This window comes from Pseudophryne corroboree, unplaced genomic scaffold, assembly GCF_028390025.1.
Source record: "Pseudophryne corroboree isolate aPseCor3 unplaced genomic scaffold, aPseCor3.hap2 scaffold_1794, whole genome shotgun sequence".
NCBI classification, from domain to species: Eukaryota; Metazoa; Chordata; class Amphibia; order Anura; family Myobatrachidae; genus Pseudophryne; species Pseudophryne corroboree.
Window position 1 is genome coordinate 22,220 of NW_026968432.1, and position 72,089 is coordinate 94,308.

The 72,089-nt window shown below is 54.2% G+C and overlaps 1 protein-coding gene across 1 annotated transcript; it reads left to right on the forward strand.

Moving 5' to 3' along the window:
- Positions 1-24,405: 24,405 nt before the first annotated feature.
- On the forward strand, positions 24,406-59,576 carry RUSF1 (RUS family member 1; the record flags this gene model as incomplete). Its single annotated transcript, XM_063951699.1, has 6 exons — positions 24,406-24,451; positions 26,082-26,114; positions 35,283-35,388; positions 55,126-55,227; positions 55,319-55,389; positions 59,392-59,576. Coding segments are annotated over exons 1-6 (532 nt in total), but the record flags the coding sequence as incomplete, so codon positions are not given.
- Positions 59,577-72,089: the final 12,513 nt, after the last annotated feature.

A 72,089-nucleotide genomic window follows, 5' to 3' on the forward strand; every position in this document is an offset into this window, starting at 1 on the left:
TACACCCATCTCTCATACACTGGCGGTCTCTCTTATACCCTCTGTCACTGCTCCCACCGTACACCCATCTCTCTTACACTGGCGGTCTCTCTCTGATCCCCTCTGTCACTGCTCCCACCGTACCCCCATCTCTCATACACTGGCGGTCTCTCTCTTATACCCTCTGTCACTGCTCCCACCGTACACCCATCTCTCATACACTGGCGGTCTCTCTCTGATCCCCTCTGTCACTGCTCCCACCGTACACCCATCTCTCATACACTGGCGGTCTCTCTCTTATACCCTCTGTCACTGCTCCCACCGTACACCCATCTCTCGTACACTGGCGGTCTCTCTCTGATCCCCTCTGTCACTGCTCCCACCGTACACCCATCTCTCATACACTGGCGGTCTCTCTCTGATCCCCTCTGTCACTGCTCCCACCGTACACCCATCTCTCATACACTGGCGGTCTCTCTCTGATCCCCTCTGTCACTGCTCCCACCGTACACCCATCTCTCGTACACTGGCGGTCTGTCTCTTATACCCTCTGTCACCGCTCCCACCGTACACCCATCTCTCATACACTGGCGGTCTCTCTTTTATACCCTCTGTCACCGCTCCCACCGTACACCCATCTCTCATACACTGGCGGTCTCTCTCTTATACCCTCTGTCACTGCTCCCACCGTACACCCATCTCTCATACACTGGCGGTCTCTCTCTTATACCCTCTGTCACTGCTCCCACCGTACACCCATCTCTCATACACTGGCGGTCTCTCTCTTATACCCTCTGTCACTGCTCCCACCGTACACCCATCTCTCATACACTGGCGGTCTCTCTCTGATACTCTCTGTCACTGCTCCCACCGTACACCCATCTCTCATACACTGGCGGTCTCTCTCTTATACCCTCTGTCACTGCTCCCACCGTACCCCCATCTCTCATACACTGGCGGTCTCTCTCTGATCCCCTCTGTCACTGCTCCCACCGTACACCCATCTCTCATACACTGGCGGTCTCTCTCTTATACCCTCTGTCACTGCTCCCACCGTACACCCATCTCTCATACACTGGCGGTCTCACTCTTATACCCTCTGTCACTGCTCCCACCGTACACCCATCTCTCATACACTGGCGGTCTCTCTCTTATACCCTCTGTCACTGCTCCCACCGTACACCCATCTCTCATACACTGGCGGTCTCTCTCTGATACCCTCTGTCACTGCTCCCACCGTACACCCATCTCTCATACACTGGCAGTCTCTCTCTGATCCCCTCTGTCACTGCTCCCACCGTACACCCATCTCTCATACACTGGCAGTCTCTCTCTGATACCCTCTGTCACTGCTCCCACCGTACACCCATCTCTCATACACTGGCGGTCTCTCTCTCTTATCCCCTCTGTCACTGCTCCCACCGTACACCCATCTCTCATACACTGGCAGTCTCTTATACCCTCTATCACTGCTCCCACCGTACACCCATCTCTCATACACTGGCGGTCTCTCTCTCTTATACCCTCTGTCACTGCTCCCACCGTACACCCATCTCTCATACACTGGCGGTCTCTCTCTTATACCCTCTGTCACTGCTCCCACCGTACACCCATCTCTCATACACTGGCGGTCTCTCTCTCTTATACCCTCTGTCACTGCTCCCACCGTACACCCATCTCTCATACACTGGCGGTCTCTCTCTCTTATACCCTCTGTCACTGCTCCCACCGTACACCCATCTCTCATACACTGGCGGTCTCTCTCTTATACCCTCTGTCACTGCTCCCACCGTACACCCATCTCTCATACACTGGTGGTCTCTCTCTTATACCCTCTGTCACTGCTCCCACCGTACACCCATCTCTCATACACTGGCGGTCTCTCTCTGATCCCCTCTGTCACTGCTCCCACCGTACACCCATCTCTCATACACTGGCGGTCTCTCTCTTATACCCTCTGTCACTGCTCCCACCGTACACCCATCTCTCATACACTGGCGGTCTCTCTCTTATACCCTCTGTCACTGCTCCCACCGTACACCCATCTCTCATACACTGGCGGTCTCTCTCTTATACCCTCTGTCACTGCTCCCACCGTACACCCATCTCTCATACACTGGCGGTCTCTCTCTTATACCCTCTGTCACTGCTCCCACCGTACACCCATCTCTCATACACTGGCGGTCTCTCTCTGATCCCCTCTGTCACTGCTCCCACCGTACCCCCATCTCTCGTACACTGGCGGTCTCTCTCTTATACCCTCTGTCACTGCTCCCACCGTACACCCATCTCTCATACACTGGCGGTCTCTCTCTGATCCCCTCTGTCACTGCTCCCACTGTACACCCATCTCTCATACACTGGCGGTCTCTCTCTCTTATACCCTCTGTCACCGCTCCCACCGTACACCCATCTCTCATACACTGGCGGTCTCTCTTATACCCTCTGTCACTGCTCCCACCGTACACCCATCTCTCTTACACTGGCGGTCTCTCTCTTATACCCTCTGTCACTGCTCCCACCGTACACCCATCTCTCTTACACTGGCGGTCTCTCTCTTATACCCTCTGTCACTGCTCCCACCGTACACCCATCTCTCATACACTGGCGGTCTCTCTCTCTTATACCCTCTGTCACTGCTCCCACCGTACACCCATCTCTCATACACTGGCGGTCTCTCTCTTATACCCTCTGTCACTGCTCCCACCGTACACCCATCTCTCATACACTGGCGGTCTCTCTCTTATACCCTCTGTCACTGCTCCCACCGTATACCCATCTCTCATACACTGGCGGTCTCTCTCTGATACCCTCTGTCACTGCTCCCACCGTACACCCATCTCTCGTACACTGGCGGTCTCTCTCTCTTATACCCTCTGTCACTGCTCCCACCGTACACCCATCTCTCATACACTGGCGGTCTCTCTCTTATACCCTCTGTCACTGCTCCCACCGTACACCCATCTCTCATACACTGGCGGTCTCTCTCTCTTATACCCTCTGTCACTGCTCCCACCGTACACCCATCTCTCATACACTGGCGGTCTCTCTCTCTTATACCCTCTGTCACTGCTCCCACCGTACACCCATCTCTCATACACTGGCGGTCTCTCTCTTATACCCTCTGTCACTGCTCCCACCGTACACCCATCTCTCATACACTGGCGGTCTCTCTCTACCCTCTGTCACCGCTCCCACCGTACACCCATCTCTCATACACTGGCGGTCTCTCTCTGATACCCTCTGTCACTGCTCCCACCGTACCCCCATCTCTCATACACTGGCAGTCTCTCTCTGATCCCCTCTGTCACTGCTCCCACCGTACACCCATCTCTCATACACTGGCGGTCTCTCTCTGATACCCTCTGTCACTGCTCCCACCGTACACCCATCTCTCATACACTGGCGGTCTCTCTCTTTTATACCCTCTGTCACTGCTCCCACCGTACACCCATCTCTCATACACTGGCGGTCTCTCTCTCTCTTATACCCTCTGTCACCGCTCCCACCGTACACCCATCTCTCATACACTGGCGGTCTCTCTCTCTTATACCCTCTGTCACTGCTCCCACCGTACACCCATCTCTCATACACTGGCGGTCTCTCTCTTATACCCTCTGTCACTGCTCCCACCGTACACCCATCTCTCATACACTGGCGGTCTCTCTCTGATCCCCTCTGTCACTGCTCCCACCGTACACCCATCTCTCATACACTGGCGGTCTCTCTCTGATCCCCTCTGTCACTGCTCCCACCGTACACCCATCTCTCATACACTGGCGGTCTCTCTCTTATACCCTCTGTCACTGCTCCCACCGTACACCCATCTCTCATACACTGGCGGTCTCTCTCTTATACCCTCTGTCACTGCTCCCACCGTACACCCATCTCTCATACACTGGCGGTCTCTCTCTTATACCCTCTGTCACTGCTCCCACCGTACACCCATCTCTCATACACTGGCGGTCTCTCTCTTATACCCTCTGTCACTGCTCCCACCGTACACCCATCTCTCATACACTGGCGGTCTCTCTCTCTTATACCCTCTGTCACTGCTCCCACCGTACACCCATCTCTCATACACTGGCGGTCTCTCTCTCTTATACCCTCTGTCACTGCTCCCACCGTACACCCATCTCTCATACACTGGCGGTCTCTCTCTTATACCCTCTGTCACTGCTCCCACCGTACACCCATCTCTCATACACTGGCGGTCTCTCTCTGATCCCCTCTGTCACTGCTCCCACCGTACACCCATCTCTCATACACTGGCGGTCTCTCTCTCTTATACCCTCTGTCACTGCTCCCACCGTACACCCATCTCTCATACACTGGCGGTCTCTCTCTGATCCCCTCTGTCACTGCTCCCACCGTACACCCATCTCTCATACACTGGCGGTCTCTCTCTTATACCCTCTGTCACTGCTCCCACCGTACACCCATCTCTCATACACTGGCGGTCTCTCTCTGATCCCATCTCTCATACACTGGCGGTCTCTCTCTTATACCCTCTGTCACTGCTCCCACCGTACACCCATCTCTCGTACACTGGCGGTCTCTCTCTTATACCCTCTGTCACTGCTCCCACCGTACACCCATCTCTCATACACTGGCGGTCTCACTCTTATACCCTCTGTCACTGCTCCCACCGTACACCCATCTCTCATACACTGGCGGTCTCTCTCTGATCCCCTCTGTCACTGCTCCCACCGTACACCCATCTCTCATACACTGGTGGTCTCTCTCTGATACCCTGTCACTGCTCCCACCGTACACCCATCTCTCATACACTGGCGGTCTCTCTCTTATACCCTCTGTCACTGCTCCCACCGTACACCCATCTCTCATACACTGGCGGTCTCACTCTTATACCCTCTGTCACTGCTCCCACCGTACACCCATCTCTCATACACTGGCGGTCTCTCTCTTATACCCTCTGTCACTGCTCCCACCGTACACCCATCTCTCATACACTGGCGGTCTCTCTCTTATACCCTCTGTCACTGCTCCCACCGTACACCCATCTCTCATACACTGGCGGTCTCTCTCTCTTATACCCTCTGTCACTGCTCCCACCGTACACCCATCTCTCATACACTGGCGGTCTCTCTCTTATACCCTCTGTCACTGCTCCCACCGTACACCCATCTCTCATACACTGGCAGTCTCTCTCTCTTATACCCTCTGTCACTGCTCCCACCGTACACCCATCTCTCATACACTGGCGGTCTCTCTCTCTCTTATACCCTCTGTCACTGCTCCCACCGTACACCCATCTCTCATACACTGGTGGTCTCTCTCTTATACCCTCTGTCACTGCTCCCACCGTACACCCATCTCTCATACACTGGCGGTCTCTCTCTTTTATACCCTCTGTCACTGCTCCCACCGTACACCCATCTCTCATACACTGGCGGTCTCTCTCTCTCTTATACCCTCTGTCACTGCTCCCACCGTACACCCATCTCTCATACACTGGCGGTCTCTCTCTTATACCCTCTGTCACTGCTCCCACCGTACACCCATCTCTCATACACTGGCGGTCTCTCTCTTATACCCTCTGTCACTGCTCCCACCGTACACCCATCTCTCATACACTGGCGGTCTCTCTCTGATCCCCTCTGTCACTGCTCCCACCGTACACCCATCTCTCGTACACTGGCGGTCTCTCTCTGATCCCCTCTGTCACTGCTCCCACCGTACCCCCATCTCTCGTACACTGGCGGTCTCTCTCTTATACCCTCTGTCACTGCTCCCACCGTACACCCATCTCTCGTACACTGGCGGTCTCTCTCTTATACCCTCTGTCACTGCTCCCACCGTACACCCATCTCTCATACACTGGCGGTCTCTCTCTTATACCCTCTGTCACTGCTCCCACCGTACACCCATCTCTCATACACTGGGGTCTCTCTCTCTCTTATACCCTCTGTCACCGCTCCCACCGTACACCCATCTCTCATACACTGGCGGTCTCTCTCTTATACCCTCTGTCACTGCTCCCACCGTACACCCATCTCTCATACACTGGCGGTCTCTCTCTCTTATACCCTCTGTCACCGCTCCCACCGTACACCCATCTCTCATACACTGGCGGTCTCTCTTATACCCTCTGTCACTGCTCCCACCGTACACCCATCTCTCTTACACTGGCGGTCTCTCTCTTATACCCTCTGTCACTGCTCCCTCCGTACACCCATCTCTCATACACTGGCGGTCTCTCTCTTATACCCTCTGTCACTGCTCCCACCGTACACCCATCTCTCATACACTGGCGGTCTCTCTCTGATCCCCTCTGTCACTGCTCCCACCGTACACCCATCTCTCATACACTGGCGGTCTCTCTTATACCCTCTGTCACTGCTCCCACCGTACACCCATCTCTCTTACACTGGCGGTCTCTCTCTTATACCCTCTGTCACTGCTCCCACCGTACACCCATCTCTCTTACACTGGCGGTCTCTCTCTTATACCCTCTGTCACTGCTCCCACCGTACACCCATCTCTCATACACTGGCGGTCTCTCTCTTATACCATCTGACACCGCTCCCACCGTACACCCATCTCTCATACACTGGCGGTCTCTCTCTTATACTCTCTGTCACTGCTCCCACCGTACACCCATCTCTCATACACTGGCGGTCTCTCTCTTATACCCTCTGTCACTGCTCCCACCGTACACCCATCTCTCATACACTGGTGGTCTCTCTCTGATACCCTCTGTCACTGCTCCCACCGTACACCCATCTCTCATACACTGGCGGTCTCTCTCTTATACCCTCTGTCACTGCTCCCACCGTATACCCATCTCTCATACACTGGCGGTCTCTCTCTGATCCCCTCTGTCACTGCTCCCACCGTACACCCATCTCTCATACACTGGCGGTCTCTCTCTCTGATCCCCTCTGTCACTGCTCCCACCGTCCACCCATCTCTCATACACTGGCGGTCTCTCTCTCTGATCCCCTCTGTCACTGCTCCCACCGTACACCCATCTCTCGTACACTGGCGGTCTCTCTCTGATCCCCTCTGTCACTGCTCCCACCGTACACCCATCTCTCGTACACTGGCGGTCTGTCTCTTATACCCTCTGTCACTGCTCCCACCGTACACCCATCTCTCATACACTGGCGGTCTCTCTCTGATCCCCTCTGTCACTGCTCCCACCGTACACCCATCTCTCATACACTGGCGGTCTCTCTCTGATCCCCTCTGTCACTGCTCCCACCGTACACCCATCTCTCGTACACTGGCGGTCTCTCTCTGATCCCCTCTGTCACTGCTCCCACCGTACACCCATCTCTCATACACTGGCGGTCTCACTCTCTGATCCCCTCTGTCACTGCTCCCACCGTACACCCATCTCTCGTACACTGGCGGTCTCTCTCTTATACCCTCTGTCACTGCTCCCACAGTACACCCATCTCTCATACACTGGCGGTCTCTCTCTTATACCCTTTATAACTGCTCCCGCCGTACACCCATCTCTCATACACTGGCGGTCTCTCTCTCTTATACCCTCTGTCACTGCTCCCACCGTACACCCATCTCTTATACACTGGCGGTCTCTCTCTGATCCCCTCTGTCACTGCTCCCACCGTACACCCATCTCTCATACACTGGCGGTCTCTCTCTTATACCCTCTGTCACTGCTCCCACCGTACACCCATCTCTCGTACACTGGCGGTCTCTCTCTGATCCCCTCTGTCACTGCTCCCACCGTACACCCATCTCTCATACACTGGCGGTCTCTCTCTTATACCCTCTGTCACTGCTCCCACCGTACACCCATCTCTCATACACTGGCGGTCTCTCTCTGATCCCCTCTGTCACTGCTCCCACCGTACACCCATCTCTCTTACACTGGCGGTCTCTCTCTTATACCCTCTGTCACTGCTCCCACCGTACACCCATCTCTCATACACTGGCGGTCTCTCTGTGATACCCTCTGTCACTGCTCCCACCGTACCCCCATCTCTCATACACTGGCGGTCTCTCTCTTATACCCTCTGTCACTGCTCCCACCGTACACCCATCTCTCATACACTGGCGGTCTCTCTCTTATACCCTCTGTCACTGCTCCCACCGTACACCCATCTCTCATACACTGGCGGTCTCTCTCTGATCCCCTCTGTCACTGCTCCCACCGTACACCCATCTCTCATACACTGGCGGTCTCTCTCTTATACCCTCTGTCACTGCTCCCACCGTACACCCATCTCTCATACACTGGCGGTCTCTCTCTTATACCCTCTGTCACTGCTCCCACCGTATACCCATCTCTCATACACTGGCGGTCTCTCTCTTATACCCTCTGTCACTGCTCCCACCGTACACCCATCTCATACACTGGCGGTCTCTCTCTTATACCCTCTGTCACTGCTCCCACCGTACACCCATCTCTCATACACTGGCGGTCTCTCTCTTATACCCTCTGTCACTGCTCCCACCGTACACCCATCTCTCATACACTGGCGGTCTCTCTCTGATCCCCTCTGTCACTGCTCCCACCGTGCACCCATCTCTCATACACTGGCGGTCTCTCTGTGATACCCTCTGTCACTGCTCCCACCGTACACCCATCTCTCATACACTGGCGGTCTCTCTCTTATACCCTCTGTCACTGCTCCCACCGTACACCCATCTCTCATACACTGGCGGTCTCTCTCTGATACCCTCTGTCACTGCTCCCACCGTACACCCATCTCTCATACACTGGCGGTCTCTCTGTGATACCCTCTGTCACTGCTCCCACCGTACACCCATCTCTCATACACTGGCGGTCTCTCTCTCTCTTATACCCTCTGTCACTGCTCCCACCGTACACCCATCTCTCATACACTGGCGGTCTCTCTCTGATCCCCTCTGTCACTGCTCCCACCGTACACCCATCTATCATACACTGGCGGTCTCTCTCTCTCTTATACCCTCTGTCACTGCTCCCACCGTACACCCATCTCTCATACACTGGCGGTCTCTCTCTCTGATCCCCTCTGTCACTGCTCCCACCGTACACCCATCTCTCATACACTGGCGGTCTCTCTCTTATACCCTCTGTCACTGCTCCCACCGTACACCCATCTCTCATACACTGGCGGTCTCTCTCTGATCCCCTCTGTCACTGCTCCCACCGTACACCCATCTCTCTTACACTGGCGGTCTCTCTCTTATACCCTCTGTCACTGCTCCCACCGTACACCCATCTCTCGTACACTGGCGGTCTCTCTGTGATACCCTCTGTCACTGCTCCCACCGTACCCCCATCTCTCGTACACTGGCGGTCTCTCTCTCTTATACCCTCTGTCACTGCTCCCACCGTACACCCATCTCTCATACACTGGCGGTCTCTCTCTCTTATACCCTCTGTCACTGCTCCCACCGTACCCCCATCTCTCATACACTGGCGGTCTCTCTCTCTTATACCCTCTGTCACTGCTCCCACCGTACACCCATCTCTCTTACACTGGCGGTCTCTCTCTTATACCCTCTGTCACTGCTCCCACCGTACACCCATCTCTCTTACACTGGCGGTCTCTCTCTCTTATACCCTCTGTCACTGCTCCCACCGTACACCCATCTCTCATACACTGGCGGTCTCTCTCTTATACCCTCTGTCACTGCTCCCACCGTACACCCATCTCTCATACACTGGTGGTCTCTCTCTTATACCCTCTGTCACTGCTCCCACCGTACACCCATCTCTCATACACTGGCGGTCTCTCTCTGATCCCCTCTGTCACTGCTCCCACCGTACACCCATCTCTTACACACTGGCGGTCTCTCTCTTATACCCTCTGTCACTGCTCCCACCGTATACCCATCTCTCATACACTGGCGGTCTCTCTCTTATACCCTCTGTCACTGCTCCCACCGTACACCCATCTCATACACTGGCGGTCTCTCTCTTATACCCTCTGTCACTGCTCCCACCGTACACCCATCTCTCATACACTGGCGGTCTCTCTCTGATCCCCTCTGTCACTGCTCCCACCGTACACCCATCTCTCATACACTGGCGGTCTCTCTCTGATCCCCTCTGTCACTGCTCCCACCGTACACCCATCTCTCATACACTGGCGGTCTCTCTCTTATACCCTCTGTCACCGCTCCCACCGTACCCCCATCTCTCATACACTGGCGGTCTCTCTCTCTTATACCCTCTGTCACTGCTCCCACCGTACACCCATCTCTCATACACTGGCGGTCTCTCTCTTATACCCTCTGTCACCGCTCCCACCGTACCCCCATCTCTCATACACTGGCGGTCTCTCTCTCTTATACCCTCTGTCACTGCTCCCACCGTACACCCATCTCTCATACACTGGCGGTCTCTCTCTGATCCCCTCTGTCACTGCTCCCACCGTACACCCATCTCTCATACACTGGCGGTCTCTCTCTTATACCCTCTGTCACCGCTCCCACCGTACCCCCATCTCTCATACACTGGCGGTCTCTCTCTGATCCCCTCTGTCACTGCTCCCACCGTACACCCATCTCTCATACACTGGCGGTCTCTCTCTTATACCCTCTGTCACTGCTCCCACCGTACACCCATCTCTCATACACTGGCGGTCTCTCTCTTATACCCTCTGTCACTGCTCCCACCGTACACCCATCTCTCATACACTGGCGGTCTCTCTCTGATCCCCTCTGTCACTGCTCCCACCGTACCCCCATCTCTCATACACTGGCGGTCTCTCTCTCTTATACCCTCTGTCACTGCTCCCACCGTACACCCATCTCTCATACACTGGCGGTCTCTCTCTTATACCCTCTGTCACTGCTCCCACCGTACACCCATCTCTCATACACTGGCGGTCTCTCTCTCTTATACCCTCTGTCACTGCTCCCACCGTACACCCATCTCTCGTACACTGGCGGTCTCTCTCTCTTATACCCTCTGTCACTGCTCCCACCGTACACCCATCTCTCATACACTGGCGGTCTCTCTCTGATCCCCTCTGTCACTGCTCCCACCGTACACCCATCTCTCATACACTGGCGGTCTCTCTCTTATACCCTCTGTCACTGCTCCCACCGTACACCCATCTCTCATACACTGGCGGTCTCTCTCTTATACCCTCTGTCACTGCTCCCACCGTACACCCATCTCTCATACACTGGCGGTCTCTCTCTTATACCCTCTGTCACTGCTCCCACCGTACACCCATCTCTCATACACTGGCGGTCTCTCTCTTATACCCTCTGTCACTGCTCCCACCGTACACCTATCTCTCATACACTGGCGGTCTCTCTCTTATACCCTCTGTCACTGCTCCCACCGTACACCCATCTCTCATACACTGGCGGTCTCTCTCTCTTATACCCTCTGTCACTGCTCCCACCGTACACCTATCTCTCATACACTGGCGGTCTCTCTCTTATACCCTCTGTCACTGCTCCCACCGTACACCCATCTCTCATACACTGGCGGTCTCTCTTTTATACCCTCTGTCACTGCTCCCACCGTACACCCATCTCTCATACACTGGCGGTCTCTCTCTTATACCCTCTATAACTGCTCCCACCGTACACCCATCTCTCATACATTGGCGGTCTCTCTCTCTGATCCCCTCTGTCACTGCTCTCACCGTGCACCCATCTCTCATACACTGGCGGTCTCTCTCTGATCCCCTCTGTCACTGCTCCCACCGTACACCCATCTCTCGTACACTGGCGGTCTCTCTCTTATACCCTCTGTCACTGCTCCCACCGTACACCCATCTCTCATACACTGGCGGTCTCTCTCTTATACCCTCTGTCACTGCTCCCACCGTACACCCATCTCTCATACACTGGGGTCTCTCTCTCTCTTATACCCTCTGTCACCGCTCCCACCGTACACCCATCTCTCATACACTGGCGGTCTCTCTCTTATACCCTCTGTCACTGCTCCCACCGTACACCCATCTCTCATACACTGGCGGTCTCTCTCTCTTATACCCTCTGTCACCGCTCCCACCGTACACCCATCTCTCATACACTGGCGGTCTCTCTTATACCCTCTGTCACTGCTCCCACCGTACACCCATCTCTCTTACACTGGCGGTCTCTCTCTTATACCCTCTGTCACTGCTCCCTCCGTACACCCATCTCTCATACACTGGCGGTCTCTCTCTTATACCCTCTGTCACTGCTCCCACCGTACACCCATCTCTCATACACTGGCGGTCTCTCTCTCTTATACCCTCTGTCACTGCTCCCACCGTACACCCATCTCTCATACACTGGCGGTCTCTCTCTGATCCCCTCTGTCACTGCTCCCACCGTACACCCATCTCTCATACACTGGCGGTCTCTCTTATACCCTCTGTCACTGCTCCCACCGTACACCCATCTCTCTTACACTGGCGGTCTCTCTCTTATACCCTCTGTCACTGCTCCCACCGTACACCCATCTCTCTTACACTGGCGGTCTCTCTCTTATACCCTCTGTCACTGCTCCCACCGTACACCCATCTCTCATACACTGGCGGTCTCTCTCTTATACCATCTGACACCGCTCCCACCGTACACCCATCTCTCATACACTGGCGGTCTCTCTCTTATACTCTCTGTCACTGCTCCCACCGTACACCCATCTCTCATACACTGGCGGTCTCTCTCTTATACCCTCTGTCACTGCTCCCACCGTACACCCATCTCTCATACACTGGTGGTCTCTCTCTGATACCCTCTGTCACTGCTCCCACCGTACACCCATCTCTCATACACTGGCGGTCTCTCTCTTATACCCTCTGTCACTGCTCCCACCGTATACCCATCTCTCATACACTGGCGGTCTCTCTCTGATCCCCTCTGTCACTGCTCCCACCGTACACCCATCTCTCATACACTGGCGGTCTCTCTCTCTGATCCCCTCTGTCACTGCTCCCACCGTCCACCCATCTCTCATACACTGGCGGTCTCTCTCTCTGATCCCCTCTGTCACTGCTCCCACCGTACACCCATCTCTCGTACACTGGCGGTCTCTCTCTGATCCCCTCTGTCACTGCTCCCACCGTACACCCATCTCTCGTACACTGGCGGTCTGTCTCTTATACCCTCTGTCACTGCTCCCACCGTACACCCATCTCTCATACACTGGCGGTCTCTCTCTGATCCCCTCTGTCACTGCTCCCACCGTACACCCATCTCTCATACACTGGCGGTCTCTCTCTGATCCCCTCTGTCACTGCTCCCACCGTACACCCATCTCTCGTACACTGGCGGTCTCTCTCTGATCCCCTCTGTCACTGCTCCCACCGTACACCCATCTCTCATACACTGGCGGTCTCACTCTCTGATCCCCTCTGTCACTGCTCCCACCGTACACCCATCTCTCGTACACTGGCGGTCTCTCTCTTATACCCTCTGTCACTGCTCCCACAGTACACCCATCTCTCATACACTGGCGGTCTCTCTCTTATACCCTTTATAACTGCTCCCGCCGTACACCCATCTCTCATACACTGGCGGTCTCTCTCTCTTATACCCTCTGTCACTGCTCCCACCGTACACCCATCTCTTATACACTGGCGGTCTCTCTCTGATCCCCTCTGTCACTGCTCCCACCGTACACCCATCTCTCATACACTGGCGGTCTCTCTCTTATACCCTCTGTCACTGCTCCCACCGTACACCCATCTCTCGTACACTGGCGGTCTCTCTCTGATCCCCTCTGTCACTGCTCCCACCGTACACCCATCTCTCATACACTGGCGGTCTCTCTCTTATACCCTCTGTCACTGCTCCCACCGTACACCCATCTCTCATACACTGGCGGTCTCTCTCTGATCCCCTCTGTCACTGCTCCCACCGTACACCCATCTCTCTTACACTGGCGGTCTCTCTCTTATACCCTCTGTCACTGCTCCCACCGTACACCCATCTCTCATACACTGGCGGTCTCTCTGTGATACCCTCTGTCACTGCTCCCACCGTACCCCCATCTCTCATACACTGGCGGTCTCTCTCTTATACCCTCTGTCACTGCTCCCACCGTACACCCATCTCTCATACACTGGCGGTCTCTCTCTTATACCCTCTGTCACTGCTCCCACCGTACACCCATCTCTCATACACTGGCGGTCTCTCTCTGATCCCCTCTGTCACTGCTCCCACCGTACACCCATCTCTCATACACTGGCGGTCTCTCTCTTATACCCTCTGTCACTGCTCCCACCGTACACCCATCTCTCATACACTGGCGGTCTCTCTCTTATACCCTCTGTCACTGCTCCCACCGTATACCCATCTCTCATACACTGGCGGTCTCTCTCTTATACCCTCTGTCACTGCTCCCACCGTACACCCATCTCATACACTGGCGGTCTCTCTCTTATACCCTCTGTCACTGCTCCCACCGTACACCCATCTCTCATACACTGGCGGTCTCTCTCTTATACCCTCTGTCACTGCTCCCACCGTACACCCATCTCTCATACACTGGCGGTCTCTCTCTGATCCCCTCTGTCACTGCTCCCACCGTGCACCCATCTCTCATACACTGGCGGTCTCTCTGTGATACCCTCTGTCACTGCTCCCACCGTACACCCATCTCTCATACACTGGCGGTCTCTCTCTTATACCCTCTGTCACTGCTCCCACCGTACACCCATCTCTCATACACTGGCGGTCTCTCTCTGATACCCTCTGTCACTGCTCCCACCGTACACCCATCTCTCATACACTGGCGGTCTCTCTGTGATACCCTCTGTCACTGCTCCCACCGTACACCCATCTCTCATACACTGGCGGTCTCTCTCTCTCTTATACCCTCTGTCACTGCTCCCACCGTACACCCATCTCTCATACACTGGCGGTCTCTCTCTGATCCCCTCTGTCACTGCTCCCACCGTACACCCATCTATCATACACTGGCGGTCTCTCTCTCTCTTATACCCTCTGTCACTGCTCCCACCGTACACCCATCTCTCATACACTGGCGGTCTCTCTCTCTGATCCCCTCTGTCACTGCTCCCACCGTACACCCATCTCTCATACACTGGCGGTCTCTCTCTTATACCCTCTGTCACTGCTCCCACCGTACACCCATCTCTCATACACTGGCGGTCTCTCTCTGATCCCCTCTGTCACTGCTCCCACCGTACACCCATCTCTCTTACACTGGCGGTCTCTCTCTTATACCCTCTGTCACTGCTCCCACCGTACACCCATCTCTCGTACACTGGCGGTCTCTCTGTGATACCCTCTGTCACTGCTCCCACCGTACCCCCATCTCTCGTACACTGGCGGTCTCTCTCTCTTATACCCTCTGTCACTGCTCCCACCGTACACCCATCTCTCATACACTGGCGGTCTCTCTCTCTTATACCCTCTGTCACTGCTCCCACCGTACCCCCATCTCTCATACACTGGCGGTCTCTCTCTCTTATACCCTCTGTCACTGCTCCCACCGTACACCCATCTCTCTTACACTGGCGGTCTCTCTCTTATACCCTCTGTCACTGCTCCCACCGTACACCCATCTCTCTTACACTGGCGGTCTCTCTCTCTTATACCCTCTGTCACTGCTCCCACCGTACACCCATCTCTCATACACTGGCGGTCTCTCTCTTATACCCTCTGTCACTGCTCCCACCGTACACCCATCTCTCATACACTGGTGGTCTCTCTCTTATACCCTCTGTCACTGCTCCCACCGTACACCCATCTCTCATACACTGGCGGTCTCTCTCTGATCCCCTCTGTCACTGCTCCCACCGTACACCCATCTCTTACACACTGGCGGTCTCTCTCTTATACCCTCTGTCACTGCTCCCACCGTATACCCATCTCTCATACACTGGCGGTCTCTCTCTTATACCCTCTGTCACTGCTCCCACCGTACACCCATCTCATACACTGGCGGTCTCTCTCTTATACCCTCTGTCACTGCTCCCACCGTACACCCATCTCTCATACACTGGCGGTCTCTCTCTGATCCCCTCTGTCACTGCTCCCACCGTACACCCATCTCTCATACACTGGCGGTCTCTCTCTGATCCCCTCTGTCACTGCTCCCACCGTACACCCATCTCTCATACACTGGCGGTCTCTCTCTTATACCCTCTGTCACCGCTCCCACCGTACCCCCATCTCTCATACACTGGCGGTCTCTCTCTCTTATACCCTCTGTCACTGCTCCCACCGTACACCCATCTCTCATACACTGGCGGTCTCTCTCTTATACCCTCTGTCACCGCTCCCACCGTACCCCCATCTCTCATACACTGGCGGTCTCTCTCTCTTATACCCTCTGTCACTGCTCCCACCGTACACCCATCTCTCATACACTGGCGGTCTCTCTCTGATCCCCTCTGTCACTGCTCCCACCGTACACCCATCTCTCATACACTGGCGGTCTCTCTCTTATACCCTCTGTCACCGCTCCCACCGTACCCCCATCTCTCATACACTGGCGGTCTCTCTCTGATCCCCTCTGTCACTGCTCCCACCGTACACCCATCTCTCATACACTGGCGGTCTCTCTCTTATACCCTCTGTCACTGCTCCCACCGTACACCCATCTCTCATACACTGGCGGTCTCTCTCTTATACCCTCTGTCACTGCTCCCACCGTACACCCATCTCTCATACACTGGCGGTCTCTCTCTGATCCCCTCTGTCACTGCTCCCACCGTACCCCCATCTCTCATACACTGGCGGTCTCTCTCTCTTATACCCTCTGTCACTGCTCCCACCGTACACCCATCTCTCATACACTGGCGGTCTCTCTCTTATACCCTCTGTCACTGCTCCCACCGTACACCCATCTCTCATACACTGGCGGTCTCTCTCTCTTATACCCTCTGTCACTGCTCCCACCGTACACCCATCTCTCGTACACTGGCGGTCTCTCTCTCTTATACCCTCTGTCACTGCTCCCACCGTACACCCATCTCTCATACACTGGCGGTCTCTCTCTGATCCCCTCTGTCACTGCTCCCACCGTACACCCATCTCTCATACACTGGCGGTCTCTCTCTTATACCCTCTGTCACTGCTCCCACCGTACACCCATCTCTCATACACTGGCGGTCTCTCTCTTATACCCTCTGTCACTGCTCCCACCGTACACCCATCTCTCATACACTGGCGGTCTCTCTCTTATACCCTCTGTCACTGCTCCCACCGTACACCCATCTCTCATACACTGGCGGTCTCTCTCTTATACCCTCTGTCACTGCTCCCACCGTACACCTATCTCTCATACACTGGCGGTCTCTCTCTTATACCCTCTGTCACTGCTCCCACCGTACACCCATCTCTCATACACTGGCGGTCTCTCTCTCTTATACCCTCTGTCACTGCTCCCACCGTACACCTATCTCTCATACACTGGCGGTCTCTCTCTTATACCCTCTGTCACTGCTCCCACCGTACACCCATCTCTCATACACTGGCGGTCTCTCTTTTATACCCTCTGTCACTGCTCCCACCGTACACCCATCTCTCATACACTGGCGGTCTCTCTCTTATACCCTCTATAACTGCTCCCACCGTACACCCATCTCTCATACATTGGCGGTCTCTCTCTCTGATCCCCTCTGTCACTGCTCTCACCGTGCACCCATCTCTCATACACTGGCGGTCTCTCTCTGATCCCCTCTGTCACTGCTCCCACCGTACACCCATCTCTCATACACTGGCGGTCTCTATCTTATACCCTCTGTCACTGCTCCCACCGTACACCCATCTCTCATACACTGGCGGTCTCTCTCTCTGATCCCCTCTGTCACTGCTCCCACCGTACACCCATCTCTCATACACTGGCGGTCTCTCTCTTATACCCTCTGTCACTGCTCCCACCGTACACCCATCTCTCATACACTGGCGGTCTCTCTCTTATACCCTCTGTCACTGCTCCCACCGTACACCCATCTCTCATACACTGGCGGTCTCTCTCTGATCCCCTCTGTCACTGCTCCCACCGTACACCCATCTCTCTTACACTGGCAGTCTCTCTCTCTTATACCCTCTGTCACTGCTCCCACCGTACACCCATCTCTCATACACTGGCGGTCTCTCTCTTATACCCTGTCACTGCTCCCACCGTACACCCATCTCTCATACACTGGCGGTCTCTCTCTTATACCCTCTGTCACTGCTCCCACCGTACACCCATCTCTCATACACTGGCGGTCTCTCTCTTATACCCTCTGTCACTGCTCCCACCGTACACCCATCTCTCATACACTGGCGGTCTCTCTCTGATCCCCTCTGTCACTGCTCCCACCGTACACCCATCTCTCATACACTGGCGGTCTCTCTCTTATACCCTCTGTCACTGCTCCCACCGTACACCCATCTCTCATACACTGGCGGTCTCTCTGTGATACCCTCTGTCACTGCTCCCACCGTACCCCCATCTCTCATACACTGGCGGTCTCTCTCTTATACCCTCTGTCACTGCTCCCACCGTACACCCATCTCTCATACACTGGCGGTCTCTCTCTCTTATACCCTCTGTCACTGCTCCCACCGTACACCCATCTCTCATACACTGGCAGTCTCTCTCTTATACCCTCTGTCACTGCTCCCACCGTACACCCATCTCTCATACACTGGCGGTCTCTCTCTGATCCCCTCTGTCACTGCTCCCACCGTACACCCATCTCTCATACACTGGCGGTCTCTCTCTTATACCCTCTGTCACTGCTCCCACCGTACACCCATCTCTCATACACTGGCGGTCTCTCTCTTATACCCTCTGTCACTGCTCCCACCGTATACCCATCTCTCATACACTGGCGGTCTCTCTTTTATACCCTCTGTCACTGCTCCCACAGTACACCCATCTCTCATACACTGGCGGTCTCTCTCTCTCTTATACCCTCTGTCACTGCTCCCACCGTACACCCATCTCTCATACACTGGCGGTCTCTCTCTTATACCCTCTGTCACTGCTCCCACCGTACACCCATCTCTCATACACTGGCGGTCTCTCTCTTATACCCTCTGTCACTGCTCCCACCGTACACCCATCTCTCATACACTGGCGGTCTCTCTTATACCCTCTGTCACTGCTCCCACCGTACACCCATCTCTCATACACTGGCGGTCTCTCTCTGATCCCCTCTGTCACTGCTCCCACCGTACACCCATCTCTCATACACTGGCGGTCTCTCTCTTATACCCTCTGTCACTGCTCCCACCGTACACCCATCTCTCATACACTGGCGGTCTCTCTCTCTTATACCCTCTGTCACTGCTCCCACCGTACACCCATCTCTCATACACTGGCGGTCTCTCTCTTATACCCTCTGTCACTGCTCCCACCGTACACCCATCTCTCATACACTGGCGGTCTCTCTCTTATACCCTCTGTCACTGCTACCACCGTACACCCATCTCTCATACACTGGCGGTCTCTCTCTTATACCCTCTGTCACTGCTCCCACCGTACACCCATCTCTCATACACTGGCGGTCTCTCTCTGATCCCCTCTGTCCCTGCTCCCACCGTACACCCATCTCTCATACACTGGCGGTCTCTCTCTCTCTTATACCCTCTGTCACTGCTCCCACCGTACACCCATCTCTCATACACTGGCGGTCTCTCTGTGATACCCTCTGTCACTGCTCCCACCGTACACCCATCTCTCATACACTGGCGGTCTCTCTCTCTCTTATACCCTCTGTCACTGCTCCCACCGTACACCCATCTCTCATACACTGGCGGTCTCTCTCTGATCCCCTCTGTCACTGCTCCCACCGTACACCCATCTATCATACACTGGCGGTCTCTCTCTCTCTTATACCCTCTGTCACTGCTCCCACCGTACACCCATCTCTCATACACTGGCGGTCTCTCTCTCTCTTATACCCTCTGTCACTGCTCCCACCGTACACCCATCTCTCATACACTGGCGGTCTCTCTCTGATCCCCTCTGTCACTGCTCCCACCGTACACCCATCTATCATACACTGGCGGTCTCTCTCTCTCTTATACCCTCTGTCACTGCTCCCACCGTACACCCATCTCTCATACACTGGCGGTCTCTCTCTGATCCCCTCTGTCACTGCTCCCACCGTACACCCATCTCTCATACACTGGCGGTCTCTCTCTTATACCCTCTGTCACTGCTCCCACCGTACACCCATCTCTCATACACTGGCGGTCTCTCTCTTTTATACCCTCTGTCACTGCTCCCACCGTACACCCATCTCTCATACACTGGCGGTCTCTCTCTTATACCCTCTGTCACTGCTCCCACCGTACACCCATCTCTCATACACTGGCGGTCTCTCTCTTATACCCTCTGTCACTGCTCCCACCGTACCCCCATCTCTCATACACTGGCGGTCTCTCTCTTATACCCTCTGTCACTGCTCCCACCGTACACCCATCTCTCATACACTGGCGGTCTCTCTTTTATACCCTCTGTCACTGCTCCCACCGTACACCCATCTCTCATACACTGGCGGTCTCTCTCTTATACCCTCTGTCACCGCTCCCACCGTACACCCATCTCTCATACACTGGCGGTCTCTCTCTCTCTTATACCCTCTGTCACTGCTCCCACCGTACACCCATCTCTCATACACTGGCGGTCTCTCTCTCTCTTATACCCTCTGTCACTGCTCCCACCGTACACCCATCTCTCATACACTGGCGGTCTCTCTCTGATCCCCTCTGTCACTGCTCCCACCGTACACCCATCTCTCATACACTGGCGGTCTCTCTCTGATCCCCTCTGTCACTGCTCCCACCGTACACCCATCTCTCATACACTGGCGGTCTCTCTCTTATACCCTCTGTCACCGCTCCCACCGTACACCCATCTCTCATACACTGGCGGTCTCTCTCTTATACCCTCTGTCACCGCTCCCACCGTACACCCATCTCTCATACACTGGCGGTCTCTCTCTTTTATACCCTCTGTCACTGCTCCCACCGTACACCCATCTCTCATACACTGGCGGTCTCTCTCTTATACCCTCTGTCACTGCTCCCACCGTACACCCATCTCTCATACACTGGCGGTCTCTCTCTTATACCCTCTGTCACTGCTCCCACCGTACACCCATCTCTCATACACTGGCGGTCTCTCTCTTATACCCTCTGTCACTGCTACCACCGTACACCCATCTCTCATACACTGGCGGTCTCTCTCTTATACCCTCTGTCACTGCTCCCACCGTACACCCATCTCTCATACACTGGCGGTCTCTCTCTCTTATACCCTCTGTCACTGCTCCCACCGTACACCCATCTCTCATACACTGGCGGTCTCTCTCTCTTATACCCTCTGTCACTGCTCCCACCGTACACCCATCTCTCATACACTGGCGGTCTCTCTCTGATCCCCTCTGTCACTGCTCCCACCGTACACCCATCTCTCATACACTGGCGGTCTCTCTCTTATACCCTCTGTCACTGCTCCCACCGTACACCCATCTCTCATACACTGGCGGTCTCTCTCTTATACCCTCTGTCACTGCTCCCACCGTACACCCATCTCTCATACACTGGCGGTCTCTCTCTCTTATACCCTCTGTCACTGCTCCCACCGTACACCCATCTCTCATACACTGGCGGTCTCTCTCTGATCCCCTCTGTCCCTGCTCCCACCGTACACCCATCTCTCATACACTGGCGGTCTCTCTCTCTCTTATACCCTCTGTCACTGCTCCCACCGTACACCCATCTCTCATACACTGGCGGTCTCTCTCTGATCCCCTCTGTCCCTGCTCCCACCGTACACCCATCTCTCATACACTGGCGGTCTCTCTCTCTCTTATACCCTCTGTCACTGCTCCCACCGTACACCCATCTCTCATACACTGGCGGTCTCTCTCTTATACCCTCTGTCACTGCTCCCACCGTACACCCATCTCTCATACACTGGCGGTCTCTCTCTCTGATCCCCTCTGTCCCTGCTCCCACCGTACACCCATCTCTCATACACTGGCGGTCTCTCTCTCTCTTATACCCTCTGTCACTGCTCCCACCGTACACCCATCTCTCATACACTGGCGGTCTCTCTGTGATACCCTCTGTCACTGCTCCCACCGTACACCCATCTCTCATACACTGGCGGTCTCTCTCTCTGATCCCCTCTGTCACTGCTCCCACCGTACACCCATCTCTCATACACTGGCGGTCTCTCTCTCTCTTATACCCTCTGTCACTGCTCCCACCGTACACCCATCTCTCATACACTGGCGGTCTCTCTCTGATCCCCTCTGTCACTGCTCCCACCGTACACCCATCTATCATACACTGGCGGTCTCTCTCTCTCTTATACCCTCTGTCACTGCTCCCACCGTACACCCATCTCTCATACACTGGCGGTCTCTCTCTTATACCCTCTGTCACTGCTCCCACCGTACACCCATCTCTCATACACTGGCGGTCTCTCTCTTATACCCTCTGTCACTGCTCCCACCGTACACCCATCTCTCATACACTGGCGGTCTCTCTCTGATCCCCTCTGTCACTGCTCCCACCGTACCCCCATCTCTCATACACTGGCGGTCTCTCTCTTATACCCTCTGTCACTGCTCCCACCGTACACCCATCTCTCATACACTGGCGGTCTCTCTCTTATACCCTCTGTCACCGCTCCCACCGTACACCCATCTCTCATACACTGGCGGTCTCTCTCTCTTATACCCTCTGTCACTGCTCCCACCGTACACCCATCTCTCATACACTGGCGGTCTCTCTCTTATACCCTCTGTCACTGCTCCCACCGTACACCCATCTCTCATACACTGGCGGTCTCTCTCTTATACCCTCTGTCACCGCTCCCACCGTACACCCATCTCTCATACACTGGCGGTCTCTCTCTTTTATACCCTCTGTCACTGCTCCCACCGTACACCCATCTCTCATACACTGGCGGTCTCTCTCTTATACCCTCTGTCACTGCTCCCACCGTACACCCATCTCTCATACACTGGCGGTCTCTCTCTTATACCCTCTGTCACTGCTCCCACCGTACACCCATCTCTCATACACTGGCGGTCTCTCTCTTATACCCTCTGTCACTGCTCCCACCGTACACCCATCTCTCATACACTGGCGGTCTCTCTCTGATACCCTCTGTCACTGCTCCCACCGTACACCCATCTCTCATACACTGGCGGTCTCTCTATCTTATACCCTCTGTCACTGCTCCCACCGTACACCCATCTCTCATACACTGGCGGTCTCTCTCTCTTATACCCTCTGTCACTGCTCCCACCGTACACCCATCTCTCATACACTGGCGGTCTCTCTCTGATCCCCTCTGTCACTGCTCCCACCGTACACCCGTCTCGCATACACTGGCGGTCTCTCTCTTATACCCTCTGTCACTGCTCCCACCGTACACCCATCTCTCATACACTGGCGGTCTCTCTCTCTCTGATCCCCTCTGACACTGCTCCCACCGTACACCCATCTCTCATACACTGGCGGTCTCTCTCTTATACACTGGCGGTCTCTCTCTTATACCCTCTGTCACTGCTCCCACCGTACACCCATCTCTCATACACTGGCGGTCTCTCTCTTATACCCTCTGTCACTGCTCCCACCGTACACCCATCTCTCATACACTGGCGGTCTCTCTCTGATCCCCTCTGTCACTGCTCCCACCGTACACCCATCTCTCATACACTGGCGGTCTCTCTCTTATACCCTCTGTCACTGCTCCCACCGTACACCCATCTCTCATACACTGGCGGTCTCTCTCTGATCCCCTCTGTCACTGCTCCCACCGTACACCCATCTCTCATACACTGGCGGTCTCTCTCTTATACCCTCTGTCACTGCTCCCACCGTACACCCATCTCTCATACACTGGCAGTCTCTCTCTCTCTGATCCCCTCTGTCACTGCTCCCACCGTACACCCATCTCTCATACACTGGCGGTCTCTCTCTGATCCCCTCTGTCACTGCTCCCACCGTACACCCATCTCTCATACACTGGCGGTCTCTCTCTTATACCCTCTGTCACTGCTCCCACCGTACACCCATCTCTCATACACTGGCGGTCTCTCTTATACCCTCTGTCACTGCTCCCACCGTACACCCATCTCTCTTACACTGGTGGTCTCTCTCTTATACCCTCTGTCACTGCTCCCACCGTACACCCATCTCTCATACACTGGCGGTCTCTCTCTCTTATACCCTCTGTCACTGCTCCCACCGTACACCCATCTCTCATACACTGGCGGTCTCTCTCTGATCCCCTCTGTCACTGCTCCCACCGTACACCCATCTCTCATACACTGGCGGTCTCTCTCTGATACCCTGTCACCGCTCCCACCGTACACCCATCTCTCATACACTGGCGGTCTCTCTCTCTGATCCCCTCTGACACTGCTCCCACCGTACACCCATCTCTCATACACTGGGGGTCTCTCTCATGTCACACTCTGTCTCGGTAAGTGATACCACTGTATGCCTGTCTTTGCCATGTGACGGTCTCGATCTCTCTCTCTCTCTCTGCAGATGGCACAGGGATGGTTGGCCGCATTCTCTTCGCCTGGATGAAGGGGTGAGACAGGTCTGCATGTTGTGTTGTTGTACAGTGTATGTGACTGATCTTTCTGTTTCTTACTAAACTAGGCCGTGTGTGTAGTTATGACAGGGTAGACTGGAGGTGGGTAGTGATATCGTGGCAGTGGGGTAGGTGGGTAGTGATATCGTGGCAGTGGGGTAGGTGGGTAGTGATATCGTGGCAGTGGGGTAGGTGGGTAGTGATATCGTGGTAGTGGGGTAGGTGTGTTGTTATAACGGGGTAGACTGGAGGTGGGTAGTGATATCGTGGTAGTGGGGTAGGTGGGTAGTGATATCGTGGCAGTGGGGTAGGTGGGTAGTGATATCGTGGTAGTGGGGTAGGTGTGTTGTTATAACGGGGTAGACTGGAGGTGGCTAGTGATATCGTGGCAGTGGGGTAGGTGGGTAGTGATATCGTGGCAGTGGGGTAGGTGGGTAGTGATATCGTGGTAGTGGGGTAGGTGTGTTGTTATAACGGGGTAGACTGGAGGTGGGTAGTGATATCGTGGTAGTGGGGTAGGTGTGTTGTTATAACGGGGTAGACTGGAGGTGGGTAGAGATATCGTGGCAGTGGGGTAGGTGGGTAGTGATATCGTGGCAGTGGGGTAGGTATCGTGGCAGTGGGGTAGGTGGCTAGTGATATTGTGGCAGTGGGGTAGGTGGCTAGTGATATTGTGGCAGTGGGGTAGGTAGGTAGTGATATCGTGGCAGTGGGGTAGGTGGGTAGTGATATCGTGGTAGTGGGGTAGGTGTGTTATAACGGGGTAGACTGGAGGTGGGTAGTGATATCGTGGCAGTGGGGTAGGTGTGTTGTTATAACGGGGTAGACTGGAGGTGGGTAGTGATATCGTGGCAGTGGGGTAGGTGTGTTGTTATAACGGGGTAGACTGGAGGTGGGTAGTGATATCGTGGTAGTGGGGTAGGTGTGTTATAACGGGGTAGACTGGAGGTGGGTAGTGATATCGTGGTAGTGGGGTAGGTGTGTTGTTATAACGGGGTAGACTGGAGGTGGGTAGTGATATCGTGGCAGTGGGGTAGGTGTGTTGTTATAACGGGGTAGACTGGAGGTGGGTAGTGATATCGTGGCAGTAGGGTAGGTGTGTTGTTATAACGGGGTAGACTGGAGGTGGGTAGTGATATCGTGGCAGTGGGGTAGGTGTGTTATAACGGGGTAGACTGGAGATGGGTAGTGATATCGTGGCAGTGGGGTAGGTGTGTTATAACGGGGTAGACTGGAGGTGGGTAGTGATATCGTGGTAGTGGGGTAGGTGTGTTGTTATAACGGGGTAGACTGGAGGTGGGTAGTGATATTGTGGCAGTGGGGTAGGTGTGTTGTTATAACGGGGTAGACGAGGTGGGTAGTGATATCGTGGCAGTGGGGTAGGTGTGTTATAACGGGGTAGACTGGAGGTGGGTAGTGATATCGTGGTAGTGGGGTAGGTGTGTTGTTATAACGGGGTAGACTGGAGGTGGGTAGTGATATTGTGGCAGTGGGGTAGGTGTGTTGTTATAACGGGGTAGACTGGAGGTGGGTAGTGATATCGTGGCAGTGGGGTAGGTGTGTGTAATACATACGGCTGGAGCGGACTGTTTACCTTCTGTTTCTTTCTCTCCCTTTTCTTATTTAGAAGCCGACTTGACTGTGACGCTAAAAGATGGAGGTAAGTGGCCATCCCTGTACATAGAGGTAAGTGGCCATCCCTGTACATAGAGGTAAGTGGCCATCCCTGTACATAGAGGTAAGTGGCCATCCCTGTACATAGAGGTAAGTGGCCATCCCTGTACATAGAGGTAAGTGGCCATCCCTGTACATAGAGGTAAGTGGCCATCCCTGTACATAGAGGTAAGTGGCCATCCCTGTACATAGAGGTAAGTGGCCATCCCTGCACATTGTGTGTGTCCTGTCGGACTGTGTGTAATATAGTGGGAATATGAGTCTGTGTTATGTAATGGAATGATGGAGAGAATGTAATGATATAGACAGCGCTATCCAGAATTCCCAGTAACACGGATGCAGGTAATATGCATGTCGCTGTCCTCTGTGCCTCCCCATACCCCCCCCCCCTCTGATTCCTCGCTGTCCTTCCTGACTCCTCGCTGTCCTCTGTGCCTCCCCATACCCCCCCCCTCCCCCTCCGATTCCTCGCTTTCCTATCTCTCTGACTCCTCGCTGTCCTCTGTGCCTCTCTCTCTGACTCCTCGCTGTCCTCTGTGCCTCCCCATACCCCCCCCCTCCCCCTCCGATTCCTCGCTTTCCTCTCTCTCTGACTCCTCGCTGTCCTCTGTGCCCCTCTATCTGACTCCTCGCTGTCCTCTCTGCCCCTCTCTCTCTGACTCCTCGCTGTCCTCTGTGCCCCTCTCTCTGACTCCTCGCTGTCCTCTGTGCCTCTCTCTCTGACTCCTCGCTGTCCTCTGTGCCCCTCTCTCTGACTCCTCGCTGTCCTCTGTTCCTCTCTCTCTGACTCCTCGCTGTCCTCTGTGCCTCTCTCTCTGACTCCTCGCTGTCCTCTGTGCCTCTCTCTCTGACTCCTCGCTGTCCTCTGTGCCTCTCTCTCTGACTCCTCGCTGTCCTCTGTGCCCCACTCTCTGACTCCTCGCTGTCCCCTGTGCCCCTCTCTCTGACTCCTCGCTGTCCTCTGTGCCCCTCTCTCTGACTCCTCGCTGTCCTCTGTGCCCCTCTCTCTGACTCCTCGCTGTCCTCTGTGCCCCACTCTCTGACTCCTCGCTGTCCCCTGTGCCCCTCTCTCTGACTCCTCGCTGTCCTCTGTGCCCCTCTCTCTGACTCCTCGCTGTCCTCTGTGCCCCTCTCTCTGACTCCTCGCTGTCCTCTGTGCCCCACTCTCTGACTCCTCGCTGTCCCCTGTGCCTCTCTCTCTGACTCCTCGCTGTCCTCTGTGCCCCACTCTCTGACTCCTCGCTGTCCCCTGTGCCTCTCTCTCTGACTCCTCGCTGTCCCCTGTGCCCCTCTCTCTGACTCCTCGCTGTCCTCTGTGCCTCTCTCTCTGACTCCTCGCTGTCCTCTGTGCCTCTCTCTCGGACTCCTCGCTGTCCTCTGTGCCTCTCTCTCTGACTCCTCGCTGTCCTCTGTGCCCCTCTCTCTGACTCCTCGCTGTCCTCTGTGCCTCTCTCTCTGACTCCTCGCTGTCCTCTGTGCCCCTCTCTCTGACTCCTCGCTGTCCTCTGTGCCTCTCTCTCTGACTCCTCGCTGTCCTCTGTGCCCCTCTCTCTCTGACTCCTCGCTGTCCTCTGTGCCTCTCTCTCTGACTCCTCGCTGTCCTCTGTGCCCCTCTCTCTGACTCCTCGCTGTCCTCTGTGCCCCTCTCTCTGACTCCTCGCTGTCCTCTGTGCCTCTCTCTGACTCCTCGCTGTCCTCTGTGCCTCTCTCTCTGACTCCTCGCTGTCCTCTGTTCCTCTCTCTCTGACTCCTCGCTGTCCTCTCTGCCTCTCTCTGACTCCTCGCTGTCCTCTGTGCCCCTCTCTCTGACTCCTCGCTGTCCTCTGTGCCTCGCTCTCTGCTGACTCCTCGCTGTCCTCTGTTCCCCTCTCTCTGACTCCTCGCTGTCCTCTGTGCCCCACTCTCTGACTCCTCGCTGTCCTCTGTTCCCCTCTCTCTGACTCCTCGCTGTCCTCTGTGCCCCAATCTGACTCCTCGCTGTCCTCTGTGCCCCTCTCTCTGACTCCTCGCTGTCCTCTGTGCCCCTCTCTCTGACTCCTCGCTGTCCTCTGTGCCCCTCTCTCTCTGACTCCTCGCTGTCCTCTGTGCCCCACTCTCTCTGACTCCTCGCTGTCCTCTGTTCCCCTCTCTCTCTGACTCCTCGCTGTCCTCTGTGCCTCTCTCTGACTCCTCGCTGTCCTCTGTGCCCCTCTCTCTCTGACTCCTCGCTGTCCTCTGTGCCCCACTCTCTCTGACTCCTCGCTGTCCTCTGTGCCCCTCTCTCTGACTCCTCGCTGTCCTCTGTGCCCCACTCTCTGACTCCTCGCTGTCCTCTGTGCCCCTCTCTCTGACTCCTCGCTGTCCTCTGTGCCCCACTCTCTGACTCCTCGCTGTCCTCTGTTCCCCTCTCTCTGACTCCTCGCTGTCCTCTGTGCCTCTCTCTCTGACTCCTCGCTGTCCTCTGTGCCTCTCTCTCTGACTCCTCGCTGTCCTCTGTGCCTCTCTCTCTGACTCCTCGCTGTCCTCTGTGCCCCTCTCTCTGACTCCTCGCTGTCCTCTGTTCCTCACTCTCTGACTCCTCGCTGTCCTCTGTGCCCCTCTCTCTGACTCCTCGCTGTCCTCTGTGCCCCACGCTCTCTGACTCCTCGCTGTCCTCTGTGCCTCTCTCTCTGACTCCTCGCTGTCCTCTGTGCCTCTCTCTCTGACTCCTCGCTGTCCTCTGTGCCGCTCTCTCTGACTCCTCGCTGTCCTCTGTGCCCCTCTCTCTGACTCCTCGCTGTCCTCTGTTCCTCTCTCTCTGACTCCTCGCTGTCCTCTGTTCCTCTCTCTGACTCCTCGCTGTCCTCTGTGCCTCTCTCTGACTCCTCGCTGTCCTCTGTGCCTCTCTCTCTGACTCCTCGCTGTCCTCTGTGCCTCTCTCTCTGACTCCTCGCTGTCCTCTGTGCCTCGCTCTCTGCTGACTCCTCGCTGTCCTCTGTGCCTCCCTCTCTGCTGACTCCTCGCTGTCCTCTGTGCCTCTCTCTGACTCCTCGCTGTCCTCTGTGCCACACTCTCTCTGACTCCTCGCTGTCCTCTGTGCCTCTCTCTCTGACTCCTCGCTGTCCTCTGTCCTCTGTGCCTCTCTCTGACTCCTCGCTGTCCTCTGTGCCTCTCTCTGACTCCTCGCTGTCCTCTGTGCCTCTCTCTCTGACTCCTCGCTGTCCTCTGTGCCTCTCTCTCTGACTCCTCGCTGTCCTCTGTTCCCCTCTCTGACTCCTCGCTGTCCTCTGTGCCTCTCTCTCTGACTCCTCGCTGTCCTCTGTTCCTCTCTCTCTCTGACTCCTCGCTGTCCTCTGTTCCCCTCTCTCTCTGACTCCTCGCTGTCCCCTGTGCCTCTCTCTCTGACTCCTCGCTGTCCCCTGTGCCCCTCTCTCTGACTCCTCGCTGTCCTCTGTGCCTCACTCTCTGACTCCTCGCTGTCCTCTGTGCCTCTCTCTCTGACTCCTCGCTGTCCTCTGTGCCTCTCTCTCTCTGACTCCTCGCTGTCCTCTGTGCCTCTGTCTCTGACTCCTCGCTGTCCTCTGTGCCCCTCTCTCTCTGACTCCTCGCTGTCCTCTGTGCCCCTCTCTCTCTGACTCCTCGCTGTCCTCTGTGCCTCTCTCTCTGACTCCTCGCTGTCCTCTGTGCCTCACTCTCTGACTCCTCGCTGTCCTCTGTGCCTCTCTCTCTGACTCCTCGCTGTCCTCTGTGCCTCTCTCTCTGACTCCTCGCTGTCCTCTGTGCCTCTCTCTCTGACTCCTCGCTGTCCTCTGTGCCCCTCTCTCTCTGACTCCTCGCTGTCCTCTGTTCCTCTCTCTCTGACTCCTCGCTGTCCTCTGTGCCTGTCTCTCTGACTCCTCGCTGTCCTCTGTGCCCCTCTCTCTGACTCCTCGCTGTCCTCTGTGCCTCTCTCTCTGACTCCTCGCTGTCCTCTGTGCCTGTCTCTCTGACTCCTCGCTGTCCTCTGTGCCCCTCTCTCTGACTCCTCGCTGTCCCCTGTGCCTCTCTCTCTGACTCCTCGCTGTCCTCTGTGCCTCTCTCTCTGACTCCTCGCTGTCCTCTGTGCCCCTCTCTCTCTGACTCCTCGCTGTCCTCTGTGCCTCTCTCTCTGACTCCTCGCTGTCCTCTGTGCCTCTCTCTCTGGCTCCTCGCTGTCCTCTGTGCCCCACTCTCTCTGACTCCTCGCTGTCCTCTGTGCCCCACTCTCTCTGACTCCTCGCTGTCCTCTGTGCCCCACTCTCTGACTCCTCGCTGTCCTCTGTGCCTCTCTCTCTGACTCCTCGCTGTCCTCTGTGCCTCTCTCTCTGACTCCTCGCTGTCCTCTGTGCCCCACTCTCTCTGACTCCTCGCTGTCCTCTGTGCCCCACTCTCTCTGACTCCTCGCTGTCCTCTGTGCCCCACTCTCTCTGACTCCTCGCTGTCCTCTGTGCCCCTCTCTCTGACTCCTCGCTGTCCTCTGTGCCGCTCTCTGACTCCTCGCTGTCCTCTGTGCCTCTCTCTCTGACTCCTCGCTGTCCTCTGTGCCTCTCTCTCTGACTCCTCGCTGTCCTCTGTGCCCCTCTCTCTGACTCCTCGCTGTCCCCTGTGCCTCTCTCTCTGACTCCTCGCTGTCCTCTGTGCCCCTCTCTCTCTGACTCCTCGCTGTCCTCTGTTCCTCTCTCTCTGACTCCTCGCTGTCCTCTGTGCCTCACTCTCTGACTCCTCGCTGTCCTCTGTGCCCCACTCTCTCTGACTCCTCGCTGTCCTCTGTGCCTCTCTCTCTGACTCCTCGCTGTCCTCTGTGACCCTCTCTCTCTGACTCCTCGCTGTCCTCTGTGCCTCTCTCTCTGACTCCTCGCTGTCCTCTGTGCCTCTCTCTCTGACTCCTCGCTGTCCTCTGTGCCTCTCTCTCTGACTCCTCGCTGTCCTCTGTGCCTCTCTCTCTGACTCCTCGCTGTCCTCTGTGCCTCTCTCTCTCTGACTCCTCGCTGTCCTCTGTGCCTCTCTCTCTGACTCCTCGCTGTCCTCTGTTCCCCTCTCTCTGACTCCTCGCTGTCCTCTGTTCCTCTCTCTCTGACTCCTCACTGTCCTCTGTGCCTCACTCTCTGACTCCTCGCTGTCCTCTGTGCCTCTCTCTCTGACTCCTCGCTGTCCTCTGTGCCCCTCTCTCTGACTCCTCGCTGTCCTCTGTGCCTCTCTCTCTGACTCCTCGCTGTCCTCTGTGCCTCTCTCTCTGACTCCTCGCTGTCCTCTGTGCCTCTCTCTCTGACTCCTCGCTGTCCTCTGTTCCTCTCTCTCTGACTCCTCGCTGTCCTCTGTGCCTCTCTCTCTGACTCCTCGCTGTCCTCTGTGCCCCTCTCTCTGACTCCTCGCTGTCCTCTGTGCCTCTCTCTCTGACTCCTCGCTGTCCTCTGTGCCTCTCTCTCTGACTCCTCGCTGTCCTCTGTGCCTCTCTCTCTGACTCCTCGCTGTCCTCTGTGCCCCTCTCTCTGACTTCTCGCTGTCCTCTGTGCCTCTCTCTCTGACTCCTCGCTGTCCTCTGTGCCTCTCTCTCTGACTCCTCGCTGTCCTCTGTGCCTCTCTCTCTGACTCCTCGCTGTCCTCTGTGCCTCTCTCTCTGACTCCTCGCTGTCCTCTGTGCCTCTCTCTCTGACTCCTCGCTGTCCTCTGTGCCTCTCTCTCTGACTCCTCGCTGTCCTCTGTGCCCCTCTCTCTGACTCCTCGCTGTCCTCTGTTCCTCACTCTCTGACTCCTCGCTGTCCTCTGTGCCCCTCTCTCTGACTCCTCGCTGTCCTCTGTGCCCCACGCTCTCTGACTCCTCGCTGTCCTCTGTGCCTCTCTCTCTGACTCCTCGCTGTCCTCTGTGCCTCTCTCTCTGACTCCTCGCTGTCCTCTGTGCCGCTCTCTCTGACTCCTCGCTGTCCTCTGTGCCCCTCTCTCTGACTCCTCGCTGTCCTCTGTTCCTCTCTCTCTGACTCCTCGCTGTCCTCTGTTCCTCTCTCTGACTCCTCGCTGTCCTCTGTGCCTCTCTCTGACTCCTCGCTGTCCTCTGTGCCTCTCTCTGACTCCTCGCTGTCCTCTGTGCCTCTCTCTCTGACTCCTCGCTGTCCTCTGTGCCTCTCTCTCTGACTCCTCGCTGTCCTCTGTTCCCCTCTCTCTGCTGACTCCTCGCTGTCCTCTGTGCCTCCCTCTCTGCTGACTCCTCGCTGTCCTCTGTGCCTCTCTCTGACTCCTCGCTGTCCTCTGTGCCACACTCTCTCTGACTCCTCGCTGTCCTCTGTGCCTCTCTCTCTGACTCCTCGCTGTCCTCTGTCCTCTGTGCCTCTCTCTGACTCCTCGCTGTCCTCTGTGCCTCTCTCTGACTCCTCGCTGTCCTCTGTGCCTCTCTCTCTGACTCCTCGCTGTCCTCTGTGCCTCTCTCTCTGACTCCTCGCTGTCCTCTGTTCCCCTCTCTGACTCCTCGCTGTCCTCTGTGCCTCTCTCTCTGACTCCTCGCTGTCCTCTGTTCCTCTCTCTCTCTGACTCCTCGCTGTCCTCTGTTCCCCTCTCTCTCTGACTCCTCGCTGTCCCCTGTGCCTCTCTCTCTGACTCCTCGCTGTCCCCTGTGCCCCTCTCTCTGACTCCTCGCTGTCCTCTGTGCCTCACTCTCTGACTCCTCGCTGTCCTCTGTGCCTCTCTCTCTGACTCCTCGCTGTCCTCTGTGCCTCTCTCTCTCTGACTCCTCGCTGTCCTCTGTGCCTCTGTCTCTGACTCCTCGCTGTCCTCTGTGCCCCTCTCTCTCTGACTCCTCGCTGTCCTCTGTGCCCCTCTCTCTCTGACTCCTCGCTGTCCTCTGTGCCTCTCTCTCTGACTCCTCGCTGTCCTCTGTGCCTCACTCTCTGACTCCTCGCTGTCCTCTGTGCCTCTCTCTCTGACTCCTCGCTGTCCTCTGTGCCTCTCTCTCTGACTCCTCGCTGTCCTCTGTGCCTCTCTCTCTGACTCCTCGCTGTCCTCTGTGCCCCTCTCTCTCTGACTCCTCGCTGTCCTCTGTTCCTCTCTCTCTGACTCCTCGCTGTCCTCTGTGCCTGTCTCTCTGACTCCTCGCTGTCCTCTGTGCCCCTCTCTCTGACTCCTCGCTGTCCTCTGTGCCTCTCTCTCTGACTCCTCGCTGTCCTCTGTGCCTGTCTCTCTGACTCCTCGCTGTCCTCTGTGCCCCTCTCTCTGACTCCTCGCTGTCCCCTGTGCCTCTCTCTCTGACTCCTCGCTGTCCTCTGTGCCTCTCTCTCTGACTCCTCGCTGTCCTCTGTGCCCCTCTCTCTCTGACTCCTCGCTGTCCTCTGTGCCTCTCTCTCTGACTCCTCGCTGTCCTCTGTGCCTCTCTCTCTGGCTCCTCGCTGTCCTCTGTGCCCCACTCTCTCTGGCTCCTCGCTGTCCTCTGTGCCCCACTCTCTCTGACTCCTCGCTGTCCTCTGTGCCCCACTCTCTGACTCCTCGCTGTCCTCTGTGCCTCTCTCTCTGACTCCTCGCTGTCCTCTGTGCCCCACTCTCTCTGACTCCTCGCTGTCCTCTGTGCCCCACTCTCTCTGACTCCTCGCTGTCCTCTGTGCCCCACTCTCTGACTCCTCGCTGTCCTCTGTGCCCCTCTCTCTGACTCCTCGCTGTCCTCTGTGCCGCTCTCTGACTCCTCGCTGTCCTCTGTGCCTCTCTCTCTGACTCCTCGCTGTCCTCTGTGCCCCTCTCTCTGACTCCTCGCTGTCCCCTGTGCCTCTCTCTCTGACTCCTCGCTGTCCTCTGTGCCCCTCTCTCTCTGACTCCTCGCTGTCCTCTGTTCCTCTCTCTCTGACTCCTCGCTGTCCTCTGTGCCTCACTCTCTGACTCCTCGCTGTCCTCTGTGCCCCACTCTCTCTGACTCCTCGCTGTCCTCTGTGCCTCTCTCTCTGACTCCTCGCTGTCCTCTGTGCCCCTCTCTCTCTGACTCCTCGCTGTCCTCTGTTCCTCTCTCTCTGACTCCTCGCTGTCCTCTGTGCCTCACTCTCTGACTCCTCGCTGTCCTCTGTGCCCCACTCTCTCTGACTCCTCGCTGTCCTCTGTGCCCCTCTCTCTGACTCCTCGCTGTCCCCTGTGCCCCTCTCTCTGACTCCTCGCTGTCCTCTGTGCCCCTCTCTCTGACTCCTCGCTGTCCCCTGTGCCCCTCTCTCTGACTCCTCGCTGTCCTCTGTGCCCCTCTCTCTGACTCCTCGCTGTCCTCTGTGCCCCTCTCTCTGACTCCTCGCTGTCCTCTGTGCCTCTCTCTCTGACTCCTTGCTGTCCTCTGTGCCTCTCTCTCTGACTCCTCGCTGTCCTCTGTGCCTCTCTCTCTGACTCCTCGCTGTCCTCTGTGCCTCTCTCTCTGACTCCTTGCTGTCCTCTGTGCCTCTCTCTCTGACTCCTCGCTGTCCTCTGTGCCTCTCTCTCTGACTCCTCGCTGTCCTCTGTTCCCCTCTCTCTGACTCCTCGCTGTCCTCTGTGCCCCTCTCTCTGACTCCTCGCTGTCCTCTGTTCCACTCTCTCTGACTCCTCGCTGTCCTCTGTTCCACTCTCTCTGACTCCTCGCTGTCCTCTGTTCCTCTCTCTCTGACTCCTCGCTGTCCTCTGTGCCTCTCTCTCTGACTCCTCGCTGTCCTCTGTTCCTCTCTCTCTGACTCCTCGCTGTCCTCTGTGCCTCACTCTCTGACTCCTCGCTGTCCTCTGTTCCTCTCTCTCTGACTCCTCGCTGTCCTCTGTGCCTCTCTCTCTGACTCCTCGCTGTCCTCTGTTCCACTCTCTCTGACTCCTCGCTGTCCTCTGTTCCTCTCTCTCTGACTCCTCGCTGTCCTCTGTGCCCCTCTCTCTGACTCCTCGCTGTCCTCTGTGCCTCTCTCTCTGACTCCTCGCTGTCCTCTGTTCCCCTCTCTGACTCCTCGCTGTCCTCTGTTCCCCTCTCTCTGACTCCTCGCTGTCCTCTGTGCCTCTCTCTGACTCCTCGCTGTCCCCTGTGCCCCACTCTCTGACTCCTCGCTGTCCCCTGTGCCTCACTCTCTGACTCCTTGCTGCCGTGGGTGTTCTATTCAGTGGCTATAATAGTAGATCTTCTCACCGGAGTCCCAATAGCAATGGCCTATGTTCCTGTCCTGTCCTTCCCTTCAGCCCTGGTCTCATGTCCACATGTTTCTGCTTGCAGGCTGTTTGCTGACGTGTTGAATGATGTGGCCATCTTTATGGAGATCTTAGCTCCGGTTTTCCCATCATGCTTCACTCTGACTGTGTGTGTGGCCGGAGTCTTCAAGGTAACGTACTCCGCCAGTCTGGGTGCTGCCCGCAGGGTTCCTCTAGGTGAGGAATGTATTGTGTCCTTCTATATGTATGTGACCGTGACGTACAGCAAGGTATAGCTGGGGAACGCGGATACATAGAGACGAGGGAGTACCATCATGCATCACGCCTCCGTGCCTCCTCTGCCCTATTGTCCGTCATGTATCACGCCTCCGCGCCTCCTCTGCCCTATTGTCCGTCATTTATCACGCCTCCGCTCCTCCTCTGCCCTATTGTCCGTCATGTATCACGCCTCCGCTCCTCCTCTGCCCTATTGTCCGTCATGTATCACGCCTCCGCTCCTCCTCTGCCCTATTGTCCGTCATGTATCACGCCTCCGCTCCTCCTCTGCCCTATTGTCCGTCATGTATCGCGCCTCCTCTGCCCTATTGTCCGTCATGTATCGCGCCTCCTCTGCCCTATTGTCCGTCATGTATCACGCCTCCGCTCCTCCTCTGCCCTATTGTCCGTCATGTATCGCGCCTCCTCTGCCCTATTGTCCGTCATGTATCGCGCCTCCTCTGCCCTATTGTCCGTCATGTATCACGCCTCCGCTCCTCCTCTGCCCTATTGTCCGTCATGTATCGCGCCTCCTCTGCCCTATTGTCCGTCATGTATCACGCCTCCTCTGCCCTATTGTCCGTCATGTATCACGCCTCCGCGCCTCCTCTGCCCTATTATCCGTCATGTATCACGCCTCCGCGCCTCCTCTGCCCTATTATCCGTCATGCATCACGCCTCCGCGCCTCCTCTGCCCTATTGTCCGTCATGTATCACGCCTCCTCTGCCCTATTGTCCGTCATGTATCACGCCTCCTCTGCCCTATTGTCCGTCATGTATCACGCCTCCGCTCCTCCTCTGCCCTATTGTCCGTCATGTATCACGCCTCCTCTGCCCTATTGTCCGTCATGTATCACGCCTCCTCTGCCCTATTGTCCGTCATGTATCACTCCTCCTCTGCCCTATTGTCCGTCATGTATCACGCCTCCGTGCCTCCTCTGCCCTATTGTCCGTCATGTATCACGCCTCCTCTGCCCTATTGTCCGTCATGTATCACGCCTCCTCTGCCCTATTGTCCGTCATGTATCACGCCTCCTCTGCCCTATTGTCCGTCATGTATCACGCCTCCTCTGCCCTATTGTCCGTCATGTATCACGCCTCCTCTGCCCTATTGTCCGTCATGTATCACGCCTCCTCTGCCCTATTGTCCGTCATGTATCACGCCTCCTCTGCCCTATTGTCCGTCATGTATCACGCCTCCGTGCCTCCTCTGCCCTATTGTCCGTCATGTATCACGCCTCCGCGCCTCCTCTCCCCTATTGTCCGTCATGTATCGCGCCTCCTCTGCCCTATTGTCCGTCATGTATCGCGCCTCCTCTGCCCTATTGTCCGTCATGTATCACGCCTCCTCTGCCCTATTGTCCGTCATGTATCACGCCTCCGCGCCTCTTCTGCCCTATTGTCCGTCATGTATCACGCCTCCGCGCCTCCTCTCCCCTATTGTCCGTCATGTATCACGCCTCCTCTGCCCTATTGTCCGTCATGTATCACGCCTCCGCGCCTCCTCTCCCCTATTGTCCGTCATGTATCACGCCTCCTCTGCCCTATTGTCCGTCATGTATCACGCCTCCGTGCCTCCTCTGCCCTATTGTCCGTCATGTATCGCGCCTCCTCTGCCCTATTGTCCGTCATGTATCACGCCTCCGCGCCTCCTCTGCCCTATTGTCCGTCATGTATCGCGCCTCCTCTGCCCTATTGTCCGTCATGTATCGCGCCTCCTCTGCCCTATTGTCCGTCATGTATCGCGCCTCCTCTGCCCTATTGTCCGTCATGTATCACGCCTCCTCTGCCCTATTGTCCGTCATGTATCACGCCTCCGCGCCTCCTCTGCCCTATTGTCCGTCATGTATCGCGCCTCCTCTGCCCTATTGTCCGTCATGTATCACGCCTCCTCTGCCCTATTGTCCGTCATGTATCACGCCTCCTCTGCCCTATTGTCCGTCATGTATCACGCCTCCGCGCCTCCTCTGCCCTATTGTCCGTCATGTATCGCGCCTCCTCTGCCCTATTGTCCGTCATGTATCACGCCTCCTCTGCCCTATTGTCCGTCATGTATCACGCCTCCTCTGCCCTATTGTCCGTCATGTATCACGCCTCCGCGCCTCCTCTGCCCTATTGTCCGTCATGTATCGCGCCTCCTCTGCCCTATTGTCCGTCATGTATCACGCCTCCTCTGCCCTATTGTCCGTCATGTATCACGCCTCCTCTGCCCTATTGTCCGTCATGTATCACGCCTCCGCGCCTCCTCTGCCCTATTGTCCGTCATGTATCACGCCTCCTCTGCCCTATTGTCCGTCATGTATCACGCCTCCGCGCCTCCTCTGCCCTATTGTCCGTCATGTATCGCGCCTCCTCTGCCCTATTGTCCGTCATGTATCGCGCCTCCTCTGCCCTATTGTCCGTCATGCATCGCGCCTCCTCTGCCCTATTATCCGTCATGTATCACGCCTCCGCGCCTCCTCTGCCCTATTGTCCGTCATGTATCACGCCTCCTCTGCCCTATTGTCCGTCATGTATCACGCCTCCTCTGCCCTATTGTCCGTCATGTATCACGCCTCCGCGCCTCCTCTGCCCTATTGTCCGTCATGTATCACGCCTCCTCTGCCCTATTGTCCGTCATGTATCACGCCTCCTCTGCCCTATTGTTCGTCATGTATCACGCCTCCGCGCCTCCTCTGCCCTATTGTCCGTCATGTATCACGCCTCCGCGCCTCCTCTCCCCTATTGTCCGTCATGTATCACGCCTCCTCTGCCCTATTGTCCATCATGTATCACGCCTCCTCTGCCCTATTGTCCGTCATGTATCACGCCTCCTCTGCCCTATTGTCCGTCATGTATCACTCCTCCGCGCCTCCTCTCCCCTATTGTCAGTCATGTATCACGCCTCCTCTGCCCTATTGTCCGTCATGTATCACGCCTCCTCTGCCCTATTGTCCGTCATGTATCACGCCTCCGTGCCTCCTCTGCCCTATTGTCCGTCATGTATCACGCCTCCGCGCCTTCTCTCCCCTATTGTCAGTCATGTATCACGCCTCCTCTGCCCTATTGTCCGTCATGTATCACGCCTCCGTGCCTCCTCTGCCCTATTGTCCGTCATGTATCACGCCTCCGCGCCTCCTCTCCCCTATTGTCCGTCATGTATCACGCCTCCGTGCCTCCTCTGCCCTATTGTCCGTCATGTATCACGCCTCCGTGCCTCCTCTGCCCTATTGTCCGTCATGTATCACGCCTCCGCGCCTCCTCTGCCCTATTGTCCGTCATGTATCACGCCTCCTCTGCCCTATTGTCCGTCATGTATCACGCCTCCGCGCCTCCTCTGCCCTATTGTCCGTCATGTATCACGCCTCCGCTGCCCTATTGTCCGTCATGTATCACGCCTCCGCGCCTCCTCTGCCCTATTGTCAGTCATGTATCACGCCTCCTCTGCCCTATTGTCCGTCATGTATCACGCCTCCTCTGCCCTATTGTCCGTCATGTATCACGCCTCCGCGCCTCCTCTGCCCTATTGTCCGTCATGTATCACGCCTCCGCTGCCCTATTGTCCGTCATGTATCACGCCTCCGCGCCTCCTCTGCCCTATTGTCAGTCATGTATCACGCCTCCTCTGCCCTATTGTCCGTCATGTATCACGCCTCCTCTGCCCTATTGTCCGTCATGTATCACGCCTCCGCGCCTCCTCTGCCCTATTGTCCGTCATGTATCACGCCTCCTCTGCCCTATTGTCCGTCATGTATCACGCCTCCTCTGCCCTGTTGTCCGTCATGTATCGCGCCTCCTCTGCCCTATTGTCCGTCATGTATCACGCCTCCGCGCCTCCTCTGCCCTATTGTCCGTCATGTATCACGCCTCCGCGCCTCCTCTGCCCTATTGTCCGTCATGTATCACGCCTCCGCGCCTCCTCTGCCCTATTGTCCGTCATGTATCGCGCCTCCTCTGCCCTATTGTCCGTCATGTATCGCGCCTCCTCTGCCCTATTGTCCGTCATGTATCGCGTCTCCTCTGCCCTATTGTCCGTCATGTATCGCGCCTCCTCTGCCCTATTGTCCGTCATGTATCGCGCCTCCTCTGCCCTATTATCCGTCATGTATCACGCCTCCGCGCCTCCTCTGCCCTATTGTCCGTCATGTATCGCGCCTCCTCTGCCCTATTGTCTGTCATGTATCGCGCCTCCTCTGCCCTATTGTCCGTCATGTATCGCGCCTCCTCTGCCCTATTATCCGTCATGCATCGCGCCTCCTCTGCCCTATTATCCGTCATGTATCACGCCTCCGCGCCTCCTCTGCCCTATTGTCCGTCATGTATCGCGCCTCCTCTGCCCTATTGTCTGTCATGTATCGCGCCTCCTCTGCCCTATTGTCCGTCATGTATCGCGCCTCCTCTGCCCTATTATCCGTCATGCATCGCGCCTCCTCTGCCCTATTATCCGTCATGTATCACGCCTCCGCGCCTCCTCTGCCCTATTGTCCGTCATGTATCGCGCCTCCTCTGCCCTATTGTCCGTCATGCATCGCGCCTCCTCTGCCCTATTATCCGTCATGTATCACGCCTCCGCGCCTCCTCTGCCCTATTGTCCGTCATGTATCACGCCTCCTCTGCCCTATTGTCCGTCATGTATCACGCCTCCTCTGCCCTATTGTCCGTCATGTATCACGCCTCCTCTGCCCTATTATCCGTCATGTATCACGCCTCCGCTCCTCCTCTGCCCTATTGTCCGTCATGTATCACGCCTCCTCTGCCCTATTGTCCGTCATGCATCACGCCTCCGTGCCTCCTCTGCCCTATTGTCCGTCATGTATCACGCCTCCGCTCCTCCTCTGCCCTATTGTCCGTCATGTATCACGCCTCCTCTGCCCTATTATCCGTCATGTATCACGCCTCCGCTCCTCCTCTGCCCTATTGTCCGTCATGTATCACGCCTCCTCTGCCCTATTGTCCGTCATGCATCACGCCTCCGTGCCTCCTCTGCCCTATTGTCCGTCATGTATCACGCCTCCGCGCCTCCTCTGCCCTATTGTCCGTCATGTATCACGCCTCCGTGCCTCCTCTGCCCTATTGTCCGTCATGTATCACGCCTCCGCGCCTCCTCTGCCCTGCTGTCCGTCATGTATCACGCCTCCGCGCCTCCTCTGCCCTGCTGTCCGTCATGTATCACGCCTCCGCGCCTCCTCTGCCCTGCTGTCCGTCATGTATCACGCCTCCGCGCCTCCTCTGCCCTGCTGTCCGTCATGTATCACGCCTCCACGCCTCCTCTGCCCTATTGTCCGTCATGTATCACGCCTCCGCGCCTCCTCTGCCCTATTGTCCGTCATGTATCACGCCTCCTCTGCCCTATTGTCCGTCATGTATCACGCCTCCTCTCCCCTATTGTCCGTCATGTATCACGCCTCCGCTCCTCCTCTGCCCTATTGTCCGTCATGTATCACGCCTCCGTGCCTCCTCTGCCCTATTGTCCGTCATGTATCACGCCTCCGCGCCTCCTCTGCCCTGCTGTCCGTCATGTATCACGCCTCCGCGCCTCCTCTGCCCTGCTGTCCGTCATGTATCACGCCTCCGCGCCTCCTCTGCCCTATTGTCCATCATGTATCACGCCTCCGCGCCTCCTCTCCCCTATTGTCCGTTATGATCTGTATTGATGAGGTTGTACTGCGCAGTGTATACTGTATCTGTGCGTCAGTGTGAAGGTGCCGGATACTGACGTGTGCCTGCGCCATGCACCCGCTTCCCCGCCAATGGTTCACAGTGTGAGCCACAGCCACCACCTCCGCCCTGGGTCAGCTCACTCACCCACCTAGCCTGGCCCACAGTACCAACTAGGGAAGAGTACGTGTCTTCTTCTACGGGCAGTGCTCATATACACCCATCAGTCAGTCCTAATATTACATAGGTCCCCCTCATGCCACCAAACAGCCCTGACCCCTGGAGGTATGGACTCCGCAAGCGCTCCAGATCCCTGCTGCTCCAGCCCCCGCACAAGATCCCTGCTGCTCCCCCCCCCACCACTACCCGCGCAGCCTCCCCTGCTGTTCCAGCCCCGCGCAGCCTCCCCTGCTGCTTCGGCCAACCCCCCTGCGCAGCCTCCCCTGCAGCTTCGCCCCCCCCCGCGCAGCCTCCCCTGCTGCTTCGGGCCCCCCCCCACGCGGCCTCCCCTGCTGCTTCCCCCCCCCCCCCCCCACGCAGCCTCCCCTGCTGCTCCCCCCCCCCCCCCACCCACCCCCACGCAGCCTCCCCTGCTGCTCCAGCCCAGTCACCAATATCACTGGTAGTTATACTGTAAGTACTATTCTAGCGCTGGGAAAAATATACAGCAACACTGATCGTAAAATATAACAGGAATGCTAACCCCACCAACAAATGGCACTGTGTAACTAGCTCCCTCATATAGATACATAATCCACCAGGATACATTTCCAGACAAATGTGATTCCAAAAATCTTTTTTTCATGCAGTAAAATAAATTAATAATAAAAAAAAAACCAATAACTAATCCCCAGACAGTCACTGCTGGGCCGGTAACCACGGTGATCCGCTGATAATAACTAATCCCTGGACAGTCACTGCTGGGCCGGTAACAACGGTGATCCGCTGATAATAACTAATCCCCGGACAGTCACTGCTGGGCCGGTAACAACGGCGATCCGCTGATAATAACTAATCCCCGGACAGTCACTGCTGGGCCGGGAACAACGGTGATCCGCTGATAATAACTAATCCCCAGACAGTCACTGCTGGGCCGGGAACAACGGTGATCCGCTGATAATAACTAATCCCCGGACAGTCACTGCTGGGCCGGGAACAACGGTGATCCGCTGATAATAACTAATCCCCGGACAGTCACTGCTGGGGCGGGAACAACTGTGATCCGCTGATAATAACTAATCCCCGGACAGTCACTGCTGGGCCGGTAATAACGGTGATCCGCTGATAATAACTAATCCCCAGACAGTCACTGCTGGGCCGGGAACAACGGTGATCCGCTGATAACTAATCCCCGGACAGTCACTGCTGGGCCGGGAACAACGGTGATCCGCTGATAATAACTAATCCCCGGGCAGTCACTGCTGGGCCGGGAACAACGGTGATCCGCTGATAACTAATCCCCGGACAGTCACTGCTGGGCCGGGAACAACGGTGATCTGCTGATAATAACTAATCCCCGGACAGTCACTGCTGGGCCGGTAACAACGGTGATCCGCTGATAATAACTAATCCCCAGACAGTCACTGCTGGGCCGGTAACAACGGTGATCCGCTGATAATAATTAATCCCCAGACAGTCACTGCTGGGCCGGTAACAACGGTGATCCGCTGATAATAACTAATCCCCGGACAGTCACTGCTGGGCTGGTAACGGTGATCCGCTGATAACTAATCCCCGGACAGTCACTGCTGGGCCGGTAACAACGGTGATCCGCTGATAATAACTAATCCCCGGACAGTCACTGCTGGGCCGGGAACAACGGTGATCCGCTGATAATAACTAATCCCCGGACAGTCACTGCTGGGCAGGTAACAATGATGATCCGCTGATGATAACTAATCCCCGGACAGTCACTGCTGGGCCGGGAACAACGGTGATCCGCTGATAACTAATCCCCGGACAGTCACTGCTGGGCCGGGAACAACGGTGATCCGCTGATAATAACTAATCCCCGTGCTGTCACTACAACGATGATCCGCTGATAATAACTAATCCCCAGACAGTCACTGCTGGGCAGGTAACAACTGTGATCCGCTGATAACTAATCCCCGGACAGTCACTGCTGGGCCGGTAACAACGGTGATCCGCTGATAATAACCAATCCCCAGACAGTCACTGCTGGGCCGGTAACAACGGTGATCCGCTGATAATAACTAATCCCCAGACAGTCACTGCTGGGCCGGGAACAACGGTGATCCGCTGATAATAACTAATCCCCGGACAGTCACTGCTGGGCCGGGAACAACGGTGATCCGCTGATAATAACTAATCCCCGGACAGTCACTGCTGGGCAGGTAATAACGGTGATCCGCTGATAATAACTAATCCCCGGACAGTCACTGCTGGGCCGGGAACAACGGTGATCCGCTGATAATAACCAATCCCCGGACAGTCACTGCTGGGCCGGTAATAACGGTGATCCGCTGATAATAACTAATCCCCGGACAGTCACTGCTGGGCCGGGAACAACGGTGATCCGCTGATAATAACTAATCCCCGTGCTGTCACTACAACGATGATCCGCTGATAATAACTAATCCCCAGACAATCACTGCTGGGCCGGGAACAACGGTGATCCGCTGATAATAACTAATCCCCGGACAGTCACTGCTGGGCCGGGAACAACGGTGATCCGCTGATAATAACTAATCCCCGGACAGTAGCTGGGCCGGGAACAACGGTGATCCGCTGATAATAACTAATCCCCGGACAGTCACTGCTGGGCCGGGAACAACGGTGATCCGCTGATAATAACTAATCCCCAGACAGTCACTGCTGGGCCGGTAACAACGGTGATCCGCTGATAATAACTAATCCCCAGACAGTCACTGCTGGGCCGGTAACAGCGGTGATCCGCTGATAATAACTAATCCCCGGACAGTCACTGCTGGGCCGGGAACCACTGTGATCCGCTGATAATAACTAATCCCCGGACAGTCGCTGCTGGGCCGGGAACAACTGTGATCCGCTGATAATAACTAATCCCCGGACAGTCACTGCTGGGCAGGTAACAACTGTGATCTGCTGATAATAACTAATCCCCGGACAGTCACTGCTGGGCCGGGAACAACTGTGATCCGCTGATAATAACTAATCCCCGGACAGTCACTGCTGGGCAGGTAACAACTGTGATCCGCTGATAATAACTAATCCCCGGACAGTCACTGCTGGGCAGGTAACAATGATGATCTGCTGATAATAACTAATCCCCGTGCTGTCACTACAACGATGATCCGCTGATAATAACTAATCCCCAGACAGTCACTGCTGGGCCGGGAACAACGGTGATCCGCTGATAATAACTAATCCCCAGACAGTCACTGCTGGGCCGGGAACAACGGTGATCCGCTGATAATAACTAATCCCCGGACAGTCACTGCTGGGCCGGGAACAACGGTGATCCGCTGATAATAACTAATCCCCGGACAGTAGCTGGGCCGGGAACAACGGTGATCCGCTGATAATAACTAATCCCCGGACAGTCACTGCTGGGCCGGTAACAACGGTGATCCGCTGATCATAACTAATCCCCGGACAGTCACTGCTGGGCCGGGAACAACTGTGATCCGCTGATAATAACTAATCCCCGGACAGTCACTGCTGGGCAGGTAACAACGGTGATCTGCTGATAATAACTAATCCCCGTACAGTCACTGCTGGGCCGGGAACAACGATGATCCGCTGATAATAACTAATCCCCAGACAGTCACTGCTGGGACGGTAACAACGGTGATCCGCTGATAATAACTAATCCCCGCACAGTCACTGCTGGGCCGGTAACAACAGTGATCCGCTGATAATAACTAATCCCCAGACAGTCACTGCTGGGACGGTAACAACGGTGATCCGCTGATAATAACTAATCCCCAGACAGTCACTGCTGGGACGGTAACAACAGTGATCCGCTGATAATAACTAATCCCCGCACAGTCACTGCTGGGCCGGTAACAACAGTGATCCGCTGATAATAACTAATCCCCGGACAGTCACTGCTGGGCCGGGAACAACTGTGATCCGCTGATAATAACTAATCCCTGTGCAGTCACTGCTGGGCCGGGAACAACGGTGATCTGCTGATGATAACTAATCCCTGTGCAGTCACTGCTGGGCCGGTAACAACTGTGATCCGCTGATAATAACTAATCCCCGGACAGTCACTGCTGGGCCGGTAACAACGGTGATCCGCTGATAATAACTAATCCCTGGACAGTCACTGCTGGGCCGGTAACAACGGTGATCCGCTGATAATAACTAATCCCCGGACAGTCACTGCTGGGCCGGGAACAACGGTGATCCGCTGATAACTAATCCCCGGACAGTCACTGCTGGGCCGGTAACAACGGCGATCCGCTGATAACTAATCTCCGGACAGTCACTGCTGGGCCGGTAACAATGGCGATCCGCTGATAACTAATCCCCGGACAGTCACTGCTGGGCCGGTAACAACGGTGATCCGCTGATAATAACTAATCCCCGGACAGTCACTGCTGGGCCGGTAAAAACGGTGATCCGCTGATAATAACTAATCCCCGGACAGTCACTGCTGGGCCGGTAACAACGGTGATCCGCTGATAATAACTAATCCCCGGACAGTCACTGCTGGGCCGGTAACAACTGTGATCCGCTGATAACTAATCCCCGGACAGTCACTGCTGGGCCGGGAACAACGGTGATCCGCTGATAATAACTAATCCCCGGACAGTCACTGCTGGGCCGGGAACCACGGTGATCCGCTGATAATAACTAATCCCCAGACAGTCACTGCTGGGCCGGTAACAACGGTGATCCGCTGATAATAACTAATCCCCGGACAGTAGCTGGGCCGGGAACAACGGTGATCCGCTGATAATAACTAATCCCCGGACAGTCACTGCTGGGCCGGGAACAACGGTGATCCGCTGATAACTAATCCCCAGACAGTCACTGCTGGGCCGGTAACAACGGTGATCCGCTGATAATAACTAATCCCCGGACAGTCACTGCTGGGCCGGGAACCACTGTGATCCGCTGATAATAACTAATCCCCGGACAGTCGCTGCTGGGCCGGGAACAACTGTGATCCGCTGATAATAACTAATCCCCGGACAGTCACTGCTGGGCAGGTAACAACGGTGATCTGCTGATAATAACTAATCCCCGGACAGTCACTGCTGGGCCGGGAACAACTGTGATCCGCTGATAATAACTAATCCCCGGACAGTCACTGCTGGGCAGGTAACAACGATGATCCGCTGATAATAACTAATCCCCAGACAGTCACTGCTGGGCCGGGAACAACGGTGATCCGCTGATAATAACTAATCCCCGGACAGTCACTGCTGGGCCGGGAACAACGGTGATCCGCTGATAATAACTAATCCCCGGACAGTCACTGCTGGGCCGGGAACAACGGTGATCCGCTGATAATAACTAATCCCCGTGCTGTCACTACAACGATGATCCGCTGATAATAACTAATCCCCGGACAGTCACTGCTGGGCCGGGAACAACTGTGATCCGCTGATAATAACTAATCCCCGGACAGTCACTGCTGGGCAGGTAACAACGATGATCCGCTGATAATAACTAATCCCCAGACAGTCACTGCTGGGCCGGTAACAACGGTGATCCGCTGATAATAACTAATCCCCGGACAGTCACTGCTGGGCCGGTAACCACGGCGATCCGCTGATAATAACTAATCCCCGGACAGTCACTGCTGGGCCGGTAACAACGGTGATCCGCTGATAATAACTAATCCCCGGACAGTCACTGCTGGGCCGGTAACAACGGCGATCCGCTGATAACTAATCCCCGGACAGTCACTGCTGGGCCGGTAACCACGGTGATCCGCTGATAATAACTAATCCCCAGACAGTCACTGCTGGGCCGGTAACAACGGTGATCCGCTGATAATAACTAATCCCCAGACAGTCACTGCTGGGCCGGTAACAACGGTGATCCGCTGATAATAACTAATCCCCGGACAGTCACTGCTGGGCCGGGAACAACGGTGATCCGCTGATAATAACTAATCCCCGGACAGTCACTGCTGGGCCGGGAACCACTGTGATCCGCTGATAATAACTAATCCCTGGACAGTCACTGCTGGGCCGGTAACAACGGTGATCCGCTGATAATAACTAATCCCCAGACAGTCACTGCTGGGCCGGTAACAACGGTGATCCGCTGATAACTAATCCCCGGACAGTCACTGCTGGGCCGGTAACAACGGCGATCCGCTGATAATAACTAATCCCCGGACAGTCACTGCTGGGCCGGGAACAACGGTGATCCGCTGATAATAACTAATCCCCGGACAGTCACTGCTGGGCCGGTAACAACGGTGATCCGCTGATAATAACTAATCCCCGGACAGTCACTGCTGGGGCGGGAACAACTGTGATCCGCTGATAATAACTAATCCCCGGACAGTCACTGCTGGGCCGGTAACAACGGTGATCCGCTGATAATAACTAATCCCCGGACAGTCACTGCTGGGCCGGTAACAACGGTGATCCGCTGATAATAACTAATCCCCGGACAGTCACTGCTGGGCCGGTAACAACGGTGATCTGCTGATAATAACTAATCCCCAGACAGTCACTGCTGGGCCGGTAACAACGGTGATCTGCTGATAATAACTAATCCCCAGACAGTCACTGCTGGGCCGGTAACAACATACACATACAGCGTAACGCAGCATATACAGGCACATACAGAATTACACAGACTGCGGTCCAGCCGTCGCACTCTTGCCCGTCTCTCGCACTCTGGGCCGGACGCCCATCCTCCGCGCTCAGATCTTTGTTTGGCTATTTTTCTAACTTCCAGCACGCCAGCTTGAAGGACTGAGTGTTCACTTGCCGCCTAATATATCTCACCACCCGCCAGGTGCTATGGTAACGGGATAATCAGTGATATTTACATCACCTCTCAGTGGTTTGGCTGTTACGGCTGATGGTTGTATATATAGTGTGTACGCATGTTATATACAGTGGTGTGGATGTTATGGCTGATAGGTGTATATATCAGGATTTTGGTACTTACCGATAAATCGCTTTCTCCGATTCCACAGGGGCCACTGGAGCGCAGATACAGTGGGGATATAGTAGGCAGTAACTGGGAGCTGGCACTTTAAATTTATAACCATGTGACTAGCTCCTCCCATACTATATCCCCCCTCCAAGCCAGTCTAGTTAAAACTGTGCCCGAGGAGAGCTGGAAAAGACCAACTAAACAGGAGAACACCCAGGAAACCTGGAAATATAGTGAGAGGGTAATAGGAACAAAACGAGCAGTCACACAGTGACATGCAACCCGATAAGTGAAGTAGGAGGAAACAGCGCTGGGCGGGCGTCCAGTGGCCCCTGTGGAATCGGAGAAAGGGATTTATCGGTAAGTACCAAAATCCTGATTTCTCCTTCATCCACTAGGGGCCACAGCAGTGCAGATACAATGGGGACGTCCCAGAGCTCCCAAGACGGAGGGAGAGCGCTCGCTGAGAGTCCTGCAAAACCGCTCGACCAAACTGACGCAGAGGCCGCAAAAGTGTCAAACCTGACAAATGCATGTTGTCCCAAATGGCAGCGCGACATAAGGTAGTAATGGAAACCCCGCGGGCGGCCGCCACGAAGGTCCCACAAAGCGCATAGAGTGCGCCAAAATGGAAGATGGAGGCTCTCGAGAAACTGTCAGAGCAGCCTGTCTGATGGCCAGACGTAGTCAACGGCTGCTTGGAAACCGGCCATCCAGGACGGGAGCATCGTACAGAACAAATAAGAAATCAGACCTCCGAATAGCCTAAGTCCTATCCACCTAGATTCGGAGCGCTACATCATCCAAAGATCTCGAATTCGGTGAATCCGCCGAGAGGGCAGAACCACAAGTGGCTGATTTATGTGAAAAGCGGACACCACCTGCGGGAGAAACGACATTGGAGTAAGAAGCTCAGCCGAAACCTCATGGAATATCGGGTAAGGAGACCGAAGAGAGAGAGAGAAAGAGAGTCCTAAGCTCTGACGCCCGTCTGGCCGAAGCCAGAGCCAGGAGAAAGACCACCGTCCAGGTGAGATATTTCATCACCAACTCCAGAGGCTCAAATAACGGAGACTGCAGAAAAGTGAGGACCAGGTTGAGGCCCCATGGTGTCGTTGGAGGATGAAAGGGAGGCTGCATTCAGAGAACTCCCTGCAAGAAGGTCTGAAATTCCAGCAGCAAGGTTTATTTCCCTTGGAAGAAAAACCGAAAGAGCAGTGACCTGAACCTCAAGTGAACCTAGTCGAAGCCCTGCCGAGAAGACCACCGGAGAAAACGAAGAAGGTGGCTAAATGAAAAACGAAAGGGGAAAACCCTCATCGGTCACACCAGGCCACCTAAAGTTTCCAAATGAGTTAATAGTGAGACGATGTGACTGACTTCTGAGCTCGGAGCATAGTGGGTATAACCATACGAGGAAACCCTTTTCTCAGATGGCCTTCTTAACAGCCACGTCGTCAAACGAAGCCTGCGCAAGGCTGAATAAAGAAAAGGACCCTGTTAAAGCAGATCATCCCGCAGAGGCAGGAGCCAAGGCTCCTCTACTGATAACACGTGTAGGGCGGAGTACCAAGTCCTGTGCGGCCAAACTGGGGCCACCAGGAGCACTAGCGCGTATCCTCCCTGTATGCGGTGCAGAACCCGAAGTAGCAACTGGAAAGGAGGAAAGAGAAACGAACCAGAAGTTCCAAGGAGCCGTGAGGGCATCCACGGCTACTGCCGCCAAGACTCGCGTACGAGAGTAGCAAAGAGGCAGGTGAAGGGTCAGGCGGAACGCCATGAGGTCAACCTGGGGTCCCCCCCCCCCCCCATCGGCGGACTATCTGACGAAACACCTGGGGATTGAGTATCCACTCCCCCCGGTGTATGATGTGGCGGCTGAGAGAATCTGATTCCCTATTGTCCACCCCTGGAATGAAGATTGCCGACAAAGTCAGAGCGTTTACCTCTGCCCAGAGGAGGACATAGGAGACCTTTCTCATCGCCGCCCTTGTCCGAAGAGAGAGAGGATCTTGTCCTGAGGAAGAAAAAACCCTCTGACGAACCGTGACGAGAACCATCCCCTGTGCGAGGGGCAAAAGTGGGACTTCGGGAAGTTCAGGATCCACCTGTGCCGAATCAGAAGATCCTGGGTTATCCGGGTATTCCAAAGCAACAGGCCTGCAGAGTGTGTCTGCAGCAGTAGATTTTCCAGATAAGGGACTATCGTCCCACCCTGCCTTTGAAGCAGGGCCATCCCGACCGCTGAGAACACTCTGGGAGCAGAAGAGACCGAACAGAAGGGCCAGAAAGTGGAAATGAGCATCCGGTATCGCGAACTGGAGAAAACCCTGATGAGGAGGTCAAATGGGAACATGTAAGTAGGCATCTTTGATGTCTAAGGACGCCATAAACTCGTTTTGCTGCAAACTGGCAATAACAGTCTGAAGGGACTCCTCAAAAATGGAATGAGATCCTTTTAGTTCAGAATAGGCCTGGCCGAGCCATCCGGCTTCGGTACGAGAAAACGGCCTGAGTAATAGCCCCGTTTCCAAGGATGTGAGGGAATCAGCACCCCTGCAGATAGAAGCCTCTGGAACGCCGCCTGCAGGGCGACCCTTCTGTCGTTGGAAACTGGCAAACCCGAGGTGAAGAAACACTGAGGCGGTTGGATTCAAAAATCTAGCATGTAACCGCAAGTGATGAGATCCCCGACCCAAGCATCTGGACAGGATTGTACCCAGGCCTCCCTGAAACCCTACAGACAAGGTCCTACCCTGGGATCCCCCAAGTGGGAGGAAGGCCCATGATGCGGTGGGTGTGGTGGAGGACTTAACATCAGGTTGGGTCGAGGTTGTTGAACCTCTGCCTCAGCCTCTACCACCAGATCCATGTGTGACAGAGGCGCCGCCTCGAAACCTGGAAGGGGCACAAAAGGACCGAAAGGAAGGACTGTAATAGGACCGTCGAGGAGCTGGAGCAGCAGTGGGAAGATAAGCGGACTTACCCCCAGTGGCTTGAGAAATCCAGGCATTAAGATCCTTTCCAAACAGGCCCGTAAAGGGCAACGCCTCTGCTGCCCTCTAGGATTCAGTCGCCACCTGCCACCGTCTCAGTCAGAGAGCTCCGCTAGCCAAGAAAGCCAAAGCGGAAATTCCGGCTTCAAGGACACAGGCGTCCTTGGAGGCCTCACAAAGAAATAAAGCAGATTTGCCAATACGATCTGCCAAAGGCATCAGTTGATCCTAATGCAAACCGTACTGGAGCCCTGAGGACGACTGTACCCCAACAACCTACCTGTGCCGGGTAAAGTAGAAACCCTGCTACCGCATATTTCTATGAGACTGCTCCTTCAGCGAGGTTGCTCCAGGAACCGGTATTTTCTTGGACCGACAAGACACCGAGGGGTATACCATTGGAGGGGTCTCGTATCGTTTCCTGCTATCTGCGGGGAAAGGATAGGAAGACAAACATTGTTTGATACCTGAATCTTGCATTCGGATGTTTCCAGGCCGTCAGGAGCGCATCCAGCTCATCAGAAACTGGAAAAGTCGCTGTCCGATTTCGATTGGTGCTAAACCCCGAGGGACGTGAAGTGTCCAGTTCCGCCTCTTTCACCTGCAGCACCAGACGAAGTGCTGCCATAAGCGTCTCGATACCCTGAGACACTGGTTCAGATTCCTCATTAACCCGATCGTCATCAGTAACCTGGACACCTTACGCCTCCTCAATAGAGGCATCTCATCAGTAGAGTCGTGTAACATTGAGGTTAGTAACCTCTTTTCCCGAAACCTGGGGAGGAGAAATTACGGACAGAGTCTCTGGTTAACAAAGACAATACCTGTGTAAACTTGAGCTGTCCAAACAGAAGCGTTCCGCTGGTGCGATCAGGTCTGAGCAGATGACGCTCTACCATCCTCATAACAGGAAATCTCTGACTGTCCTGAGTGAACGTCTCATAACTTGTCGGACCTGTGAAAAAACTTTCGTGCTGCTTTGAGGTAGAAAAAAGCAGACCCGGGGAGGGGATAAAAGAGCGTAGCCACCTGTAGTCCCTGCCCTATATCGTGCAGTGACAGGCACATTTTACTGTCTAATGCCCAACACATTCCCCAAATTACAGAATAAGTATCACCTGTGGTCCAGAACTAGACATGAATCCAGGTGTTGTCCATAGACACTGGCCGCAGCTCACAATAAGGAACAATAAAGGGAGAGCAGTACCCGTCCTGAATATGTACTACTAAAATAGTGACAATGCTAAATTCCTTTTGTCGTAATTATAACCCTTTATGAAGTCTAAGAACACTGTACGCTGTTTACTTAAGAAGTACCGTAATGGTACGCTATTTGCGTAACGATCGCTCAGCAGTAAGCGAGACGCTCAAGCGTCACGTTCGCTCACGGCCCAGTGATCACAGGACACGTTATTGGCTATGACTAGAGTAATGATTCGCTATGGCGTGGCTTACGCTCAAGACCACGAGGTCACCAGCGGTGCAGACGCTCACAATGCTATACCTTTATGTCTAGACCTTATACTAATGAAATACACAGAATACCTTAATGTGAATACAGGGTGTACGTGCAACCTTGTGTAACCTGACTAACTACAAGGCTGCTTGAGCGTCACCGACGCTCAAGTGAACACTTAATACTATAGAAAATACACAGATACTGGTTTAGGGTCCGAAGCCTATTAACTGTATTATATCTAATATACTTGTAAAAAGGGGATAACAGTACAAATGATACACTCCAATATAACAAAGACTTCCTAACCACAGAACTAAACAATAAATACAAAAAGACAATACTACACTGACCTAAATGCAATACAATACAATACTATAATACAATGAGAGATATAAGAGAAAAGAGGAGAGAGAGAGAGACGGGGAGAGATGAGAGAAATTGGCTCACAGTAAGACAATGATTACGGAGAGAAAACTTACGCACAAAGGGTATGATCGCATGCGCCTCGATATCCAGCTCCCGGCTATCAGCAGATAACCGTTGATGAGAGAGTGAAGTTGGATATGGTCGGCCTGCCTATTTATGCCCCACACACAATGCAATCTCATAGTCCCTACAATCCCATTGTCCATTGGCCGAAGGAATTCGGCCCTGCATCATAACAAAAGGTCATAGGGTGATTCATACAGGTGGGCTGTGACGATTTCCAACAGCTCAGGTGGGTGGGAAACTAGGTTTCCCGCCGCATACCTGAGTATGAGTAAATAATAGAAATGGACATAAACTTCTTATGTCCATAACTATTCGCACGAGCGATTAATACGCTCCAAACCAACACCGGAATATTGCTAATTAAATACTCTTCCGATGGGTACCAAACACTGCTGTATGATTCCTGTTAGACCCTTCGTACGATGCAAAGAGGGATTCCTCAGCTCAGGGACATTCTATTTTAACCAAACTTTCAGAATCTATCAAAGGGACCATGATCTATAAACTACATTAATTGTGAACATTTGTAACGAATGAGTCGCACGCTACGACTACATACTCTTTACCGTAAATACGCATACCGTGCGAGCGGGTGCACGCAATAGCGGGTATGCGCAGTCACGGGAAAGCGCACGCATGCGCAGCATGTACCAGTGTGCGGTGCAAATATGGCAGTGTGCATAGAGACATTTTTCTGACTTTGACAATAGTAATACATGTCCCTTGTGCGCCCCGCTGTTCTATGTGGCACGGAGGAGCCTCTAGTGTTGGAAGTAACCGCACTAGTTCATGTCAATCTAGCATTCGAAAACACAGAGCTGACACCGTGTTTAAGCCCCGCCCCTCCCCGCTATGGCACCTGTTTCTAAAACTAATAGCGCTAGCAGATCATATAACTGAGTGGGAAGCTCCGTTTTTATGTCTCCCCCGCTCTGAAAGCACCTATGCTGTCTGGCAGGCTGGGAGCTGAACCCAGGACCCCTAGTGGCCGCAATACGGAGCATGACAATCTGTATGATGGGACCTGAACGCGGGTCACTGTCCGTGGGAGTCCGTCTCCCCTACCATTAGGCAATGGGCACCGCACTACAAGCTCCTGCTACTGGCCGCCAGCGCGCGCTGAGACTCCGGTGCAGAGAGCCGCAGTCGGGTGTAAGCTCCGCCCCCCCGTTATGGCACCCAATTAAAAAAAATTAGTGCGTTAGCGTGATTAAGTGGAGGGGGCTTGCATCCCCTGCCGGTAATGCTAGCCGCGGCCAGGACCTTAATAAGGAGATCAGGAGATCCCTGGTTCTGTACATATTACACAGCATGCTGCTGTGTGCAGAGCGTGAGAGCAAGGGTCTGTGTGTGCAGCGCCCCCGCCCTGCCTATCATACCGCTGCTGGGCGTTGGTGACCCCGACTCCCGCTGCAAACAGCGGAGTCCGGTCAGATGGAGACACATACTCACCGCTGCCGGGTCTTTGTGCTGATGGAGTGGCCCCGACACGCGCCGCACGCAGCGGTGTCCGGCCAGTCTCCAGAAATGTGTCTCTTCAGCCGGGGAACCAGCCCAAGCCGCACGCAGCTGCGATGGGACCCCTCCGGCAGCTCCCGCGGTGCAGACTGGCAGAGGCAGAGCTGCCAGTCTGTGAGTGCAAGAAAGAAAAACAAAAAGAAAACTAAAATCTTCAGAGAAGACCCAAGTGACCAGCTCCTTTGGGCACTAAAATAAGACTGGACTGGCTTGGAGGGGGTACATAGTAGGGGAGGAGCTAGTCACATGGTTATAAATTTAAAGTGCCAGCTCCCAGTAACTGTCTACTATATCCCCATTGTATCTGCACTCCAGTGTCTCCTAGTGGATGAAGGAGAAATAGTGTATATGCATGTTATATACAGTGGTGTAGGGGAATGGATATGTATTGCATTTACAGTGAACGTGGTAGAGCGGAATGGCGGTATGATTTGACACGCCCATCTTTTCTATGATATTATTGTCTCCTGCAGTGCATTGTGGGAGTGGCTGGCGGGGCGACACGTGCTGCGCTTACTGTGCACCAGGCCAGACGGGACAACATGGCTGATGTTTGTGCCAAGGATGGCAGCCAGGTAAGCAGCTCTGTATTATGTGGAGGGCGCTGTGTGTCTCAGATGGGGCATTGGTAGGCTGGTCACTGAGTATGTGCCTTGTCTCTCACAGGAGACCCTGGTGAATCTGGCAGGACTGCTCCTCAGTCTCCTGGTGGTACCTCTTGTGTCGGACAGTGTATGGTGAGTATCACTATTGCACAAGGGAGATGTATCCGTGTAGCCGCAGCTTCAATTCCCAACCTATGGCGGTCGTGAAAATAGTCCCTTACTGTCGACATGCCGACTGTCGGTATTGTGAGGGTTCATGGTACAGGGGGAGTTATTGTGACCGTCTGTCACATACCTACATCCCGACCCCAGGGATAGGGATCAGTCCGTGCAACCAGTCTAGTAATGGCAGCTGCTCGCTGAGTCCTCAGAGGGATGAGTCCAGGGGTAGGGATCAGTCCATGCAACATGTCTAGTAATGGCAGCTGCTCGCTGAGTCCTCAGAGGGATGAGTCCAGGGGTAGGGATCAGTCCGTGCAACCAGTCTAGTAATGGCAGCTGCTCGCTGAGTCCTCAGAGGGATGAGTCCAGGGGTAGGGATCAGTCCGTGCAACCAGTCTAGTAATGGCAGCTGCTCGCTGAGTCCTCAGAGGGATGAGTCCAGGGGTAGGGATCAGTCCATGCAACCAGTCTAGTAATGGCAGCTGCTCGCCGAGTCCTCAGAGGGATGAGTCCAGGGATAGGGATCAGTCCATGCAACCAGTCTAGTAATGGCAGCTGCTCGCTGAGTCCTCAGAGGGATGAGTCCAGGGATAGGGATCAGTCCATGCAACATGTCTAGTAATGGCAGCTGCTCGCTGAGTCCTCAGAGGGATGAGTCCAGGGATAGGGATCAGTCCGTGCAACCAGTCTAGTAATGGCAGCTGCTCGCTGAGTCCTCAGAGGGATGAGTCCAGGGGTAGGGATCAGTCCATGCAACCAGTCTAGTAATGGCAGCTGCTCGCCGAGTCCTCAGAGGGATGAGTCCAGGGATAGGGATCAGTCCATGCAACCAGTCTAGTAATGGCAGCTGCTCGCTGAGTCCTCAGAGGGATGAGTCCAGGGGTAGGGATCAGTCCGTGCAACCAGTCTAGTAATGGCAGCTGCTCGCAGAGTCCTCAGAGGGATGAGTCCAGGGATAGGGATCAGTCCGTGCAACCAGTCTAGTAATGGCAGCTGCTCGCTGAGTCCTCAGAGGGATGAGTCCAGGGGTAGGGATCAGTCTTTGCAACCAGTCTAGTAATGGCAGCTGCTCGCTGAGTCCTCAGAGGGATGAGTCCAGGGGTAGGGATCAGTCCGTGCAACCAGTCTAGTAATGGCAGCTGCTCGCTGAGTCCTCAGAGGGATGAGTCCAGGGATAGGGATCAGTCCATGCAACCAGTCTAGTAATGGCAGCTGCTCGCTGAGTCCTCAGAGGGATGAGTCCAGGGGTAGGGATCAGTCCGTGCAACCAGTCTAGTAATGGCAGCTGCTCGCAGAGTCCTCAGAGGGATGAGTCCAGGGATAGGGATCAGTCCGTGCAACCAGTCTAGTAATGGCAGCTGCTCGCTGAGTCCTCAGAGGGATGAGTCCAGGGGTAGGGATCAGTCCATGCAACATGTCTAGTAATGGCAGCTGCTCGCTGAGTCCTCAGAGGGATGAGTCCAGGGGTAGGGATCAGTCCATGCAACATGTCTAGTAATGGCAGCTGCTCGCTGAGTCCTCAGAGGGATGAGTCCAGGGGTAGGGATCAGTCCATGCAACATGTCTAGTAATGACAGCTGCCTGCTGAGTCCTCAGAGGGATGAGTCCAGGGGTAGGGATCAGTCCGTGCAACCAGTCTAGTAATGGCAGCTGCTCGCTGAGTCCTCAGAGGGATGAGTCCAGGGGTAGGGATCAGTCCGTGCAACCAGTCTAGTAATGGCAGCTGCTCGCCGAGTCCTCAGAGGGATGAGTCCAGGGGTAGGGATCAGTCCGTGCAACCAGTCTAGTAATGGCAGCTGCTCGCCGAGTCCTCAGAGGGATGAGTCCAGGGATAGGGATCAGTCCGTGCAACCAGTCTAGTAATGGCAGCTGCTCGCTGAGTCCTCAGAGGGATGAGTCCAGGGGTAGGGATCAGTCCGTGCAACCAGTCTAGTAATGGCAGCTGCTCGCTGAGTCCTCAGAGGGATGAGTCCAGGGGTAGGGATCAGTCCGTGCAACCAGTCTAGTAATGGCAGCTGCTCGCTGAGTCCTCAGAGGGATGAGTCCAGGGATAGGGATCAGTCCGTGCAACCAGTCTAGTAATGGCAGCTGCTCGCTGAGTCCTCAGAGGGATGAGTCCAGGGGTAGGGATCAGTCCGTGCAACCAGTCTAGTAATGGCAGCTGCTCGCTGAGTCCTCAGAGGGATGAGTCCAGGGGTAGGGATCAGTCCATGCAACATGTCTAGTAATGGCAGCTGCTCGCTGAGTCCACAGAGGGATGAGTCCAGGGGTAGGGATCAGTCCATGCAACCAGTCTAGTAATGGCAGCTGCTCGCCGAGTCCTCAGAGGGATGAGTCCAGGGATAGGGATCAGTCCGTGCAACATGTCTAGTAATGGCAGCTGCTCGCTGAGTCCTCAGAGGGATGAGTCCAGGGGTAGGGATCAGTCCGTGCAACATGTCTAGTAATGGCAGCTGCTCGCTGAGTCCTCAGAGGGATGAGTCCAGGGGTAGGGATCAGTCCATGCAACATGTCTAGTAATGGCAGCTGCTCGCCGAGTCCTTAGAGGGATGAGTCCAGGGGTAGGGATCAGTCCATGCCACATGTCTAGTAATGGCAGCTGCTCGCTGAGTCCTCAGAGGGATGAGTCCAGGGGTAGGGATCAGTCCATGCAACATGTCTAGTAATGGCAGCTGCTCGCTGAGTCCTCAGAGGGATGAGTCCAGGGGTAGGGATCAGTCCATGCAACATGTCTAGTAATGGCAGCTGCTCGCCGAGTCCTTAGAGGGATGAGTCCAGGGGTAGGGATCAGTCCATGCCACATGTCTAGTAATGGCAGCTGCTCGCTGAGTCCTCAGAGGGATGAGTCCAGGGGTAGGGATCAGTCCATGCAACATGTCTAGTAATGGCAGCTGCTCGCCGAGTCCTTAGAGGGATGAGTCCAGGGGTAGGGATCAGTCCATGCAATGTGTTTAGTAATGGCAGCTGCTCGCTGAGTCCTCAGAGGGATGAGTCCAGGGGTAGGGATCAGTCCATGCAACATGTCTAGTAATGGCAGCTGCTCGCTGAGTCCTCAGAGGGATGAGTCCAGGGGTAGGGATCAGTCCATGCAATGTGTTTAGTAATGGCAGCTGCTCGCTGAGTCCTCAGAGGGATGAGTCCAGGGGTAGGGATCAGTCCATGCAATGTGTTTAGTAATGGCAGCTGCTCGCTGAGTCCTCAGAGGGATGAGTCCAGGGATAGGGATCAGTCCATGCAACCAGTCTAGTAATGGCAGCTGCTCGCCGAGTCCTTAGAGGGATGAGTCCAGGGGTAGGGATCAGTCCATGCAACCAGTCTAGTAATGGCAGCTGCTCGCCGAGTCCTCAGAGGGATGAGTCCCAGGGGTAGGGATCAGTCCATGCAACATGTCTAGTAAAATCAGGGAATTCAAAGTGGGTGGAGTAAATTACCCAATAAGAGAGTTCATTACTTATAATTCCAAAAATGTAATCTATGCTTTATGATGATTATAGCACTTTTACATAGGAGTCCAGCGACTTCCTGTCGGTGAAACACATGCCGGAACACGTGGCGGCCATCTTCTTCCTGTTTCAGGGTTGTTTTTTTGTCATTTACTGCCACAAATTCAATCTCAGAAAGGTGGGGGGCGGGGGGACACACCGTGATGCGGGGGGGGGGGGGGGGTTGTTTGTCAGCCAGGGGTATATATAGCCGATCTGTTGGGACTATCACCATTCTCCTGATGAGGGTGACTATGTCACGTTGCTAGGTCAGTGCTCATCTTGCCTCATAGGGTCACATTCTACCACAGAGGAGACGGGGAATAATGACCTCGGCTTCTGCATCACACAGAGTAAGACTTAAATGAAGTTGAATTATTTATACGGAGGATGCGCCATTGTGAGGACAGCAGTAACTATAGGCAACCACTCCTGCATTGTTATACTGGATCACTCCCACCCAGACATTATCCAGCTGTTTATGTTCTAGGGTCACCTACCTGCTCTTCCTCCTCCTCACCACCCTTCACCTTTATGCAAATTACCGAGCTGTCCGTTCCATTGTGATGGAAACACTCAACCAATCACGGCTCAGCATTGTACTGGAACACTTTCTGCGGGACGGACGGATTCTGACTCCAGCTGAAGCGAATCGCAGGGAACCGCTTCTACCAGGTGACCCGTCAGTGTATGATGTGTACAGCACCGTGTATATGTTACATGCTCCCAGGTGACCCGTCAGTGTATGATGTGTACAGCACCGTGTATGTGTTACATGCTCCCAGGTGACCCGTCAGTGTATGATGTGTACAGCACCGTGTATATGTTACATGCTCCCAGGTGACCCGTCAGTGTATGATGTGTACAGCACCGTGTATGTGTTACATGCTCCCAGGTGACCCGTCAGTGTATGATGTGTACAGCACCGTGTATATGTTACATGCTCCCAGGTGACCCGTCAGTGTATGATGTGTACAGCACCGTGTATATGTTACATGCTCCCAGGTGACCCCTCAGTGTATGATGTGTACAGCACCGTGTATATGTTACATGCTCCCAGGTGACCCCTCAGTGTATGATGTGTACAGCACCGTGTATATGTTACATGCTCCCAGGTGACCCCTCAGTGTATGATGTGTACAGCACCGTGTATGTGTTACATGCTCCCAGGTGACCCCTCAGTGTATGATGTGTACAGCACCGTGTATATGTTACATGCTCCCAGGTGACCCCTCAGTGTATGATGTGTACAGCACCGTGTATATGTTACATGCTCCCAGGTGACCCCTCAGTGTATGATGTGTACAGCACCGTGTATATGTTACATGCTCCCAGGTGACCCCTCAGTGTATGATGTGTACAGCACCGTGTATATGTTACATGCTCCCAGGTGACCCCTCAGTGTATGATGTGTACAGCACCGTGTATATGTTACATGCTCCCAGGTGACCCCTCAGTGTATGATGTGTACAGCACCGTGTATATGTTACATGCTCCCAGGTGACCCCTCAGTGTATGATGTGTACAGCACCGTGTATATGTTACATGCTCCCAGGTGACCCCTCAGTGTATGATGTGTACAGCACCGTGTATATGTTACATGCTCCCAGGTGACCCCTCAGTGTATGATGTGTACAGCACCGTGTATGTTACATGCTCCCAGGTGACCCCTCAGTGTATGATGTGTACAGCACCGTGTATATGTTACATGCTCCCAGGTGACCCCTCAGTGTATGATGTGTACAGCACCGTGTATATGTTACATGCTCCCAGGTGACCCGTCAGTGTATGATGTGTACAGCACCGTGTATATGTTACATGCTCCCAGGTGACCCCTCAGTGTATGATGTGTACAGCACCGTGTATATGTTACATGCTCCCAGGTGACCCCTCAGTGTATGATGTGTACAGCACCGTGTATGTGTTACATGCTCCCAGGTGACCCCTCAGTGTATGATGTGTACAGCACCGTGTATATGTTACATGCTCCCAGGTGACCCCTCAGTGTATGATGTGTACAGCACCGTGTATGTGTTACATGCTCCCAGGTGACCCCTCAGTGTATGATGTGTACAGCACCGTGTATGTGTTACATGCTCCCAGGTGACCCCTCAGTGTATGATGTGTAGAGCACCGTGTATGTGTTACATGCTCCCAGGTGACCCCTCAGTGTATGATGTGTACAGCACCGTGTATATGTTACATGCTCCCAGGTGACCCCTCAGTGTATGATGTGTACAGCACCGTGTATATGTTACATGCTCCCAGGTGACCCCTCAGTGTATGATGTGTACAGCACCGTGTATGTGTTACATGCTCCCAGGTGACCCCTCAGTGTATGATGTGTACAGCACCGTGTATATGTTACATGCTCCCAGGTGACCCCTCAGTGTATGATGTGTACAGCACCGTGTATATGTTACATGCTCCCAGGTGACCCCTCAGTGTATGATGTGTACAGCACCGTGTATATGTTACATGCTCCCAGGTGACCCCTCAGTGTATGATGTGTACAGCACCGTGTATATGTTACATGCTCCCAGGTGACCCCTCAGTGTATGATGTGTACAGCACCGTGTATATGTTACATGCTCCCAGGTGACCCCTCAGTGTATGATGTGTACAGCACCGTGTATGTGTTACATGCTCCCAGGTGACCCCTCAGTGTATTATGTGTACAGCACCGTGTATGTGTTACATGCTCCCAGGTGACCCCTCAGTGTATGATGTGTACAGCACCGTGTATATGTTACATGCTCCCAGGTGACCCCTCAGTGTATGATGTGTACAGCACCGTGTATATGTTACATGCTCCCAGGTGACCCCTCAGTGTATGATGTGTACAGCACCGTGTATGTTACATGCTCCCAGGTGACCCCTCAGTGTATGATGTGTACAGCACCGTGTATATGTTACATGCTCCCAGGTGACCCCTCAGTGTATGATGTGTACAGCACCGTGTATATGTTACATGCTCCCAGGTGACCCGTCAGTGTATGATGTGTACAGCACCGTGTATATGTTACATGCTCCCAGGTGACCCCTCAGTGTATGATGTGTACAGCACCGTGTATGTGTTACATGCTCCCAGGTGACCTGTCAGTGTATGATGTGTACAGCACCGTGTATATGTTACATGCTCCCAGGTGACCCCTCAGTGTATGATGTGTACAGCACCGTGTATGTGTTACATGCTCCCAGGTGACCCGTCAGTGTATGATGTGTACAGCACCGTGTATGTGTTACATGCTCCCAGGTGACCCCTCAGTGTATGATGTGTACAGCACCGTGTATGTGTTACATGCTCCCAGGTGACCCCTCAGTGTATGATGTGTACAGCACCGTGTATGTTACATGCTCCCAGGTGACCCCTCAGTGTATGATGTGTACAGCACCGTGTATGTGTTACATGCTCCCAGGTGACCCCTCAGTGTATGATGTGTACAGCACCGTGTATATGTTACATGCTCCCAGGTGACCCCTCAGTGTATGATGTGTACAGCACCGTGTATATGTTACATGCTCCCAGGTGACCCCTCAGTGTATGATGTGTACAGCACCGTGTATGTGTTACATGCTCCCAGGTGACCCCTCAGTGTATGATGTGTACAGCACCGTGTATATGTTACATGCTCCCAGGTGACCCCTCAGTGTATGATGTGTACAGCACCGTGTATGTGTTACATGCTCCCAGGTGACCCCTCAGTGTATGATATGTACAGCACCGTGTATGTGTTACATGCTACCAGGTGACCCCTCAGTGTATGATGTGTACAGCACCGTGTATATGTTACATGCTCCCAGGTGACCCCCTCAGTGTATGATGTGTACAGCACCGTGTATGTTACATGCTCCCAGGTGACCCCTCAGTGTATGATGTGTACAGCACCGTGTATGTGTTACATGCTACCAGGTGACCCCTCAGTGTATGATGTGTACAGCACCGTGTATGTGTTACATGCTACCAGGTGACCCCTCAGTGTATGATATGTACAGCACCGTGTATATGTTACATGCTCCCAGGTGACCCCTCAGTGTATGATGTGTACAGCACCGTGTATGTGTTACATGCTCCCAGGTGACCCCTCAGTGTATGATGTGTACAGCACCGTGTATGTGTTACATGCTCCCAGGTGACCCCTCAGTGTATGATGTGTACAGCACCGTGTATGTGTTACATGCTCCCAGGTGACCCCTCAGTGTATGATGTGTACAGCACCGTGTATATGTTACATGCTCCCAGGTGACCCCTCAGTGTATTATGTGTACAGCACCGTGTATGTTACATGCTCCCAGGTGACCCCTCAGTGTATGATGTGTACAGCACCGTGTATGTTACATGCTCCCAGGTGACCCCTCAGTGTATGATGTGTACAGCACCGTGTATATGTTACATGCTCCCAGGTGACCCCTCAGTGTATGATGTGTACAGCACCGTGTATGTGTTACATGCTACCAGGTGACCCCTCAGTGTATGATGTGTACAGCACCGTGTATATGTTACATGCTCCCAGGTGACCTGTCAGTGTATGATGTGTACAGCACCGTGTATGTGTTACATGCTCCCAGGTGACCCCTCAGTGTATGATGTGTACAGCACCGTGTATGTGTTACATGCTCCCAGGTGACCCCTCAGTGTATGATGTGTACAGCACCGTGTATATGTTACATGCTCCCAGGTGACCCCTCAGTGTATGATGTGTACAGCACCGTGTATATGTTACATGCTCCCAGGTGACCCCTCAGTGTATGATGTGTACAGCACCGTGTATATGTTACATGCTCCCAGGTGACCCCTCAGTGTATGATGTGTACAGCACCGTGTATATGTTACATGCTCCCAGGTGACCCCCTCAGTATATGATGTGTACAGCACCGTGTATGTGTTACATGCTCCCAGGTGACCCCTCAGTGTATGATGTGTACAGCACCGTGTATATGTTACATGCTACCAGGTGACCCCTCAGTGTATGATGTGTACAGCACCGTGTATGTGTTACATGCTCCCAGGTGACCCCTCAGTGTATGATGTGTACAGCACCGTGTATATGTTACATGCTCCCAGGTGACCCCCTCAGTGTATGATGTGTACAGCACCGTGTATATGTTACATGCTCCCAGGTGACCCGTCAGTGTATGATGTGTACAGCACCGTGTATGTGTTACATGCTCCCAGGTGACCCCTCAGTGTATGATGTGTACAGCACCGTGTATGTGTTACATGCTCCCAGGTGACCCCTCAGTGTATGATGTGTACAGCACCGTGTATGTGTTACATGCTCCCAGGTGACCCCTCAGTGTATGATGTGTACAGCACCGTGTATGTGTTACATGCTCCCAGGTGACCCCTCAGTGTATGATGTGTACAGCACCGTGTATATGTTACATGCTCCCAGGTGACCCCTCAGTGTATGATGTGTACAGCACCGTGTATGTTACATGCTCCCAGGTGACCCGTCAGTGTATGATGTGTACAGCACCGTGTATATGTTACATGCTCCCAGGTGACCCCTCAGTGTATGATGTGTACAGCACCGTGTATGTGTTACATGCTCCCAGGTGACCCCTCAGTGTATGATGTGTACAGCACCGTGTATGTGTTACATGCTCCCAGGTGACCCCTCAGTGTATGATGTGTACAGCACCGTGTATGTGTTACATGCTCCCAGGTGACCCCTCAGTGTATGATGTGTACAGCACCGTGTATGTGTTACATGCTCCCAGGTGACCCCTCAGTGTATGATGTGTACAGCACCGTGTATGTGTTACATGCTCCCAGGTGACCCCTCAGTGTATGATGTGTACAGCACCGTGTATATGTTACATGCTCCCAGGTGACCCCTCAGTGTATGATGTGTACAGCACCGTGTATATGTTACATGCTCCCAGGTGACCCCTCAGTGTATGATGTGTACAGCACCGTGTATATGTTACATGCTCCCAGGTGACCCCTCAGTGTATGATGTGTACAGCACCGTGTATGTGTTACATGCTCCCAGGTGACCCGTCAGTGTATGATGTGTACAGCACCGTGTATATGTTACATGCTCCCAGGTGACCCCTCAGTGTATGATGTGTACAGCACCGTGTATGTTACATGCTCCCAGGTGACCCCTCAGTGTATGATGTGTACAGCACCGTGTATGTGTTACATGCTACCAGGTGACCCCTCAGTGTATGATGTGTACAGCACCGTGTATATGTTACATGCTCCCAGGTGACCCCTCAGTGTATGATGTGTACAGCACCGTGTATGTGTTACATGCTCCCAGGTGACCCCTCAGTGTATTATGTGTACAGCACCGTGTATGTGTTACATGCTCCCAGGTGACCCCCTCAGTGTATGATGTGTACAGCACCGTGTATGTGTTACATGCTCCCAGGTGACCCCTCAGTGTATGATGTGTACAGCACCGTGTATATGTTACATGCTACCAGGTGACCCCTCAGTGTATGATGTGTACAGCACCGTGTATGTGTTACATGCTCCCAGGTGACCCCTCAGTGTATGATGTGTACAGCACCGTGTATGTGTTACATGCTCCCAGGTGACCCCTCAGTGTATGATGTGTACAGCACCGTGTATGTGTTACATGCTCCCAGGTGACCCCTCAGTGTATGATGTGTACAGCACCGTGTATGTGTTACATGCTCCAGGTGACCCCTCAGTGTATGATGTGTACAGCACCGTGTATATGTTACATGCTCCCAGGTGACCCCTCAGTGTATGATGTGTACAGCACCGTGTATATGTTACATGCTACCAGGTGACCCCTCAGTGTATGATGTGTACAGCACCGTGTATATGTTACATGCTCCCAGGTGACCCGTCAGTGTATGATGTGTACAGCACCGTGTATGTGTTACATGCTCCCAGGTGACCCTGTCAGTGTATGATGTGTACAGCACCGTGTATGTGTTACATGCTACCAGGTGACCCCTCAGTGTATGATGTGTACAGCACCGTGTATGTTACATGCTCCCAGGTGACCCCTCAGTGTATGATGTGTACAGCACCGTGTATGTGTTACATGCTCCCAGGTGACCCCTCAGTGTATGATGTGTACAGCACCGTGTATGTGTTACATGCTCCCAGGTGACCCCTCAGTGTATGATGTGTACAGCACCGTGTATATGTTACATGCTCCCAGGTGACCCGTCAGTGTATGATGTGTACAGCACCGTGTATGTGTTACATGCTCCCAGGTGACCCCTCAGTGTATGATGTGTACAGCACCGTGTATGTGTTACATGCTACCAGGTGACCCCTCAGTGTATGATGTGTACAGCACCGTGTATGTGTTACATGCTCCCAGGTGACCCCTCAGTGTATGATGTGTACAGCACCGTGTATGTGTTACATGCTCCCAGGTGACCCCTCAGTGTATGATGTGTACAGCACCGTGTATGTGTTACATGCTCCCAGGTGACCCCTCAGTGTATGATGTGTACAGCACCGTGTATGTGTTACATGCTCCCAGGTGACCCCTCAGTGTATGATGTGTACAGCACCGTGTATGTGTTACATGCTCCCAGGTGACCCCCTCAGTGTATGATGTGTACAGCACCGTGTATGTGTTACATGCTACCAGGTGACCCCTCAGTGTATGATGTGTACAGCACCGTGTATATGTTACATGCTCCCAGGTGACCCCTCAGTGTATGATGTGTACAGCACCGTGTATGTTACATGCTCCCAGGTGACCCCTCAGTGTATGATGTGTACAGCACCGTGTATGTGTTACATGCTCCCAGGTGACCCCTCAGTGTATGATGTGTACAGCACCGTGTATATGTTACATGCTCCCAGGTGACCCCTCAGTGTATGATGTGTACAGCACCGTGTATGTGTTACATGCTCCCAGGTGACCCGTCAGTGTATGATGTGTACAGCACCGTGTATGTGTTACATGCTCCCAGGTGACCCCTCAGTGTATGATGTGTACAGCACCGTGTATGTGTTACATGCTACCAGGTGACCCCTCAGTGTATGATATGTACAGCACCGTGTATGTGTTACATGCTACCAGGTGACCCCCTCAGTGTATGATGTGTACAGCACCGTGTATATGTTACATGCTACCAGGTGACCCCTCAGTGTATGATGTGTACAGCACCGTGTATGTGTTACATGCTCCCAGGTGACCCCTCAGTGTATGATGTGTACAGCACCGTGTATATGTTACATGCTACCAGGTGACCCCTCAGTGTATGATGTGTACAGCACCGTGTATATGTTACATGCTCCCAGGTGACCCCTCAGTGTATGATGTGTACAGCACCGTGTATATGTTACATGCTCCCAGGTGACCCCTCAGTGTATGATGTGTACAGCACCGTGTATGTGTTACATGCTCCCAGGTGACCCCTCAGTGTATGATGTGTACAGCACCGTGTATATGTTACATGCTCCCAGGTGACCCCTCAGTGTATGATGTGTACAGCACCGTGTATATGTTACATGCTCCCAGGTGACCCCTCAGTGTATGATGTGTACAGCACCGTGTATATGTTACATGCTCCCAGGTGACCCCTCAGTGTATTATGTGTACAGCACCGTGTATGTGTTACATGCTCCCAGGTGACCCCCTCAGTGTATGATGTGTACAGCACCGTGTATATGTTACATGCTCCCAGGTGACCCCTCAGTGTATGATGTGTACAGCACCGTGTATATGTTACATGCTCCCAGGTGACCCCTCAGTGTATGATGTGTACAGCACCGTGTATGTTACATGCTCCCAGGTGACCCCTCAGTGTATGATGTGTACAGCACCGTGTATGTGTTACATGCTCCCAGGTGACCCCTCAGTGTATGATGTGTACAGCACCGTGTATGTGTTACATGCTACCAGGTGACCCCTCAGTGTATGATGTGTACAGCACCGTGTATGTTACATGCTCCCAGGTGACCCCTCAGTGTATGATGTGTACAGCACCGTGTATGTGTTACATGCTACCAGGTGACCCCTCAGTGTATGATGTGTACAGCACCGTGTATGTTACATGCTACCAGGTGACCCCTCAGTGTATGATGTGTACAGCACCGTGTATGTTACATGCTCCCAGGTGACCCCTCAGTGTATGATGTGTACAGCACCGTGTATGTTACATGCTCCCAGGTGACCCGTCAGTGTATGATGTGTACAGCACCGTGTATGTTTACATGCTCCCAGGTGACCCCTCAGTGTATGATGTGTACAGCACCGTGTATGTTACATGCTCCCAGGTGACCCGTCAGTGTATGATGTGTACAGCACCGTGTATGTTACATGCTCCCAGGTGACCCCTCAGTGTATGATGTGTACAGCACCGTGTATGTGTTACATGCTCCCAGGTGACCCCTCAGTGTATGATGTGTACAGCACCGTGTATATGTTACATGCTCCCAGGTGACCCCTCAGTGTATGATGTGTACAGCACCGTGTATGTGTTACATGCTCCCAGGTGACCCCTCAGTGTATGATGTGTACAGCACCGTGTATGTTACATGCTCCCAGGTGACCCCTCAGTGTATGATGTGTACAGCACCGTGTATGTTACATGCTCCCAGGTGACCCCTCAGTGTATGATGTGTACAGCACCGTGTATGTGTTACATGCTCCCAGGTGACCCCTCAGTGTATGATGTGTACAGCACCGTGTATATGTTACATGCTCCCAGGTGACCCGTCAGTGTATGATGTGTACAGCACCGTGTATATGTTACATGCTCCCAGGTGACCCCTCAGTGTATGATGTGTACAGCACCGTGTATGTGTTACATGCTCCCAGGTGACCCCTCAGTGTATGATGTGTACAGCACCGTGTATATGTTACATGCTCCCAGGTGACCCCTCAGTGTATGATGTGTACAGCACCGTGTATATGTTACATGCTCCCAGGTGACCCCTCAGTGTATGATGTGTACAGCACCGTGTATGTTACATGCTCCCAGGTGACCCCTCAGTGTATGATGTGTACAGCACCGTGTATATTACATGCTCCCAGGTGACCCCTCAGTGTATGATGTGTACAGCACCGTGTATGTGTTACATGCTCCCAGGTGACCCCTCAGTGTATGATGTGTACAGCACCGTGTATGTTACATGCTCCCAGGTGACCCCTCAGTGTATGATGTGTACAGCACCGTGTATGTTACATGCTCCCAGGTGACCCCTCAGTGTATGATGTGTACAGCACCGTGTATGTGTTACATGCTCCCAGGTGACCCCTCAGTGTATGATGTGTACAGCACCGTGTATATGTTACATGCTCCCAGGTGACCCCTCAGTGTATGATGTGTACAGCACCGTGTATATGTTACATGCTCCCAGGTGACCCGTCAGTGTATGATGTGTACAGCACCGTGTATGTTACATGCTCCCAGGTGACCCCTCAGTGTATGATGTGTACAGCACCGTGTATGTTACATGCTCCCAGGTGACCCGTCAGTGTATGATGTGTACAGCACCGTGTATGTGTTACATGCTCCCAGGTGACCCCTCAGTGTATGATGTGTACAGCACCGTGTATATGTTACATGCTCCCAGGTGACCCCTCAGTGTATGATGTGTACAGCACCGTGTATATTACATGCTCCCAGGTGACCCCTCAGTGTATGATGTGTACAGCACCGTGTATGTGTTACATGCTCCCAGGTGACCCCTCAGTGTATGATGTGTACAGCACCGTGTATGTGTTACATGCTCCCAGGTGACCCCTCAGTGTATGATGTGTACAGCACCGTGTATATGTTACATGCTCCCAGGTGACCCCTCAGTGTATTATGTGTACAGCACCGTGTATGTGTTACATGCTCCCAGGTGACCCCTCAGTGTATGATGTGTACAGCACCGTGTATATGTTACATGCTCCCAGGTGACCCCTCAGTGTATGATGTGTACAGCACCGTGTATGTTACATGCTCCCAGGTGACCCCTCAGTGTATGATGTGTACAGCACCGTGTATGTTACATGCTCCCAGGTGACCCCTCAGTGTATGATGTGTACAGCACCGTGTATGTGTTACATGCTCCCAGGTGACCTGTCAGTGTATGATGTGTACAGCACCGTGTATATGTTACATGCTCCCAGGTGACCCGTCAGTGTATGATGTGTACAGCACCGTGTATGTTACATGCTCCCAGGTGACCCCTCAGTGTATGATGTGTACAGCACCGTGTATGTGTTACATGCTCCCAGGTGACCCCTCAGTGTATGATGTGTACAGCACCGTGTATGTTACATGCTCCCAGGTGACCCCTCAGTGTATGATGTGTACAGCACCGTGTATGTGTTACATGCTCCCAGGTGACCCCTCAGTGTATGATGTGTACAGCACCGTGTATATGTTACATGCTCCCAGGTGACCCCTCAGTGTATGATGTGTACAGCACCGTGTATGTTACATGCTACCAGGTGACCCCTCAGTGTATGATGTGTACAGCACCGTGTATGTTACATGCTACCAGGTGACCCCTCAGTGTATGATGTGTACAGCACCGTGTATGTGTTACATGCTCCCAGGTGACCCCTCAGTGTATGATGTGTACAGCACCGTGTATGTGTTACATGCTCCCAGGTGACCCCTCAGTGTATGATGTGTACAGCACCGTGTATGTGTTACATGCTCCCAGGTGACCCCTCAGTGTATGATGTGTACAGCACCGTGTATATGTTACATGCTCCCAGGTGACCCCTCAGTGTATGATGTGTACAGCACCGTGTATGTGTTACATGCTCCCAGGTGACCCCTCAGTGTATGATGTGTACAGCACCGTGTATATGTTACATGCTCCCAGGTGACCCCTCAGTGTATGATGTGTACAGCACCGTGTATGTGTTACATGCTCCCAGGTGACCCCTCAGTGTATGATGTGTACAGCACCGTGTATATGTTACATGCTCCCAGGTGACCCCTCAGTGTATGATGTGTACAGCACCGTGTATATGTTACATGCTCCCAGGTGACCCCTCAGTGTATGATGTGTACAGCACCGTGTATATGTTACATGCTCCCAGGTGACCCCTCAGTGTATGATGTGTACAGCACCGTGTATGTTACATGCTCCCAGGTGACCCCTCAGTGTATGATGTGTACAGCACCGTGTATATGTTACATGCTCCCAGGTGACCCCTCAGTGTATGATGTGTACAGCACCGTGTATGTGTTACATGCTCCCAGGTGACCCCCTCAGTGTATGATGTGTACAGCACCGTGTATGTGTTACATGCTCCCAGGTGACCCCTCAGTGTATGATGTGTACAGCACCGTGTATATGTTACATGCTCCCAGGTGACCCCTCAGTGTATGATGTGTACAGCACCGTGTATATGTTACATGCTCCCAGGTGACCCCTCAGTGTATGATGTGTACAGCACCGTGTATATGTTACATGCTCCCAGGTGACCCCTCAGTGTATGATGTGTACAGCACCGTGTATATGTTACATGCTCCCAGGTGACCCCTCAGTGTATGATGTGTACAGCACCGTGTATATGTTACATGCTCCCAGGTGACCCCTCAGTGTATGATGTGTACAGCACCGTGTATGTGTTACATGCTCCCAGGTGACCCCTCAGTGTATGATGTGTACAGCACCGTGTATGTGTTACATGCTCCCAGGTGACCCCTCAGTGTATGATGTGTACAGCACCGTGTATATGTTACATGCTCCCAGGTGACCCCTCAGTGTATGATGTGTACAGCACCGTGTATATGTTACATGCTCCCAGGTGACCCCTCAGTGTATGATGTGTACAGCACCGTGTAATGTTACATGCTCCCAGGTGACCCCCTCAGTGTATGATGTGTACAGCACCGTGTATGTTACATGCTCCCAGGTGACCCCTCAGTGTATGATGTGTACAGCACCGTGTATATGTTACATGCTCCCAGGTGACCCCTCAGTGTATGATGTGTACAGCACCGTGTATATGTTACATGCTCCCAGGTGACCCCCTCAGTGTATGATGTGTACAGCACCGTGTATATGTTACATGCTCCCAGGTGACCCCCTCAGTGTATGATGTGTACAGCACCGTGTATGTTACATGCTCCCAGGTGACCCCTCAGTGTATGATGTGTACAGCACCGTGTATGTGTTACATGCTCCCAGGTGACCCCTCAGTGTATGATGTGTACAGCACCGTGTATATGTTACATGCTCCCAGGTGACCCCCTCAGTGTATGATGTGTACAGCACCG